Genomic DNA, 64,389 nt, shown 5'->3' on the forward strand with positions numbered 1-64,389 from the left:
TCCTGCCCATGGCAAACAGATTGAAACTAGGTGATATGTAAGGCCACTTCCAACCCAAACCATTCTGTGATTCTATGGCAAAAGTAAAAATGCCATGATCACCTCACCAAAAAAACAAGAATGTGAGATTTGCAGTACCTTTGATCTGAAAAGGAGCCAATTTCTTTTCAGTTTCTCTCCTTATTGTGGTTTTCTTTTTTAAGTTAAAGCTTCATCTTTAAGTCAGAAGTTTGTTTCCAGACCAATATCAATGGTTTTTAAGTACTTCTTTGAAACTGTATTTTTAAATGCTTCTAGAAAACAGCACTATCCAAACATTTAAAATAACCCTCTTACTATCAGTGCTTGAAATTTTCATCCTTTACTTTTCTTCTTTATATGTTTTTAATGATAATTGCAATTAAAAAATCCATCCAAAAACCGAAGTACAAAATTTATAATCATTTTTCTTCACTAAACTGTATATAATTGTAGTTCTGTAAAATAAAATACTTGTTTTTCTTGATAATGTTTAGCTTTTGTATTAAAGGCTTTTGTTTAAATTTTGTTCTGCTGAACATTTCTCTGCATGCCTTTAGCACCCCATTATGTTTTCTTCCTTAAGTGATTGATGCCTGTCAGATGCTGTGCAGTTATGTAGCTGAATAAAAGAACAACCATCCATTTGAAATTTGAATGATTTTTAAAAAAATTTTGTTTCCTTAGCCTTAACAAAAAGAAGTGCATTAAAAGGTCAAATGCTTCCACTTCAGTAGGACTATGGCAGTGCTCATGGTTTACAGTCTGGACCAATGTGAGTATTTTATTATTTGTCCTAAGACCCTGTTATTCTTTCAAGCTATTGTGCAAAAATTCAAATCTATGGTTCTTTAGTCTGTTTTCCAAAAATTTAGAAATTAAAAGCAAATTAGGATATAGAGATAACTTTCATAGTCACACACACCACATCATGTACATGTTTTTTCAAAAATGATTGAGAAAATAAAACTTCAGTCACAGAATCACAAAAGGGTTGAAGTTCAAAGGGACCTCTAGAAGTCACCTTGTCCAATCTCCCTGCACAAGTGGGGAGGCCTACAGATGATTGGCCAGGACCATGTGCAGGTGGCTTTTGAATATCTTCAGGGATGGAAAATACACAAATGCCAGTGCTCAGTCACCCTCACATTAAAAAACTTCTTCCGGATGTTCAGAGAAAGCCTCCTGCATTTCGGTATCTGCCTACTGCCTGTTGTCCTCTCACTGGGCACAAATTAAAAGAGCCTGACTCCATCTTCTGCATTTCCTCCCTTCAGGAACTTGTGATGGTTAACTGCATCCCCCCCCCACAAGACTTCTCACGCAGAACAGTTCCTGTTCTCTCAGCCTTTCCCCACAGCAGAGAGATGCTCCCATCCCCTCAACGTCCTCATGGCATTTTGTTGGTCTCTCTCCAGTATGTCCATGTCTCTCTTGTTCTGGGGACACAGACACAACAATCCAGATGTGATCTCACCAGTGCTGAATAGAGGAGAAGGATCATCTCTCTTGACCTGCTGAAACTACTTTGTCTAATACAGGCCAGGAGAGCATTAGCCTTTTTTTTACCTCAAGAGTACACTGCAGCTTCATGTTCAGCTTGGTGTTCAGCTGCAGGAGTTCACACTTCCTTTTGTTGAGCTGCACAGGGCTCCTGTCATATCATTTTTCCATGGACCCTCTGGACATCAGCAAGTTCCTCTGCCATGTTAGCCACTTCTCCCGGTTTTGTGCCATCTGTAGACCAAGGGTGAATTCTGCACTCCTATCATTTACGAAGATATGGACACAGTATTGATTCCTGGGGTACACTGCTAGCCACTGGACTCCAGCTGGACATCATATCTCTGATCACCAACCTCTGAGCCCAGTTATTCAGTTTTCAATCTGCCTCACTGCTTTCTTATTCAGCCCAGAGTTCATCAGCTTCTCTTTGAAGATCTTAGGGAAACTTTCAGTCAAATGGAATTCTGTTGGCAGAGCTTGATTAAACAATGTTATGATTTGGTACATTTGCAGATTGTTGTGTGAATGAACATGACTTACAAAATTTCCATTTCTCTATATTTGAAGCATGTCTTTTAATTGGACAATATTTTTAAAAGATTTCATCTAGTTTGAATTATCAATGCATAAAACATGGAAATATATTCACCTGGGACCACACAGCACATGTTGAACCTTGTCTTAGTCACATAGATGCAGTTAAGGAAGTTGGGAATTAATCCCCTAGGCATGTTAATGTGCTTTTTTGACAACTGTTATTAACTCTAACAAGGTATTTAAATTGCAGATATTTTGCTGACTGAATATTCAAAAGGTACTTGACAGCCAGTCACCAGTGTCCCAGATGTGTATCCCTGTTGCAAGTGTATTCTGTGACTTTAGCTTTTAGCTTAGATGGCTTATTGTACCTTTGCAGCCTTGTTGTCACAGATCACAGAATCAGTGGGGTTGGAAGGGACCTCTGGACCACCACTTAGAACGGGTTACACAGGAATGTGTCCAGGTGAGTTTTGAATATCTCCAGACAGGGAGACTCTATGACCTCCCTGGACAGCCTGTTCCAGTGTTCTGCCACCCTCAATGTAAAGAAGCTCTTCCTCACTTATTGTGCTCTGGTTTATCCTCATCTTATCCCTGGACACCACTGAAAAGATTGTGGCACCATCCTCTTGGCACCTGCCTTGGAGATGTTTATATGCATTAATGAGATCCCCTCAGTCTTCTCTTCTCTAGACTGAACAGCCCAGCTCCTGTAGTCTCTCCTCGTAAGAGAGATGCTCCTCATCCTAAATTCAGAATTTTTATCAGGGAAAACCTTGTCACTAATTTTTTTTGTTGAATGCCTCAGGTGTCAGCATAGAATTCTTTGGATCTCTGTTGGTAACATGTTGACGATTTACACTCTACACATAGATATATATTCTTTTCTAACTTCTTGATTTGTAATCCACAAAATAACCTTCCTAGGTTTTAAGCATCCTTGATTGGAAAACTAATTATAAGTTATTTAAAAACATAAATACTCTTGAATCTATCTTTACCTCCCTAACTGACTGCTCCTGTCAAATACTGTTGCTTTGTTGGTGCTAATTATCCTTTAAAATACTTATACAGACAGTTCCTGACTAGATAATATATCTATATAACTATTTTTTTATTCTTACTTGTTTTCTTTTTTTAATGTATTTTCATCTAATTGTCTTGATACTGAACTCTTAACCACAAGTTAGTGGCTGCTTGAATTCTTCCTGAATCTATTTTTGATAAGTTTTAGCACTCATGCCATCTTTAATGTTTCCAGTAGCAATTAATTTTAGGGTGGTACTCTGTACTTGAAGTTGTAGCTTGGAAAAATTCGAATTTAAACTTCTTTAGAACTTCTTGCACAGTAGCTGTCCTTTCTTTTGTTTGTTTTGTCTTTGGAAGGGGTTGAGGAGGTGTCAGCTGTTTGCCTTTGTATAATGCTTCCTATTTAAGCAGTATCTGACACTGAAAAAAATCTAGCCTTCTGAATCTTGCTAGACAGATATCCTGTTTTTTCTTCTCATAGGAATTGAGCTTGTCAGGTCTGTGCTAAGCTTGCTAGGTCACCCTTTTCAGGAACTTATGCAGATAAACCATATAAGTGAGAACAAATGCCTGGTAGTTATGTGTGTGTGTCTATAATTAGAGGAGAGATAATGAGTTTGCAGCTTGAGATGTCCCTTGGTAATTTGTTCATCCTAAGTGAAGAGAGCAAGAGAGAATTGAGGAAGGCAAGAGGAAAGGCTGGGACTCTTTTTGAGCATCAGGAATGATTTACTGATTATGTAGTAAGAGCTCTCCACTACAGCGCTAAACCAATAAACAGTGCGTGAAAGAAATATGTGGAGTTAATATTCACTCTACTATTGAAATTATTTTAATTAGGACCTAACACTGAAGTCCAGCTCTATAGATTATTTTTAGCTGCATGTTGGGGGGAATTCACTTTAAAGAATAACCATTCCATTTATTCAAAATGTAGTGGCATGTTTACACCTAGGTAATTATAATCCAAGCTTCGTAAGTGGAGAAATAAACAAAAATATTTCATACACTAAAGGACTGTTTGTAAGTGCAATGATATAAAGGTGATGCAAAAAGAGGGCTTGATAGCTACTGGCTTTTATTTTATTCTTAAAACAGAAACATCACTTTACAATGCTTTTTTGGCTTCCCCTCCTCCTTTTGGAAACCTAAAGAGAAGTTTCTTACCTGGGTTTACCTAATATTTAGGGGATTTTGCTTTTGTCCCAGACAGACTGACTTTTTATTTAAAATTTACTTTCATATTTTTTTCTGTGTCCTGATGTGGAAAATGATAATACAAAATATTATATGATTTATGAATTGTTATTATTAACTGCCATTATGTTTGTCACCAGAAGAAGCTATTTTCCTTTTGCTTTTATTGTGGGAATTCTATAAATAATTATCATTATTATACCATGCAAGCTATATGACTATTATGTGTAGTCTCACAGATCTTGTTTAAGTTAATTTAACCAATAATAATTGAAAAAAAGATATGGTGCAAACTGTAAATCTTCCCTAACGCGAAAATCTGGCTCAAACTTGATGCTCTTGTATATACTGGGAGTGCAAAATCACTCATACTATTTCTGCTACTCATCATTTTAAAAGAATAAAGAAGAGACGACATGGCAATGCCACTTGAAATTCCTCTTAGAAACATCTTAAACTAGAATGTCACCCTGTCATACATGAGAGCTTAGGGACCAAATGAAACTGTGTTGCGGCTCACTGTATAGAAAAGCAGAAATTTTCCTTTAAATAAATTTCATATGTACAGAGTAGTTTGGTAGAATGATCAATAAATGCAAATACATGGAAATCAGACACTGAATTTTTAGTTACTTGACTTTCACATTTGTTGTGGTTTAAGCCCAGCAGGCAATGCAGTGCTAACTGCTCGCTCACTCACTCCCAGCTCCAGTGGGAGAGGAATGAGAATCAAAAGTTGAGAAGAACAGTTTAATAACGGAAACAAAACTAAATAATAACAATAGCAATAATTATTTATTATTATGAGAAAAAAATAAAGCCCAAGGAAAAACAAAAATACAATTGCTCACCACCTGCTGACCAATGCCAGACCCAATCCCTGAAACCTGGTAGTTTCCTTATCCAAATAATTTCCCCAGTTTATATACTGGGCATAACATTCTGTGATGTGGAATATCCTGGCTTGTTTGTGCCACCTGTCCCAGCCAGCTTTTTTTTGGTACCTTCTCACGGGCAGAGAAGGAGACACAAAAACACCTACTTGAATTCAGGTAAACACAACCTAGCAATAACCAAAACACCATGGTGTTATCTACATTATTCTCATACTGAATTCAAAACACAACACTGTACTAGCTGCTGAGAAGAAACTAACTCTATCCCAGCCGCAACCAGGAAAACTGTTGCTTGTGAGACAATAAACACTGAAAGACCATAGAATCAAATCCAAATCAAGTTAAAATCCTTAATGGTGAAGTTCAGGATATTAGGCAGTTGATCTATAGAACAAACTCCTTGGTTTAAGATGGGTGTAATATTTGTATGTCTGAAGCACTACTGAGCTTATGACTTGTATATGAATGGCTAGAGCGGCTCATGAGCACAAACTTCTAATATTTTAAGTGAGATAATTTGTTGATAGTAATGTTTATTTGCTTTAATGACTAAAGTAAAAAGGATTTCAGAATCTCAAATGGATGCTCGTTAACTTGTGCCAGGCAGTGTTAATGATGTGATTAAATGTAATATATTCATTACATCATGTCAACAGTTTCTATCTTTTTCAAAAAAAAATACAAAAAGCATAACAAACAAGAGAACTGGGAGAAATCAGGCTCCAATGAAAGCCTGATATTTGCTGAATCAAATCTCTATTGTCTACTCAGCAGGGTATCCATTTGATTGTAACTCAACTTTTCCTATCTGTCTCATAAAATCCTATATTGGAAATGTTTTCAGACTCAATCCCTAAAATAACATGGAAAAGGGATTGGAAAGTAAGTGACAGTATGAAAGGGGTGAGTGGTTTCATTGCTCTGGTAGAACTACTACTGGCCAGAACTACTACTACCACAAGTTCCCATTCCTCTTGTTGAATGTTCATTACTGAGGTGATCTCCAAAGAGTTGAAACCCAGTTGCTGGCAATTTTGCTGAGCCAGTTAAACCTTTAAGATTTTTGTGACAGTTGACCTTGCACCAACATTTCTGACAAAACAAACCACAGTCTGGCCAACCTAGTGGCCCTCTGCAATGGAGTGACTGCATCAGGGACAGGGGAAGGGCTATGGATGTCATCTGTATGGATTTCTATTAGGCCTTTGACACAGTTGCCCACAACATCCTTCTCTCTAAATTAGAGAGAGAGAGGGATTTGATGGGTGGATGGTTCAGTGGATAAGGAATGGGTTGGACAGTCATATCCAGAGGGTAGCAGTCAATGGTTCAATGTCCTGATGGACACTGGTGACAAGTGATGTCACTCAAGGGTCCATATTGGGACCTGTGCTGTGTAGTGTTTTCATCAGAGACATAGACAAGGGGGATTGAATGCACCCTTAGCAAGTTTGCAAGTGACACCACACTGAGTGGTGCAGGTGAAACACCTGAAGCAAAGGATGCCATCCAGAGGAACCTGGACAAGCTCAAAAAGTGAGCCCATGGGAACCTCATGAGGTTTTGTTTATTTCTAATGGAAATGACCAGCATACAGGAACAGACCATTTTGGCACTTCAGGTAATCAACTCAGCCTTTTGTATGTGTTTTTTTTAATGGTTATCCTTGTCCCTCTCTCAGTTTTTAGGAGTCGGAGAGGTCAAGAAAAGGCTTTTGTACAACGGTTGTAAAATTTCTTTCAACTCCAGGTCTGGACAAAACTTTCATGCTCTTCTGGTTGTTACAAGCAACAATTGGTAATGATGTCCATCTAAACAAAGAATATTCACACAGCTATTTCCTTCCTGCATTTTAAGAAAATGGACCAGACATGTCCACCAAAGAGACTCACTGGCTCAGGAACAGTGTAATTACTTCTCCCTTTTCGTTCATCTTATGGAACTGCCAAGTAGCAGTGTGTGTCAAATTGGTCTACCAATAGTAATTTCCTATATACCCAAGGAGTCCCAAACTTGCAGACATCGTGATGGACCACATCAGTGCCTTAATTATTCTGTTGGTGAATGTACATATACTCTTCTGTTACTCCCACAAACTCTAGGAGTAAGGGGAAATGTGGTAAGCAATACATTTTTTCATCATTAAAAAAACATACAATGATGTTTGAACTGTTTAGAAAGAATAATAATATACTGACTAGAATTAATGACAGTGTAAAAGTAGTGCATTACACTTATAAAACTGTCAGTGAATTATACCTGTAGTGTAGATTTTGAGTTCTTCTTTGCTTTGTTTCTATCCCAGAATCAGCTAAATATACTACCATTAAATAATAAACATCCACGAACAAGATGAAAAGAAGTTGGGAGTATTGTGTCATTGTAGTGACTCTGAAGTTACATCTCCAGGATTGAAGCAATCAGGTCAGGGTTATAGAGTTCTATAAACCAAGAGAAGAACTCCTTCATTCTACTACAAAAGTGTTTTCCAAAACTAAAAATTCAGAGAAAAAAAGAAGAGTGGTTTCAAAACTAATGTATCTACGAGGGCATACCAAAGTTGTTTTTGTGATCTTCTTTGTATCCTTTGCTAAAGTTCAAGACAAAATAACTCCCAAGAATTCTGTCTTCACAATGTTTTTGAAATCTGGAGATTAATCTTTTATAGAAATCTTAAAGACACAGTAATTCACAATCTATTTCAGTTACTGTAAATTCCCTGGGTCAACATTTAATGCATAATCAAATAATTTTGCATGGTGTACAGCATTCCAAAATTGTAAACTGTTCATAAGACCCATTGGACAGTAAACGTTTGGGGTTTTACTCTATTTACTTTGATTATCTGCTTAATTTCAGTTCCAATATACCCTTTAGAACCCTATTTTTCTGATCTTTACAATGTTGGTAACTGTAATTCTCTCAATCTTGAGTAGAAAGTCAGCTTTAGGTTTGACTCTAATGTATTTCACAGATTTTCTGTTTATCTAAATGGTCTGAAGTCTCCTCACAGCAACAAGAAGTCACTGGGGTAATGATGATTAATCCTCAGCTACTTACATGCAGAAGTGCCCACACTTGGGAACAAGATGGTATATTTATTTTAAGCAGGATATAAGAATAACTAGTCTTGGACTTTTCTTCAGTAAATATCTCTATTATCTTTTTAATTAGGTATGGCACTGTGTTTTTTGAAGATTGTCTGGAAGCTGGTTGTGCTCCTCTCTGAAAGAGAAACTCTCTATGTAAAAAGTTTCTTTAGTAAGTACACACAGCAGTTCAAGTACCAAGACTGAATTCTTGCCTCACACTCATTCCCAGACCAAAATCACATAAGTGCCACTGTTGGCAGCCTGTTTCCCAAAACTACAGCTGATACAACTCTCAAATATTGAAAATGGTAAGGCTTGCAAACTTATTTACTGTAATGAAAATTTCCTAGATTATTGACGTGTTAAGAGGTAAGGAGACAAACAGTAACTATCAGACCCATTTTGAGAAACCAGCACAGTACCCTGTCTCCTTTGCATGCATAAAGAGAAGAAAGTTGGTTTAAATTCTTTCTCTTATTACTGCTCTCAAGCAAATCTTTTCTCCCTGTATTTCATACTAAGTAGTATGGAAAAAGTAACAACATATTTGGTAACAATGAAAAAAATAACATTAAAGTTGTAGGGGATATTGCTACTTGAAATAATTTGTCTGGGTTTGCCTTTTTACTTCTTCTTGTTTTGTTTGGTTTTTTTTTTTTGTTTTTTGTTTTTTGTTTTGAAGTTTTTTTTTTCCTGTAGTAAAACAAGTAAAATATATTCTTGGACACCATATGTGCCATCATGAAAGTTCTCTGTTGATTACCAGAGTATCAGCAGATAATATAAATGAATGGTGCAGATATCTTTTTTTAGCAATAATTAGTCTGCAGTGCAATCACTCTGTAAGCAGGAGAAAAGGTGCTTTTTTTGTCCAAAGAAAGAATATATGAAGATAAGTTTCCTAATAAAATAGTAAGAGTAAATGTGGAAGCACTGAAAAATATATGCTTTAACAGATGTTTTAAGGGTAGGTGGGGGTCAAATGATACATAAAGAGGCTCCCTCCACTGTCTGACTTTGATTTTACTCATTATTACTATGGGGTTATAAGTGGATTAAGTCAAAGCCAAGAGAAATACATTTACTCCTAGAATCTTTGAAGGCAGTACATTTCAAGTAAGAAAAAAATCACTTCAGAAATCTTAAAATCCTTTTTTTTTTCCTTCCTGATTTCTTTTTCCAAGGGCTGATAATGACACTGAAAGGTTTTTCAGTTGTATGGAAAGGAATATAATTGAAATCTGATTCTAGGGAACTAAAAGTTATAAGAAACCATGGGGACGGTTAGCATATTCCACCTTCCAGTCCCCAAGCCAATGGGCTATGTCATTGACTGATCTATAATCAGTGTGAGAGATCAGGGTAACTGAGATATTCCATTTATTCTGAGGAAACCAAGGTCATTTTCTCATGTTAAGGCTCATTTATGCTGTGGTATGGATTTCTTCCTGATGAAAATTTGAACCAACAGAGAATCAGGCTTTTTTGCACTTCCACCTGTGCTTTTTTCTCATTAAAAAAAAAGAAAAAAAAAAGCATTCCAAGAGTTACATTTTTTTTGGGAGACAAGAGCTGTGTTTTAGGGCTCTGTTCAAGAGAAAATGTGTATCTCTTGTCAGTCCTTGAAATGTCCTACTAGCTATTGCAACAAAGTTCTTGTGTACATCCAGGGAATTTCTATCCTTCCTGTTTCCCAATGCTTTTTTTTTTTTAAATAATTGTTCCCACTGGGAGACAGGCTGTTGAACCCATTCTGTTTGGGCTGCACTGACTTTATGGCCTATACATGGAGCTGCATAGCAGGAAAAAGGAGAAATGTAGAAATAACAATGCAAAGAAATTAAGAACTGTAGGGGAAGAGATAGGATGAGCACATTTTCTTCAACAATTTGGGCATATCCGAGAGAACACTGCTTTTACTAGCTTATGTGTTATGATACCTTTGTAACAATAAGGACAGACATATGGCACAGTATAATATCATGTGCTATTATAGCTTTGCTTAATAATTGTTGTTGCTTTCCACTAAGTATCAAATTTTTTCATTGTTTAATTTCAAAACATTGATTCAACTGAAGTCTCCCACTCAGAAAATAATTTTTAATGAGAATTTCATTATGACATAACAAAATGATACAACAACCAGGGTCAGATTTGATGTCACTCAAAATAGTAAATTAAAGTCAAAATTCTGTATTTCTCCAGTTTCTAACTCAGCTGTTTAACTTTCTGCAAGTGAAGAGATTCTTAAATCTGTGTTGCATTGGAAAGCTTTCTGGGATCAAAGTTGTATGATTGCTTTAAACCTATTCTGCATGATACTCTTTGCAATCATATTAAAAAAAGTATAATTACCTTAAATGGGCAGTAATGAAATGTCTTAACTGCAGAAATACAAGTAGCTGCATTCTACATCACAATGCTAAAACTTGTGTTTTGTTATCTTCCTCATGTTCTGATACTGAGATATCAATAACACATGCACCAGCAGATTTATCTGCACTTTGCAGATATATTAAATTTTGCTATTATGTTCTCTTTCTCTCTCCCCCCCCCACTAGCTTGACAAATAAGAAAGTGGTACATATTTAATATGGGACACTATATTAAGGGTAAGCATTGCCAGCCTGTAATGTGATTTCATCTTCAGTTGTGTGACTATAATTTTGTGGGTCTTCTCTATCAACAAATATCAAATATTCCGAGGATGATTCATTAGTATTCCTGAAGTCTTATTTATATTAATTATAATTAATGTGAAACTGTGATATGGACTTTGATTTAATTAAGCCATGTGCTCAGTTCTTTACTTCACAAGTAACATTTAATTGAGCAGAGGTTAGGGTCTTGCTAAATTTTTAATTGTTGTTATAAGTATCATGAAAATTCTTTTAATCTATATTGACTTTTTCAAGACATGACAAGGGCTTTGTGAATCCCTGCAAAGACAAAAGCTGATTAAATTCCTGTGGAAGTAAAAGCTGAAATAGAAAAGGAAACAATACTCAGTAAAATGCCTATTAAACCTCACTCTTATTTGACACTTGTCTAAATGCATTTTATCTTTTCTTCTGTATTTAAAAGTTTTCAGAATTGGTGTGGTCTTAATTTTCCTTTTGTTGATCTAAAATGGACTCATGCCTTATTTTTCATGCATAGAAATACATGTTCAGTGAACAAAGGAGGGGACCAGAAGAGATGGAAACCTGATGAACAGCAGCGGGTTGTTTTGTCGCTGGCTGAGCTTGCACAAAGCGCAGGTGAGCAGAAGGCAGGAGCCTGTAGAGTCTTGACAATAACATAAAGAGAAACAGGCTGAGAAGAAAAGGTCATTGGAAGAGAAAGGAGAGAGAGTATTTTATCAGCTGATTTAAGATCTAATCCTCTCTCACATAGCAAGGCTAAATAAATGTTCCTGCTACCTCAGTGTTTAGGAGTGATGGCCTCCTCTGTGCTTGTTACCTCTCCGTGCTGTGGCCTTGCACATTAAGTTAACCTTTCTTCTTAACTCCTCCTATAATAAGCTGTGAAACTTTCTGAACCTTTTATTGTCCAAACAGCAAGGAAATATTTTTTCTACAAATTTAAAATCAAATTTTGCTGTGTCATAATTGTTGTTGAAAAGGTGATCTTGTTCAGGTATCTTTTTAAAATTGTTAAGATAAATCTGTACACTAGAAATATTCCTTCCTTGGAACACATAAAGCAAGAAGACACACCTTAAACCCAGAAACTGAGTAACTAAGATCAGTGAAACTGCCTCAGTAATCTTGTTTGAAATGTTTTACTGGAGTCTTCAGAAAATTGAAAGGGCATACAGGATTTATTACTACACTAAGCAGCATACTTATTTCTAAACATGCTGAATTAACAGCTTTTTTTAAAGTATCTTGTCTTACTGCTTTTAGTGTACAAGAGTATATCAGAGCACCTGTGAATTGTGTGAAAGCACTCGAGTCAATCTTTCTGAGTGTCTCAATTTCATGTGGGAATCTAGGGATAGAACTATTTTAATAGATAGGAGTGAAGGTAAGTGAACTTATCACTGAACAGTTGTTTTGAAATGCATGAAAGCATTTTTACTTTTATTTACAGATTAAGCTTGATTTGTCTCCACACCTTGAGTTGCAGAAAGTTTTGACCAAACTAAAAGAAATGATACCTATATATCTGTACTCTAACAACAAAGGAATGAAAGTTCTGAATTCTGAATACCGCGATTCCTGTTTTGCGTTGGAGTTATATCTAAAAAATTTCTGCATACATTGTTTTTTCTGTTCTGATTTCCATGAACATTCTTTGTTTTAGCAGGAGCACTGGCAATTAAAATTCTTGACTACAATGTTGTACTGGGTTTATTGGCAAGGTTTTGGTAGCTGGGCGTGCTGTGGGGGTGGCTTCTCTACGAAGACCCCATAACTTGACCCCAGGTCAGAAAGAGCCACTTCCATCCACCTCCAAGAAGGACCCATCAGTGGCCAAAAAAGGCAGAAGGGTTATCAGGGGTCAAGAAGGTATAAGAATTAGGCGGGAAATCAAACCTGAGAGGAAGGGAAGGATAGAAGAATTTGGTTTTAGTTTTTTTCTTATTTCTCATTATTTCTTATTATTTCTTATTTCTAAGTATTTCTAGGTTAGGTACTAGCAACTAGCAAGAAATTCTTGACTGTGAGAGTAGTGAGACTAAGTGACCTTTAAGGTCTCTTCACACCAAAAAAATTCTATGATTTTAGGACGTAAGACATGGTGGAAAGTTTTCAATATTTCATGGGCTTCCAAATCCCATTTCATCACAACAACGTAGGAAGGTCATGTATGAACATTTCCACATGTTCTCTTTTAATCTCCAGTCATGCATTCAGGCACCCAGAATAAGCTCACAGTCTCATCCGTGCTATGAGGTGGTTTCTTAACTGCAGGGTATATCTTCATGTGTATTTCTGTTATACCTGATCTCTGGTAGCTTTGCTTGATTATTGTGCTACAGGTTGTGAAAAGTGCTTCTCACTTAGACCAGTTCTGTGAAAATTTCTCTTCCCCTTGGGTATAAAGTCAAGTAAGTTAGTTCAGACCTCAGATGTTTTGTCTCTCCTCTTCCCATTCAGATGTTTGTTTCTAAACTGAGACAGAAAGAGCCTGAGTTCTAGGTAAGGGCAGTAGCTGTCTGAGCAGGCATATCTCACCTTGTTACACCTTGAACACATAGAAGTCAACAGTTTCCCTTAAGAGAATAGAACAATGTTGTCTTACAGTGACAAATTGGTTTTTGTTTATTTATAGATCAATATCAACAGTGTCCCTAAGGATATAAGAGGATATAATGATTATATTTCTATCTGTACCAGAACATAAAGTTGAGTTTTGGTACATTAGTGCTTCAGTGGTTTGGACTCTTTCTTCTAAAACAGCTGTCAAAATACTTCAAATTTTAAAAAAGAGAAGCATGGAGTTAAAAGTTTTTAGTCTGTTTAGAATGATATGTCTTAAAGGTAGGTACTTCCATTGCTCTTATAGCTGCAGTGGCACAATGTTGTAAGCAAGGCAAACATTGTAGGAAGAAGGGATATCCTTTACTACACCGACATAGGTGTATGCAAATGTCTCGTGTTGGCAAGTTCTTGGAAAAGGGCTTACGTGCCCTAGAAATACCTCAGTAATCTCCCTTCCACCCCTCATCAAGAAACACAAAAATTTGAGTTGCTGGTTGTCATACAGACATTTACTGGGATAAAATTGATCTTGCTTCATAATTATACAGACAAAACTGAACATCGACATGTTATAAAGATTTCATGCCTGAGATGAAGAAAATAATGGAAACATGCAGTTAATGCTAGAATATTATGACAAAGAGTTTTTCCATCTTTAAACACTTAGGCCACTTTAAAAAATGAACCTGAGAAATTCCATAAATATCATGGTTTCATGGCCTTGAACAGAGATACTTTATAGTATTTCCCTACCCTCACCTAATAGCTTAATGTTCCAGGAGGGATAGTTTTCTACTTGTGTCTCTCTTGTGAGAATTAACAACTTTATCATCTCTTCTTCTGCTTCCACATCATCCTCTCCAACCTGTAATCCATAAATAATAGCTCTCTCATCTTTCAAATTAATCTAATTTGCCTAATCCCCTTAAATTTAAAGTAATTCTCAACATCAGTAGCGCATTCCTATTTGAGAACTAGATACATGTTTGTTTTTCTTCAAATATTTAATTGTGAACAGGAAATGGTATGCTATATTTTGGCTATGCACTGTTTTTAAAACCATTATTTCTGACACATTTTAATTATTTAATGCCTGCCTTATTTCAGTTTATTAATTTGCACTGGTTTTACTGTGAGAAGTTTTATCAGAAATCATTTAAAACATTTAAATAGCAAAGAAAACTGTTTTGCTCACTGTCACGGAGACTGATATCATCAAGTGTGCTGATTGTGTAAAACACAAATATAAAATAAAATTACCAATTAACACTTGAAAAAAATTAGTTAGAGCAGAAAAACAAAGCAGCCATGGGTAGGGAAAGTACATGGGAGAAAAGTGCTGTTTTTCCCAAAGTTCCACTGGTTATGATAATTCTAGAAATAATTAGAAAAGATCAAAGAGATTTATTAGCTGACCAAATAAATAAATTGTTTCAACAGCTTATTTGCTTGGATGAAACATAAGTAATCTCCTTAAGGGTATGTTTCATTTAGCCATTGCTTTGTATTTTGAGATATGCAGGGAATTAAGTAATTAAAAACATCTGGAAACCTATCTAGAATTATTTCCTATCAATTAGGAAAATAATTATTTGGAATAACTCACTATATTTATTTTTGACTGGTTTTTTAGAGTCGTCAAAGGCAAGGCTGGAGGCAAATTTATTTATGAAGCAGTTTATTATATAATTTATGAGCTTTGCCATATCAAATATTAGACATAGGAGGTTTACAATGTATGTGAGCTTTATGGGTCATACTTTTGTTTTTAAAACAGGGAGTTTTATGAATTTTTAGTAAGATTAAGAAGTAAGGAAGAAAAAAGACAATAAAGAGAAATTGAGTTTTAATTCTGTTAAATAGCTTTAACAATTGAAGGGCATAATATAGGCACTGTTCATCAAATTGTTTCTCATGAATATATAATTCATGAGAAAATATTTCTCTGAGTCACATCACTGTATATTTGAGTCATAATACTATATCCTACTTAAGTCACCACTGACTTCTCTATAAAATGTTAGGTCATCAAAATTCTGCCAAAACAGTCCTTTCCTCTCAAATTTTCATATCCATTTAGGTAGCTAATCTGTTTAGAAAGAATAGGAAATGATAAGTTTTAAATCAACAGGTATAATGGTATTAAAATATGCACTGCAATTCTGAATGTGCACCAGGATTATTGCTTTATTATGCAAATTAATTTATAACCTTCTTTGTTATCTTGAGATGTACTTGGAGGTTGATTTAAAAGCTGATATTAAAATGAAATATGTTCACTGAAGCATATCAAGGACATCTAGCTGAAAGTTATACTATTTCAGTACCATTGGTGACAATATCTTCCTGATGTTTCAATACTAATACCATTAATTTTCAAACTAACTATCTAAGGAAAATTTAATATGGGTTATTGTTATGCTGGTGACATGTTGAGGAAGTTATTATTCTGCTAGTTTCACATTCCTCACTGAGAAAGGAAAAAGAAGAAACCTTTTTTCCTCCTTTTTTTTTTTTTCATTTCTTCATTGAATATATTAGCCTTATTATATGTATTCATTATTCTTCCAAGTTTCAAATGTATACTGCTAACAAGTTTGGTGTGAAAAAAAGGTCATTTAAGTTTTTAAGACCTATTGTTCATACTTGGTGAATCCTCTAATTTATACAGTGCTTCCTGTGATTCAAGGATGTCTTATAATGTTCTAAGGACAAAGAACCTTAATCACATGGAAATACATGATAATGACTGATATCCGTGAGTCTTCCAGTATATACAATCTCCCACTGAATACAGAGCGCTGTCTTCTAAGAGCAAAAATCTTGAATACAATGTTGCTTTCAAAAGTGAAAATATTCCTCAGGTACCCTGCTAATTTAATCACATGGATGCTGTGTCAGTTAATAAGTAATGCAAATATTTAAAAAAATTAGAGTATAATTCATAATTTTGTGACTTGACTAGATCCTTTTCTAACTTCATATTTCTGTGAAAATGATTTTTTTTTTTTAACCTTGAACATCTCTGGATCTGAGTCTTAGATTTTCCTTTATCACTGTACTTGAATCTATTTACTTGAATCAAAAGTCCTGGGGACTACTGCAGAATTAAATGCAAATTAGGTAACGTGATCTTTAATTTTAATCTATACACTTGTGGTAATTTCTTCCTAAGGAGTATAACTGTGATTATGACTAATAAAAAATAGATTCTGTATTGTTTCTGGTTTTGGTATCCCAATCATTTTACATAGACAAAGCACTTTGAAATCCTTATATAAAAAGTGTACATAAGAAAGAGGTAATTCCCATGTTTTATGTAAAGATATGAACAATTCTTCATTTTTCATAGGAAAAAAAGTCATTGAGAACCCAATTACTTATTCCTTTCTCCTTTTGTGTTTTCATTTCTTCATAGAAGGTATTAGCCTTATTATATGTATTAATTATTCTTCCAAGTTTTAAATGTATACTGCTAGCAAGTTTGGTGTGAAGAAAAGGTCATTGAAGTTTTTGAGACCTATTGTTTACACTTGGTGAATCCTCTAATTTATACATATATTATTTTATATTTTTAAATTTCATTCGTAGACCTGGAGAAGAACATGGATCAAAGTGTAAAAGACATGCCTAATTGGATGGATAAGTGCCCTTGGAAACCAGTTCAGGTAACTAGATGAATTTGTAAGACATGGTTAAGGCAAAATATCCTTTAAAGACATAGAAATTTTTGTTAGAAATAATTGTGCATCTTGACAGACATATTGGTGCAGCAAAATCTCATGTATAGTATCCATTACCTGAACAGTAAGTCCCTTTATCTTCATCTTTATTGTATCATTACATTACTAATCCAGCTTCCTGAAGCTGACCATGCCTTGAAATGCTGAAACCATAAGGGATCTGGCATTTAAAAGATGTTAAGAGGTGGTGAACTACTATTATGATGTCATTTAAAAAGAAGGCTTACCATTATATGCAGTTTTCCACTTAAAAAGTATTTTCTTGTTTGCATAAACAAGGTGTAATTTCTCCTTCATTTCCAAAAGAAAGCATGATATTATTGAGTATGTTTTAGTATTGCCTTCAATACTTTTTCTGTTGTGTATTATGTATTAAATGCAATACAAACCTATATGATTTTAATATTTCAATATACTTCCCATTTTCTACTCCAATATGAAATAATAGACAGAGCATGGCATTGCATCTTAATTGCAGCACTTGTGAAAGGCAACTTAAGATCCAAATCACATGGAAAAGATGAACAAATCTCATAATTTTGACCAATATTTTTTTTAATCATTAGGAATTTTGTGCTACGTAAAATATGCAAAAATCAGGGGTTTTTTCAGAGGACAATTTTTATGCTTTTTATAGATTAATTTGGTATAAAGGAAATTTCAGGTTGCACTGAGAAAGGCTCCCTTTCTCCAAGGCTGGGTATCCTAAACCAATAGTTTTAAGCCAAAATAAATATATTCATTATCATAACTTGTACAATTAATTCGCAATGCTTTTGCATAATATTTCTATCTCCAATATTATCTCTGTTAAATATATTAGCATTAATATAAAGATAAACCAGTCATACTTCGTTTGTCCCTTGCTTGCTATATTTCCTAAATACCTTAAAATAATGTTCTGCATGGCAGTTGTTATATATTCTTTCAAATTATTCTGAGAAATCTTGGAGTTAAATATTATTTGAAGAGAATAAATTATATTTTTTTCTTATGAGCTTTAATCTGGTTTTGCAGGAAAGATCCAAGTTTTGAACATTCAGTGGTGCAGGAATTTTGCCAAAAGAGGAGGGAGAAAAGGAAGAATAGTTTTCTTGGAGGTACTTAATCTGCATACAGATACGCTTCTTCACTTTGCAAATCATAAATATCAATCATTCATGTTCATCAGTGTCTCATACATATTCATTAGAACAAAATGTTATGTATGATTAAAGCTGTTACAAAATGACAATACTGGGTTTTGTTTTTATCTCAGGCCTCTGTGTACTGAAAACTCCACTGGCTGTTTCCATTTTATAATCTGACAACACTTTCTGCTATCTACAAAGAGCCAAAACTCCATATGATCTTGCATGGATTTGCACTCTGCACGCCAGCTACTTAGGACTTTTTGAGAAGTTCTAAAGGGATCTTGAAGGTTTTCTGTTTTCTGAGCAATGATTTCAGCAGAGTTCAAAGGCAAGTTCCAAGCTTTTATGGATTAACTAGAAATAAGTGCATTTAACATGTTTATTTGCATGCAGGTACTGGGAGGAATGTTTCTACATGGGAAAATGCAAGTGCATTTTCATGTTTTCCCTGTATGTGTTTTGTGACTTTGTAGCTGTCATGCTTTCTGAGCTTGCATTTGGACTCATAGCCTCTGTGAAACTAGATTTGGTATGAGACTGTGGGGGGAAACAGCCCCTCTCTTGCCTAAATTCTTATATTCTAAGGCCTTGAACTGTCATTTCATTTCTCCAGTCAGTTGTGTAGAATATGAAGTTTTGCTGATTTTACTGGAAGCTGGGAAAGGCAATCCTAGAAAATACATGGACAGGTTTGTGAATCATTCAGAATATATTGCCTGTGTCTGTTTGATCTTGGAAATTTAGAAAGAATTTGTTTAGTAGCCAGGTTTTCTCTGTAAGACAGTTTCTTCAAAAGATCATGGTGATTTGGTTGTCAGCTGAAAAAAGTAAGCACTTCAAATTTTGGCCTGGAGGCAAATGTTTTACACAGGCTGTCTGCTCTGGATATTCTCAAACATAAAATTGATAATCCCAATTCAATTAGAAGTGAAAAGTAGTTTTTTATTATTTTACTTGTGTGAAGAATGTAGAATACATTGAGTGATTAATATTTCCTTGACAAAACACTTCCAAATTTTTGCCATTATAATTCTGTTATAATGACCATTTGTCATCTAAAAATGGCAACAATTTTCTCAGAGAGTTAGTGAGACTAAAAAGTATGTCTTGCATTCAACTGAATCCGAGATAATAGAATTTTACTTTTTTAATATTGCCGCATTAATTAGAAAAAAATATGCCTTTCTCTGTATTTCTAAGATATAAAACTGGAACATAGATGGAAAAAATAAATGACTGAAAAGTAATATGGCAAGATGTAGTTTATATGGCTATCTGATCAAAGAGGAATCTTCTGACAATAGTCCATCAACATATAACCACATGTGGCTGTCACCTGAATTTTCCACTCTGCCAAAGCAATCATAATCAGGGCTTAGCCAGCTTTTCAATTTAGGAAGTTTGTTCTGAATCTAATCTAAATTTCCTTAGCTACGGTATAAAGCCATTGTTCCTTGAACTGTCGGTTGAGCACATGAAGAGCAGCTTATGATCTAGAACTAAGAGCCTTGATTCACTCTGTCTAGATGTAAAAAGTTTAAGTCTCACAAGTTTTCCTTAGTTCTTTTCTACAGATATATAATAATTTTTCTCATCTTGTTCTACACCTTCTTGGAAATTTTATACAATTTGACCTCAAGCTGGTCACAGCACTCCAGTGACATCTTTATTTATTACAAGAAAAAACCAAATATTTTGAGATTGTTGCTAATTTCACAGATAAAGACTTTTCTGTATAACCTAATATCTTATTTGTCTTCCTCATAACATTGTGGTAATGTTGATTCATACTCAACTTTAACTCTGCTATGATCTGAAGTTAATTTGCCACGACCTGGCATCAGTTATCCTCAATCCTTCAATTTATGGGTTTCTTTTAATTACCTGTAGGACACTGAATAGTATTGTAATTATATTTTCTAAGTTATTGTTCCAATGTATGGATATCTCTCTGAAGACTAGTCCTGTCTGCCATTAAGCCTACATGGATTTACTGTCATCTGCAACTTTAATACACATGCCACTGTCTTTAAAACCATTCTAGACATTTTGAATGGTATCAGATTTAGAATATAAGATACCTTCTGTATCCTCACAGTTTGTCAGCAATAAAAACCACAGAATTATTTTGAATATATATTTTTAAATATCCTAGTCAGTAGTAGTTTCAAATAATCCACGTGCCTCTAATATGCTTATGCAATCATGTGCGATAAAGTTCCAAAATGTTACTATGGAGACTATATATTAATAGATAAATCAATATGTATGATATCATTGTACTATTTTATCCAAAAATTCTTTTATCCTCTTATAAAAAGCAATAAAGTTTCTTTGAAATGTTTTGTCCTTCACACATCTTTTCATTGCTTTCTAGATGTCTCTACATTATTTCTTTCACTATTGAGGAAATTATGTTTAAGATTATACGTTTACATCTTTCCATTTTTTAAGGTTAAACACTATATCTCTCCTTTTCTGAATGTTTGATTCTTCAGTTCTCCTCATCATTCTCCCAAAGATAACAGTACATGACTTTAAGCTTGACTCAGCAGCCTCATTTCCCTAAATATTCCAAGTTAAATTTCACAGAGCACACCAGACACCAAGATTGTATTTGGACAGTTTTTAACCTTTTGCTTTAGCCTAGTCTAATTTCTTCTGTGTTAAATTAGGACATTAATTATGTTTGCTCCCATTATCATAATTTGTGTGTATAATGGACACTGAAACAAAATGGAATTCAATATTTCAGCCTTTTTGACTTAACGACCTAAGATTTGTGTGTGCGTCACTGTTGACATAATGATATAAAATAATGTTTATTTTATCTATATTATATTTGGGGGAAATAATATGTTCCCAGCTGGTTCAGCTATATTTGTTCAGAACACTTCTAAAGAAAATTAGAAACAAAAGTTTTAATTTGCTAGCAGAATCTGTAACTTGCAAGACACGCCATGGCACTAGCTGTCTAATACTTCTATTTAGAAGTTTTACTCTTTCATAGACAAATTAACCTGCTACAGCAGGTGAGTGAAATTTAAAGGTGTTTGAAACACAGTTTCCTTTGGGTATTCTCTCCAGAGGAGTAATTTTAGCCTTCTGTCCATCAAATCCATTTCAATTTCCTTTCAGTTAAACCCAGTAAAATCTTTCTGGACAGAGACACTCAACAAGTCTATTTAGTTGCTTCTTAACCTCTGCCTGGTTGCAGCAAAGTGGTTCAGAAAGCATGAAATATTGTGTCTATACACTGCAGACATTGAAAGGGAGATCCACAGAATCCATCCATATTACCAGGACATTCTCTATTTGCAGCAGTCTGCACATGAAGTAGAGCTCTATCTGCACATAAAGGAGTTCCATATCTTTGGGCTTCAAAGACTAGGCTCAGTCCAGAAGTGAGATGCATAACTGTGAAAAGCTCTGAAATTGAGCAGGAAGTATTGATGTTATGATCCTTTAGGTAGAAAGAAAAGAAAAAGAGGAGAAAAGGAAAAAAAAGACACGAGACATTTAAAAGCTTGGCTCCTGTCTTCTCCTCAAGACATTCAAAGCCATATCTAATGTTCTCAGAAAATTTGTGAGGAGCTATGGTATAGATTACTTTTAGTGAGGTACTTCTATAAATGTTAGGTCTCTTTAAGATTCATAGGAGTAAATCAATAGCAGTATTTTATAGCCCTCTGGGTAGCTCGCTATGATATGATTAAGTTTTGTTTTGTTTGGGTTTTACTGAATGACTTAAATTAATTTGCCAGGATTAACCTAGAATAATATATAATAATCTGGGATTAAATCCAGGTTCCTTGCAGAAGCATACTCTAGCTTCTAATTAAAAGCAGCAAAATTTGAATAAAAATTTAATTACAACTAATGATGGAATTCATAAAGAGATGTTCCAACAGTATTAGAGACTAATGAGTATTCAATTAAAATAAAAAGTAAAAGTAAAACAATGGGGGCATTAAAAAGGTAGAGTGGATGGTGATAGATGAAGAAAAGTAGGGAGGATAAAGTAGACATGGTTAAATGTGGACAAATATTGGCGGAATGTGACTATGGCTACCAAATTTTTTTGAAGCTGAGCACCAGGAAATTATGAGAGTAAGCAGTAATCAATTAATTAGGGGTGTATAATCCATGCAATTAATTGTATAAACACACAATTAATTAAGTGAGAAAATCATGTAGGTACAGAGTCAATTAGGTTGTAAAACTCATTACAAGTAAAATACACAGGTAATGGAGTGAAATTAAACAGGCAAAGTTTAAGGATTAAAAATTAGCTGAGCAAATGAAATCAATAAATGAACAATCAACAGAAGCTGTGAATCAGTTCAGCAGCATGAAATGTAATTTCATAATTAAAAGGGTCATCGATGAATCAATAAATTTATTCTCCAGAGAGTGATGTGATCAGTAAAGTAAGGACAAGCAGTCCAGTCATTATCAGTAGGCAGTCAACAAGGCATGAGAACAGCTACCTGGACAAAGCTTAGTGGGTGTTCTGGGTACCATCAGCAGCTCCAGGAAAGTAGATTCCAGAAATATACCTTTCTTAATGTATTTGCCACTACAGTGCGCCACTGTGTGAGGAACTATTTTTTTATGTATGAAAAATAAAGGCTTTTAGAGGAAAACCTGTAAGTAAAACCTTAGTAACAGCAATAGCTCTTCGCAAACCTAAAGGCATATAACTCACAATATTTCTTATTTTGCAATAAATATATTGCAAATTATATAGATGCAAAAAAATCCAGTGGTGAAAATATAGTATGACAATTCTACTCAGTTGACAAAAAGTAATAATAAATTTCAAGGTTGTTTCAGGAATACTTTAGATTTTCGATCTTTTGTATTACAAATTCAATTTTGCTATTTCCACTATATAAGTAGTCACCCAAACATCTGCAGTTATGTTTCTAGAGAGAAAAAGCATAGTGATATATTTTACACAAGCTACTAAGACTGTGGTCACTTTTACTTATTTACAACTATTATAAGTTTATTTAAATATTAGTAACTTATTACAAGGCTGATCATGTCAACAAATAAATTGCATATTTAAATGAACTATGCTGCATCTTAGCTTTGTGTAAAATAAATGCATGATTTTGAAGTAAACTAAGTAAACTGTGATTTTTATGGTCGAGCTAAGCATTAAAAGTTTCAAATGCACTCAAAAGGGCTGTGTAAATGCCTTCATATACCTCTTCCAGTTAATTTAATTGCCTGACTTTCAAAAGTCCTGTCATTCTCACTCTGCTCAAAAATTGTCAGTGGCACTGATTTGTGTGAAGATCTTGTAATGAACATTAATTTCATGTTCTAATTTCTGTTCTTCTTATTATGCACTTGAAACCTAATTTTGGAATTGAACTTCATTGAGAGAAGGTGAAGTACTACTGTATTACAATATACTGTGCTACACAAAATTGCAAATCTTGGAAATACCATTAACCAGAAATTAAATCCTGGAGTACATGCCAAAAGTTCAAGTCCAGAAATATTGAAAAATGTTGCAATATTACTCAAAACATTGCATTGCCAACCTATGGCTGTCAGACTTATTAAAGTGAAAGATACCACAGCATCTTTAATGTGTGGAAATGTTGAGTTGAAGCATTCAAGCAGCCTAACTTTTGCCTTGCCGTGACACCACAAGCCACTGGTGGTCAGAAGAATATGTACAGCCTTCCAGGTTTTGCATAGGATCACTACAGAACCAAGGTGCCCTTTCAGCCTCCTCACTGACTTCAGGAAGACAACTAATTCCCTTCTCACAATTGCCAACAAGCAAAGAAAAAGCAAACACATGGCCTCTAAAGTACAAGGCTGATATCAGAAAAACCAAGCAGGAAAAGACCAAATAGGAAAATTTGATAAATTCCCTTTTTAGGAGAGTTTTATCATAAAGCGCCTTTTGGTTGTGTCTAAAATGTTTCAGCTAAAACTCTTCAGCCCTAAGGATTTCTCTGTATACAGGAACAAATTTTGTGTTTGTCTTTGAGCTGCTCAGTATAGGGAAGATCTGGGTTCCTTGCCCTGCAGCAGTTCACCAATCTGATCTGTCCCCAACCTCTAAATAAAGGAATGTTTAAACTTCTTTGCCCATGAGTAACTCAGGGGATTAAGACTGGAAAAATCTGTGGGAAAATGGAGTCTTAGAAATTAGTTAGAACCTGGTGAATCATAAACATTGATATATCACATGATTTCCCATTTTCACAATTACAAATTTGATAGGACAAAGACAAACACAATTTAGTCCTTTTCCTGATATCAAACCCCTAAAACTTTCTCTAGTATCAAGACAAGTATATTCAAAAAGCCTGTCTTGTGATTTCCTGAATGGGAACCTCCTGGTTTGAGACCTCAAACAGCATCGGTGTGCTGTGTTTAGAGATTATATTTTTCTAAGCTTTTCAGAAATGTTTGTTTCATCATAATCAATCATAGTGTAATTTATTATTATTTCTTTAAATAGCAATATGAATGTCCAGAGATACGACTGAATAGAAAGCTGTCCTACATATAGTATACCTGTAGAAAAATATGTATGTGTATACTGATGGAAAAGCATTGCATTACAACAAAGTCTTTCAAATGAGCTGACAAACTTCCCTATACTACTACTTTAGCTATAACAACAGTTTGAAGTTTCATTATAAACTGCAAGGAATTAACTTAATATTTTTTAATATATAGGTGTTCACAGCTAATTCTAATGACTGAATTAGTGACTTGCAGAACTTCTCAGAGGATTATGGCTCCATTTTGTTGGAGTTTGGGATATTGAATTCTAAATTTTGTTCTAAAATATTATTTAGTATTACTCACAAACAACTTGAAAAGTACTTGCTATATAATTCAGTGTACACTTACATCAAACAAGGATTGAGACATTAATAAAGATCAAAACTTAAGTAGAAAACACTTGAATTCCTCCTAGGGTTCTCATATCACTCTCCTGCACTGGCAGAACATCTTGTGCATTGTGTACTAGAGAAGCAATTCCTACATTTTAAAGTAACTGTAATACGCTATTCATGGTCACATTTACTAATTCCAAAGAAAAAGTTATTGGGTAGAAGACAAAAAACAATTTCACATCATACTTTACTTGGCATATATAATTCAGTATATGTATTACTTTACTTCTGAGGAAAGAATATTTTTAAAATAATTGGAGTTCATAACTTCAGATCAATTCATTCTGTCAGTTCTTAACTCCTGGAATCTTCCACCACTTCCATCCACTCAGTGATGAGGCTTAATGAGAACTTTGGTCCATCTTGGCGCAATACTCTGCTCATGCTAGATTCTGAATCATTTCCACAATATAAAAAGTCAGCAAAAGTAAAAACTGTTCCACACTGACAATACCATTTAGATATGCATTTAATGACATCTGTTTAAGAGAACAAAGTATTGCATAGAGAGATATGCAACTTTGAAGATTTTAAAAATAAAAGGTTGGTTTCTGTGGATTGACTCACTTCCAGTATATATATATATATATAAAATTACATGTAGCTAAGTATTTAGAAATTGAAAATCTCCCTTCTCACTTAAAGGTACTATGCCACCATGCTGGAATTTGATCACCAACAGGCAGACTCTCTGTTGTTATAAGACGTCCTAAATCTCTGAGCAGATTTTCTACTGATGTACTTTGAATAGCACACTGAGACATACTATAGAGAGGTTTACCTTCCATATTTTATTCTTGGAATGAAGATATTGTGATGTTTGTAAGTTACACTACATAAACTTACACTTATCAATTTTTATTAGGAATATGTAATTGTTTCAGCTATAAAAGACAAAAAATATTTTTAATAATCTGACACAAACCTGTGTATAATTAAAAAAAAACAATGGATTTATAGCCAAACTAATTTTTTTTCTCTTAAATTAATGCAATAGAAAGAGTACACTGATAGGCCTAATTATTTAGATTTGATTCTTGTTGAAGGTATTGAAGATGATTAATTATGTTGAATGGGCTGTTATACTTTGCATTAAATGAAAACTTTGCCAGTTGGAGACACTAAATCGGTCTGACTAACATTTTTTAGTGTATTGATTGTTTTTTGTTTTCAGACTGGATTCTGTCAGAGTATTTAGGCACTACCCCAGTACAACACATTAGCAAGTAAATGATCGAAGTAGGGGTTGACCAGTACTAAGAAAGATTATTCCACATATTTAATGCATATTTGGCTTGTTGCAGTATAAATGTAGGATTTATTTATTTTACACAGCTTTTGTTTGTATTATAAACAAATTTGTTCTTAAGCGTTTATTTGAGAAAACCTTAATTACATCTTCAAAAGAGGCATAAAGGGGAGCCAGAGAACTAAAGGTGATGTGAGCAATCTGAGATAAAAAATAATGGAATGCATCTTCCTAAAACCTGTGTATTGGCACATGGAAGAAGAGAAAGTGATTAGGAACAACCAGCACCTTGTGTCTAACCAAGCTGATAACATTCTACAACGAGATGACTGCTCCTGTGGATGAAGGGAGCGCAGCAGGTGCTGTTTGCCTTGACTCGATCTCCCATTCTGTCTCTTCATCCACTCAAATACAGTTTGGGAAGGTTAGCTACCAAATGCAACAAAAATGTGCTAGACATTTGGGCTCCAATGCTTGAAGTCAACAAATGGTATCAAGTCAAACTCACAGCAAGTTGTTAAGTGGGGTTCCTGAGGGGTCAATGCTGTTTAGTGTCTCTTACATAGATGGTAAGACTGAGTGCACCTTCAAGAAGTTTTCAGGATGACACCAAACTGCATTTGGATTGGGGGTGTGGGAGAAAGAGTGACCAATATTCCATGGGGCAGAGCTGCTGAGGAGCAACCTTGACCCTGGTGAAACAGGCTGGTAGAAACCACCTCCTGAAGGTCAACAAAGGCTGATGAAAACTTCTGCCTCTGGTTTGAAATAACCACACGTAGGTTGGGCCCTGGCTGGAGACAGAATAGCTCTACAAGACTCAGCAGCATCCAGAGTGCTGTTCTTTCTCACTTTAAAGATCCCAATAAAAGAAAAGACACTGTCACACTACAAGGAGTCCAGTGGAGGACCACTGTGACCACTGGGGCTTGAACACATATTAAACAAGGAGAGGCAGAGTTTTATTCATGAAGTTGGTGCAGTCTGAGAGTGGAGAAGGGAATCAGAAGGGTGGTGAAGCCTCTACACCTTCAGAGATAATTAAAATAACCTGAAAAGCTCCTGAGCAACTTGATCTATTTGGCTCTGTTTTCCTGAGGTGGTAAAATCTTCAGGGTCCCTTCTAAATTAATTAAATCTTTGATTCTATATTGTACAGGGTTTTTTAATAAAACTTGTTTCCTACATAGAGCACAGACACTGAAATATTATTTTACAGAGCTGGACAAATGAGAGAACAAATGGACTGTTTATGAATAAATAGATCCTGCTGCATATGTAACTGTGTTATTTTTTATGTAACGACTTTACTGAGTTGCTTTTCGTTTTTTCTAAATGTTTACTTGAAAGTTAATAGTCTGTGCAGCCTTTTCCAACATTAGGCAGGTATTATTTTCATGTTTAAAATAGTTGTTATTGAAACTCAAAGTATAAAAAAGAGCATATGACTCACACAGCCATTACTATAAATATCCCCATTTGTTGTTTGAGTGCAACACTAAAAATATTAAGTCTTGCGTTTTAAGTTTTTTGCAAGAACCCACATAGTTGTGATTTGATATTGCATTTTCTTTCTCTTCTACCTTCCCCAAATAGTTATATAATTGCATTTTAATAGTTCAGAAAGAACTGTTAACAGGATATATCTTGCAATCACCTTTGTAGTTATTGTTCCTCAGCTATGGTTATGTCATGATCACAGGAAAAATCAAACATAAAATAAGAGTGTGCATTTGGGAAGAGATATCCTTAAGTGCTCTGACGTTCAACATCTGTACAAATACATAGAAGGCACAATAAGATGCAATGTAAATGGTGATATTTGCCCTTCACCTCATCTACAAATTCTATTCCCATGTTTTCACCCTCAGTGACCATATGTTGATAAAAGATAGCTTGTCTGCCTTTGTCTTTTCCAAATTCATGCATGGTCAATCAGTTTTCTTCCACCCTGTTTGCTTGCAATCCATTTAAGAAGACCTCAAAAGGGTGTTTCTGTTCCTTCTTACACTGCACAGTTAGGCTGTGACCTACATCTATACCATGAGGAACTATGAGGGAGACTGCTTGCTAATGAATTTCACTTCCACCTGCTCCCTATTAATGAGGATTCTTTCGTGAATTCTCAGAGACTCTTACGAGTAATCACTTAATTTGAAATTGAGGCATTTACCTAATGCTTATTCAATTTCCTGTGCTGAATGACAATTCACAATTTTTTTTTCTCTCTTCTTTTTTTAAATCCATATTGCACCATGTTATTTAACTGTGTTCATATTTTTTCCCTCTTGAGAATAGTTTTATAATAAGACTGAAGTGTAGTTATGGGCTTATCTCAATTATGAGAAAAATGCCTGTCACAGTGTAATTATTTCACACTTAAAGTCCAACCATTTGGCTTATATCCCAAAGTGCTCAAGGCCTATTTCTTGTTTAAAGTGTTCAAATAGACTATAGAGTGCATTAATTCTGGATCATCTCTTATTGACTTGTGGGAGGCAATAGCAGAGCAAATAATTACATTTCATTATACAAAATATAGGAAATTATTCATAATATTAGGATATGCAAACAAAAATGCCAAACATCAAAATTTATCTTATAGTCCTGTAATAGTCACTGTCCAAAATAATCTTTTTATTACTGTTTTTAAAGAAACAAGTATGGCTTGAATATCAAAATTTAAAAGCTGGGGCCGAAATTTTGTGTTAGGCAATGTAACTGAGAAAACGGTTGTAATAAAAGGAGAACATGAATGGGCATTTTTCCTCTATATAACAATGGCAAATATGGGATGATGTGACAAGCTGCAAAGTATTGATCCACAGTGTGATCAAATGCTGACCTCCCTCAATTTTATAAGAAATATTTCTGTGAAAAAGAGATCAAAGCATCCATTCAGGATGCACTTCTTTGCTTAAAAGTTTCTGTCATTGCAAATATATCAGAAATACACACATAGTTACAATGACCCAGCTATACCATATGCTCTTCTAAATTGTCCATGACTTTTACAGACTTCAATATAATTTGTCAGATGGAGAAAGCTATTTAAACTCTAGTTGGATGACTGGAGAATAAAGTAACTGAAATAGAAAGACAGGACTGGGGGCGCAAAGAAGAAAATGTGTCCCAGAGGAAAAAGAATATGACTCTACTTTAAAAAATCTTAATTATTTTGAAAAATAAACTTTACCAACTTCTGTTTTCTTCAAAACCAAGACAAATTATGAAAGAAAAGCCTTAACACTTTTGAAAATATATATAGGTTTTAACTGGAGATGATGAGAGAACAAAACATTGAGAAAACTGAAGTGTAAGAGGCTTGCAACACTCCTTCTGTTGTTGTTACTGAATTGCAAGTGACCAAAGAGAAACAGCTTATTCGAGAAAAAATCTTGAAGAATACTCTGAAACTGCTGTTAAAGTCAGGCTGAAGAATATGATTTTCCTATTGAAAAATTCTACTTATGAGGACTCTTCCTCCCCTCACCCATAGTTTTGTTGAAAATTACAAAAAGTTTCAAGAAGAACAATCATTGACTCTTTTGTTGACACCTAGGGTCAAACTCTTGTTAAGAGAGATTAGTTAGATGGAAAAAAGTATTATAAAGCATAGTAAAGCACTATTCTTTCCATTTGAAATAGCTGCTGGAGAAGATGTGAGATCACTTGAAAGCTTCAATAACATGCTGGTTGAGTGTGGCAGGATTGATAAGTGCAGAGCTGTATGGCTGATAGAGGAACTGGAAGGGCAAAGAAGATCCATAAAAACTTCGAAGATCTCTCCATTTGCACTTCTGAGTGCTGTCCATGTCTGTATACATTTAACAGCTATGGAAACAAGCCTCATATTTTACAGCATATGTGCACATGTGCCATAGAAAATGTGTAAACTCAGTTGAAATGCAGTTTAAAAAATTTATTCTCAGAATAAAATGCTCTATGACAAAGCATAGCATTATCTGGAATTAAATTATCCTCTAAAAAGAATCAGTAATATGAGGCACAAAAACATTGTCACAGTCTGAAAATGTTTTCTCAGACTACTGAAATATGAGTACCTGGATAATGCATATTTTAAGTAGCTAAAAGTTATCTTAAGCAAATTTTTGCTCTCAGTCATTCAGGGAAAATATATATTTGAATTTTATGTTTGCTTAAAAATTCCAAAAAAAAAGTCGTTTTCACGCCTTCCTGACCATGAATGAAGTGCCTTAACAATCCTGTAAAGGACTCATTCTAAAATAGATGACAACCCCTACCTACTGACAAATAATGTGGGTGTAAATTGCTGGAATACCCTGGACAAGTTGTGGATCTGACAGAGAGACAATGTGCATTGCTCTGAGTCAATGGCACTGCTTTGTTTGTGATGAGGTAATGTATCTTCCTTCCCTCCTAGATATCCCACTTATCCTAGAAAGCTCTGTGCATTAAAACAGACAGAACTGTAAAATTCAGTAGCCTGAGGCTGAAGGACTTGCTTTTACATTGTGAAAGGAAAAAAAAATATGCCTGTTCAACCTCAACAAAGTCCAGGAAAAACCAGATCCTCCCACTCATTTGCCTCTTAATAATTATTCTTCCTCTTAATAACCATCACAGGTTTTAAATCATCATCCAAGATTTTGGAGAACAAAAATTCCAGAAGTAAACCTACTTGAGGAGCAGTATGTCTTCCCAGTGTTTGCTATTTCAGCCTCTGTACTCAGAACCAATATTAGGAGAGCAAATAGGGTTGTAAAAAAATAGGTATGCAAGGAGTTGGAATACTGTCAGGAAAGACACTGAGCCTTTCAAATACAGCAATCTTTCTGCATTACAATGAAAGTAATTCTGTTTCTTTCATCTTCTTTTATTCACTTCTCATCTTTCATCTTCTTCCTACCAGGAAAGAAAAAGAAAATGTTCATTAAATGTATTATATGTATGTGATATAGATTCTTTTCCTCTATTAAGTCTGGTACAGATGCAGAAAAATTTCTCTAGTATTGTGAATTCCTATGGGAAAATTACTAAAGGGAAACTTTCATAACATCTTAACTAACATCTTTACAATTTCTTCAAGTTCAAATAGTGTTAAGAAACTTTAATGGATACAAACTCCCGATTTTATTCATTATTTGTTAATTGTTAGTTTCATTCTCTCTGATAAACAGCTATGTGAATGTACAAAAATATTGAAAATGATTTTAAACCCTCAATTTCTCTCTTTCTTGGTAACTATGAGATTCTGTACCTAAACTTTGCATTCTGTTTTCTTTTTATCCTCATAGACTTCTAGCAACTAATTTTGCCACTTAACACATTTAAAATTTTATTTCTATCCTGAAGAGTTCAAGAATGCTACAATCATGCTTAGCTGGATAAATCACTTAACTTGCACTCTGTCCTCCATGAGAGTTAGGTGCTTTAGATAAAATTATAGGTGTGTTTCCCATGAAAAAAAGATCATAGGAACTCCTAAGTTATAGCTAAACTTTCAATATATCCAGCTATGTAGATATGTTTTAGCAGCCAATTGATTCAAAGTCTAAATAGAGGTGTTAAATATCTATGAAGAAAAGAAAAATATTAATTTTGAACCAATATTGCCACTATTTTTTTTTTCTGTCTGTAATTTCTTTTTACTGCATTATTTAAACCTATGACAATAGAATCCAAAGGATTAAGATTCTAATATGAGCATTTAGTGATAACTGTCTATGTTGTGCAAATAAGGCTGTGGCATCATAAGCAAAACGATCACCAGAGAATAGAGAAATGAGACTGAGAAACCATTTGAATAAAACTTTTATTTGAGTCACAGTGGTTGAAAGACAATATGAGAATGAACTAGTTAACAAAAGCCATTAGAGGCCATGATTTTTTTCCCATGTTGGATCAGCAGCAAGATCTGCATAGGTCTAAAAATTTTCTTTTGCTTATGTCACAACTCATATTTTAAAAATAAATTAAAAAAAAAAGGAGAAGAATTGACTAAGCTATTAGAAAGAACACAAAATTTACTTTCAGTTTTACATAAACACAATCTATTTATATAAAGATGACATCAGAATATGGTTGCTAATAAGCTATGAGGAAAACAATATCAACTGACTCTTTTAGAAAACTGATATATAGCAAATATTACTGTACAAAAAAAGATATTGGTTTTATTTTTATAGCATTTGTATTTTTTATATATTTTATTTAATTTCAATACATTGGACACAGAAGGTCAGGAGGTTATATACAGGAATGTTCTCTCTATTCTGTTCTCTATAGTATTTTCTCTGAGGATTTTTTTACTCAGTGAAGAAAATAGTTTTGCACATGATTCTACTAATGACTACAAAGTTTGCAGCACAGTCTAGCAAGAGTGCACAGTGGACGATACCACAGATTGTATTTGAGGGCTAGATGGACTTACAAGTAAGAGATAAGCAGCCATATAAAAGTTAATTGTTTTTTTAATGTCACTGTGGTTGCAAACCCTTGACCTAGGAGGAAGAAATTAGTATTTCCCTTTTTTTTTTTTTTTTAACAGAATGACACGGCGAGGGAGGAAAAAAAAGCCAGATAAAATTCTGGGGAAAAAACCCCAAACATCTCGAAGGACTTTGAGCTAATAGAGAGCTAGAGAAAGGAAAGAGTCTGACATTTGACCCTGCAAGATTAAATTGATTCTTTACTATGGTTTTAGGTTTTCTTTCCATTGTAAGAACTTGGGGAAGAAAAAGATACTTCATTTTAAACTGAATTTTACTGACTTCCTACTATTTCTGATTCTGAAAAATTTGAAAAATATTTTCAGGTTCTGCAGCTTGTCTTTTACATTCCAAATGAGATTGTGTGGTAAACCATATTCTACCAGTTACAGGCCACTACACTGCCATACTGTTATTCAGTTTTATTCTTCAGCAGACCCTGCACACCAATTCTGATATTTGGTGCATAATGTTGCTATTCTCTCTTTGTGTTTTAATTTGTCCAAGACTTAAGACAAAAAAATAAAGACACAAGATTAAATAAATGGAGGCCTGGGATCCAGATTCAAATACAAATTGATGACGGAGTCCAAATTCCCTAATTATTGCAGTGTTTAAATGTTGCTTCTCAGTTTTGTTGTATGAAATGAATCAAATGATTCTCCAAGGCAGAAAGCCTATTTTGGATTCATGTTTGAATTCTACTTGTTCAGGCAGCATAGAAACAGTGTACATGAGACTCTTGTATTTGTAAAATCAAGCTAATATTCAGGCAGAGGAACAACAACAACAACAAAAAAATTGGTATAATCCAAAATTCAAAAAGCAGCAGTCAAATTTCTATCTAGTTCAAATGGCTTGGAATAAAGTGATAGACCAAAGACCACACCGTTCTGTGAAAATTGATCAAACCCTAGCAGCACATGCACACAAATATAATGAGAAACAGAATTGTAAGGTTTTTGCGAGAGATGCAAAGGTATTTCAGGCTTCAAAAATTGCCTTTATCTAAAAGGTAATCTGCTCTAAGCACTTCCCTTCCCTTCCCTTCCCTTCCCTTCCCTTCCCTTCCCTTCCCTTCCCTTCCCTTCCCTTCCCTTCCCTTCCCTTCCCTTCCCTTCCCTTCCCTTTTTTTCTTTTCCTGATCTAAGATTTTTGACAACAATTATTTTTGGTTGCCTCAGAACATCTCAGGTATATACGTACAACATAAGCACTTTTATTTTCTTAGTAATTTAGCCCCACTGACTTGTTCCCTCTTCTATTATATTCAACAACAATATAAAGAAATGAGGAATCTCTTTAGCAGTGCCAGAAAACCAGCAAATGGGAAATTCAGAAACTCATCTCCATAAGAGAGCTCATAAATTTAAACAACATAGTCTGATAATGGTTCAATCAACTCCTTTCATCAGCATGTGACTGATTTAGGACAAATTGTACTGTACTATTGCTCAGACAACAGCTAGGAAGCTTACCTGTCTTGTAACAACGCATTTATGGTAATTTCTGGGTGTCCTCCCATAGACAACTTTTTCCTTCAATTTTTTATGTGGAAGATGCAACGGAAAAAAGTCTCTGTGAAAGACACAAAGGAAAGTGTGATGAATATCTCCCTACACTCAATTTAGAAAGCTCTGGCTTTTTAAATCTTATTAAGAGCCTTTCTTGAAAAGTCTCCTGTTTAATTATTCATTCTTATTCCTAGACCAAATATGATTTTGCTTCACTTGAGGAAGAGTAATGGTGCTGGAAAATTGCTTTGATTCTTTTTCTCAGTCAACACAACCAGTGATCACTTACTAATCTAAAGTCTTGTCATGGCATTGTTATATATTTTCTTTTGGCTTTTTCCTTTTTTGTTTCTTTATTCTTTACATGAAATGCATGATCAGATAGTATTCTAACAACCACCTGTTGCTACTGGGCTATTTTGATCTCCTTCCAATTCAACATTTTATGAGGATCTGAATGTCCGGCCCTAATATACAGTTTCCACTTTTGAACACATTCACTTTTTGTATAATTGAAGAGAAGAATATTTAAAATAAATAAATAAAGTCATTTTCTCTTGAGTAATAGCTTATTGAGGAAGTCTCAATTTGTAAAATCTTTACGTTTCAATGATACATTTTTTGAAGTAACACACTCTTTTATCAGTGCTAGTCTATCACAAAGTTCCCTTTAAAACTACACAAAACTTCACCTCTCATGAAGTTTATAATTCAGTATAGAAACACACCATAATAATGGTAACAAATATTTATCAAATTAATTATGGTAGTTTTATTATCAACTTCCCACTTGGCAGATATTTCATAATTTATTATTTCTTTGTAGGATTTTTTCCAATACTTTTCATTCTAGTATGTTTACCATTTGTTACACTGGCTTCAAGTTTCCATTTGTTTCAACATTATTTTCTGTATTTTTAAAATATGAAAGTATTATCATTCCTTACTTTCTTCATGAGAACTTTCTGAGGATTTACAGTATAGTCTATGTAAAATCAATTTTTTCAATAGTTTTTTTAAAAAGTAATTGATGACTGTTCTGCATTTGAAATCAAAGGAAGATGAAGTCAGAAGAAACTCTGTGGAAAACTACCTGCTTAGACAGTTTTAATTTAATTTAATTTTAATTTCTAATACTGTATTGACTGAGAAAGTACTACTGAGAAGCGTAACAGCTCTGAGTGAAATTCAGAGACACTATTTTCCCAATGCAGTTATTTCAACGCAGTATGTCTTCAAGTGGTTTATAATAGCTAAGTGTAAAAAGACTCCCTGGGCTTTTCGGGGGTTTTATTTTCTGTTTACCAGAACCTTGAGCAAGTCTTTGGTAAACCTTGAAATCAGCAAAGTACTTAAACATGTTAAGAATCCAAATAATAATAACATAGAAAGCCTGATATCAACAAGAATCATTTATAATAACATGGAAAACTAAGAGTATATATATTCCTAGAACTTTAATATAACTGAACAGCTAAGGAAAACACTTTCTCCTCTTTTGCCCGATTTTTCAAATTACTTTATACCTTTAATAATTGTACATATGCACGGAAATATGGGCAAGGCTGAGGAGGAATTTTATTGAATCCATGCACAACTTGTAGGTTTTCAGGTCCAATGAGAAGCAAATGAAATCTGTGGCCTTTTGTTTCTAATTTTTGAAAATTAATTTCTGTAATATCAAACACAAAAAGCAACTGTGTTCTATCACACTGTCCATTTTCACAGTTAATCTGGAGTGCTAATTTTTTCACTTCTGTTATGCAAAGTGTCCTCTTAGTTGAGAAGAACATCAATCCATTGCCATTTCTTTTTGAAAATTCAAAATATTTCTTAAGTATTGCAATAAGGAACAAAAAAACTGTGTGACAAATCTTCACAATAACTGTGTGAAGAATTTCAAGAGTTCTGCCATGTGAAAGTTATTAAAAAAAGCATTATTAGCTTCAGTATTGCAATATCAAGTATGTTTTTTCCGTGTTCTTTTAGGTTCTTCCCTTTAGCTTCCATTAAAGGTTTCTAATTTTCACTATATTTCCAATAGCTTTAATTATTATTTTGTTTTCCATTTATACAGCTACTGAGGTGACAACAGTTCTATGAATTCTTTACATTCTTGGATAGATTTTCCTTGAAAAAAGCACAGCAAAAGAAAAATTAAGAAATAAGAAGAGTTATAAAGCAAAAATCTGTTTCCAACACAGAAACTTATGCTCTGAGAAATTAGAGATTTTATTTTTTAAATTTTTACAATTTTAGTATTTTATTTACTTTTACTGATAAAATATGAGCTGTATAACTTATTAGTGTTTTATATTCAAGAAGCCCTATAAACTCCTAATTGATTTCCCATTTGTTTGATTGTTTTCTGCTTTACCAGTGTGGGCAGACAGCATGACTATGTTTTTATATAAAAGAAAGACAGGGCAGACAGGGACTGTCCCATGGGCAGACAGGGACTGGCCTCAAAGAAATTTTACGTCCATGTCTGGCAAGTTAAAAGAAAATTTTAATTATGCATTTCTGTATTTTCATATGAGTGAAGCTATCAAGCATGTGTTAAATAGTGTATTCTTCCCCCAGTCTTGAATAACATTCAGCTTAACAACCTGTTTGAAGGCAATACTCTCCCAGACCTTCGTGAATGCAAATTTGATGGACCAACTGTTTGGATTTTTTGTATTTTACCTGGCCCTGGCTAGTTTTTTTCTAGGATTGATTCGGGGAAAAAAAAGGTCATCTCAGCAGAAGAGTAGTACAAATCAAAGAATGTTCCTCCTCTTGTTCCTGGACAATCTTCCTTTGCTAGTGCCATACTACCTTCCTAATAGGATTGGGGTTTTTGTACCTGACATTCTCTGTAAAAAAAAAAAGTATCCTGAGAATGGAAAGTCTGCAATTACTATGCTTGTTTAACTGATTGTCTTTTTGTACAGAAAACTTGTGTGCTATATGCTGCTACTTACAATCATTAGGCAATAACAATAATAGGTTTTGCTCTCATTCCAAGGGGATCACCACTTTATCCCAACCTGTAACTGAATCTTGGGAATGTATGTTTATATTTTTCCTTTGTGTTTTGCAGTTATGAAAAGTATAGGACATAGCCCTCATGTTAACTTTGGTTTTTAAGTTATGACTTAAATCTGATTTGATTTTTCATGTGAATACTAATGGCTGACATTTTTGCCTTTGTTATCAGTTATTTCCAGCCTAATATTGCTGACACACAAAGTATTTTTCTGTTGCTATTATACTGATGAATTATTTCAGACCTTTAATTTCACACATATTTTGGTGTAGGTATAAATTCCCACTATTTTTTTTTTGGAAAAGGAAGACATTTCTTCATTGTATTCTACCTACCATTAATGGTTCTATTCATCAGCTTTACCATTAATCACTCCTCCCCCTAATAACAGTGATAGTGATGGGAATGGTATTCCCTAAAGCCAATATTTTTATTGAAAAGGAGAATGAGAAAAAATTCAGATTTTATTTATGGCACTACTTACTTTGGTGGTCAATATCATTAATGATATCTGACTGCCAAAGTAAATCAAGACACAGAAATGTTTTGGCCTTAGTTCTACTGATGCAGACTGATATAGCCTATTTCTTCACACTATGCCTATGAATTTCTCAGAAGAAATTTTGTAAGGAAGGTCTACCAAAAACATTTCTTATAGTAACATCTCATAGTATCTCATCCTCATCTTCTAGGAAATAAACTTTCACAGGTGAGACACTTTCCGTGTTAAGTAAAGGATATCTGGAGCCCTGGGAAATATAGTCGATTCTTTTTTTACATTCTAGAAAACTAAATGGTCCTTGGACTTTTTCTCTGTAGGGGAATAAGTCAAATTTGACAATAAATAACCTTAATGTACTGTACATTTAAATGTAAAAGTGTCCCTGTTGTCTGTTCTAGTTGAAACAGTATGGAAAAAGTCCCAGTATGCATATTGAGGAAATCTGTCATGAAGTCTCTTCTGTAAAAATGCAAGTTTTCATGCTAAAGGCCAGTATAGTATATTATATTATTATATAGTGCTTTGACTACTCATCCTGCTGTGAATTTAAGAGTCCAAAATTTTTCTTAACTTGAATAAGCCAGAAGTAAACTTCAGTCATATTTCTACCTATTAGTACAGAGACAGAATTTATGAGAAAAAGTTTACAATCTATGAAGTGACTTTTGATGAAGATCAAAGAGAAAAAGGATTTAGAAATAGGAATATTTATATTCCTTGTGCACTCCATTATCAAGCATTGAACCCCTTATTATAAAATACCAATAATGGGCACATGGCATGCAGTAAAATGACTGATTTCTTTCCCATTTTTTCATTATGTCTTTTTCTTAAATCCATTTATTTATAGTTTAGTTATAGTTTATGTTGGTTATGGTTCTGGTTGTTTATTCTATGAAAGATGCTTCAGTCCTTTTTTCTCAGTCATTAGCTTTGTTTATTATTTGTACACCACTTTGAATTATTCACAATATAAACATTTTTAACTCAGTGAAATACAAGTCAGTTGAGAATGTAAAGCCCCAAAATATTTTTAGGTTCCTTCAAAATAATTGGAATAGATTGATTTGGTTGGATATTTTGAAGTGTCTTCATTAACTTCAGCAAAACAGAATCACAGAATCACAGAACCAATTAGGTTGGGAAAGACCTCTGAGATCATCAAGTTCAACCATAACCATGGTACTAAATGCCACATCCAGTCTTTCCTTAAACACCTCCAGGGCTGTATCTGAAATGTTCCACAAGAAGGAATAGTGTAGTATAAATGTTAAATAATGGGAAGCACTGGATCACACTCTATACACTAGTACATATCACACAGAAGATAATTATGGTGAGAAGCTGGTGTGAAAAGGACTAAGTTTGTTGCTTATAAATGCTCATACCTATTTCACAGCAGTTAGAACTGGGTGAATCAACTGCTCTCCAGGACACTTTTCCCTGTATTTGTACTTTTTGTCTCTGACCACAGATCTCACATGAATGGCATGGACACCTGATACTGAGCTGACATGACAGAATCCAACCTTTTGTATAAATATTTGCTACATAATGACATGCATGGCTTAATGTAGTCTGTTCAGTACAAAATGACTAAACAGAAGAGTAAATATCTTCAGATTCGTTTCTTTCTCTTCAACTCTTGGTCAAGTCTTTGTCCTGCACTTGCCTTTCAGCAATATTTCTAGTTCCTCAGTGTTTTGTCATAACTTTTTCCTTTGACAGATAATTCCAGGCTATTTTACTACAAAACTCTCCGCCTGACAGGCTCATGTCATCCTAGGTTGCAACAAACATAGTGGCACATTTCCCCAAGAATGCATACTCTGTTTGCTGGTACTATGAAAATACAGCAAACCAAACAGGATTTGACATCTTTGCTGCAGCCGTAAAATTTTCCTCTTGACTGTGGTGGACATGTCTGTTGCATTAGCTCTTCCTGTTCACATCAGCTGTCTACAGACAGGCAGGCTTTGTATGCTTTGTATATCTCTGAGGGCAAAATGTCAGATGCTTGGGTGATCTACAGATCATATTTTTACTCCTCTTCTTCTTCCACTCCTGTTTTCCTTCATGTCTGCTTTCCAGTAACTAATACAGGGGTAGAGTCAGTGACCTACTTTTAGGACAAATTTGACCTAAATTAGCTCCATTCTGTTTTCCCCTGCTTAGGCCAGCCCAAACCTGTCTTCATCTGCAAATAGTTCCAGTTTCAAAGTTCCTGTTCAGTACCCAGTCAGTACATTTTTTTGGTGTAACATAAAATACCTCTTTACCTTCTGCTATGCATATTGCATGATGCCCTGGGCTGCATTTTCAGTGGTTCTTTCTTTTCAATATTGGAAATTAACATTTATTTTTTTCTAAGAGCAACTTCTAGGCCTATATGGCAAATACTATTTTAGAAACAATTTCTGAGGCTATCACATTGTTTAGGGTTGCTGTAGTGTGATACCACAGTAATTTGGCAATTACAATCACACCCGACACTTAACACTCTCATGAGCAGTGGAGGTGGGGAGCTCTGGACTTGACTGATGGTGTGAGAGGAAATCTTTATACCAAAGTAACAAAATTTCATATATTTTTTAAGATCTTATAAGGTGGATATATTAAAAACAAAAAACCAAAAACCAATGCTAGGAAGAGATGTGAAACACAGATCAGCTGAAGTACAAAACACTTCTACTGGGACATTAATTTACTGATCTTGGCTAACATGATAAACAACTGACTACTGCCATGACTATAAAATATCAGAAATAATTTAAAATGAAACTACCATTTTAAGATTTTTGTTCTGATTTCTGTCATTTCTGCTGCTCCATGATAGGGAAAAGAGGGAAATAAAAAACAAGTAAATGGCTTTCTAAACATGTCTATATTTTACCAGGTTCATCTATCAAAATTTAATTAAAAAGCCGCTACTGTATGGGAATTCTTCTCCTGGGAGAATACTGAATAAAAATAATAATAACAAAAATGCATGATGTTTTTTGCAATGGTGATGCAATAAAGCTTTGACTCAATATTTTTAGTTTCTTTTTTGTTTTTGTTTTCTTGCTTAGACTAGGTTACAAAGGGTATTAATGGAAACATATTTTACATCACTCAAGTTGATAAAAATAGCTAAACTCAAACTTTTAATACTTTAAAGTTTATTGGAAACTATTAACAGATTGTGTCTTCTAAGGATTTTAAAATGCTTCTGGAATAGGCAGGTACATGGCAGGTATCAACACAATAGACCTGACTGGAATATTGCTACCCACAGGTCACAGAATACTTCAGAGGCAACAAAAACAATCATAAAAAAGAAAAATCCACTTTGAATTGGAGCTAAAATAACTTTTTCATATAGAAAGAGCATAAAATCCAGTGAACTGAATGCCTTAAATGCCACTGGCACAATGTATTCAAATACTTCTTGCTGTAGTCTAAAATCTGTTTTCAAAGAGCATGGTAGTGGCATGTCTCATAAAAGTAAAATATTTTTCCATAAGAGATTATCTTTGAACTGAGAGAAACATCCTCCAGACCTAAAACCATAGAATGAGCTCTAGGAAATCCTAAAGAATAAAGGAAACAAAAAAAATTCTGAAATTATAATATAATTATATTATATAATTATTAATCCTGTGGTAACTGTTCTAGAAATCCATTACTGATGTTTCCAAGCAAGCATACAGCCCCTAGAAACAAAGGTGAAAAACAGAGAGCAAATCTCTATCTGCCCATATACTTCCATACACTTAAATATCTGACTATGCAGGCTTACAGAGGTCAGAAGTATATTATGCAAATCCATGGACTTCACATACTTTGATTACTATCAATTGCAACAGTCTGAATTCAGCTGCAAGGAAATTACTGGCTATTGCTGAAGTAAAGAAACCTACACTAAGAAAAGAATTATCCTCTGTGTTCTCTGTTTTTATTGTTATTTTATTGTTATTTTCCTAAGCATTTTCCTCTGCTGACTGCTGTTGGAGACGGTGCAGTGGGATGGATGGGTCTTGGTTTGGCCCATTTGTTGAGTACCACACTTCCTACAAAGCTGTTGTTCTGTTCTAAACACTCTGCTAACAGCACGACACCCTTCTGTGATTGACAACTTTCCTTTGTCTTTTAAGAGGGCAAAAATCCCCAAAATGTACAGGAGAATATAGAATAAAATACTCAAAAGCTATGTAATGAACTCACAGTTGCTACAAAAAGTTCTTTATATAACATTCCTGATACTTTATGCTTCCCAAGGGAAGAGAACAGAATTAGTCTAGGCAAAGACACTCTTAATTAAATAAAAATCATTAAAACCAGCAATTAGCTATAGGTATGATAGGACTGGTTAAATTACAGAGAAGAATAAAAAAAATTAAGAATTTTGTAGTAAAATATAGATTTGTGATATTATTTGTTGAATATATAGAGGAACATATTGAGACCCAGTTTCTCTCTCAGAAACTTTTCAGAATAACAAACCAAAAAAACCCAACTCAATAATGAGCTTTCTTGCAGCTGTGGAGCCCTGGGTTTAGAGCTGTTCCATCATGTGAAGCTCACTAAAGCTAGTGTAGAAAGGCTTGCTCTGAGAAAACAGGTATTCTAAATGTCAAGTGGCCACAAGGAAAAGCTAGTTTGGAGGTCAGTCTTCCACTCATCAGAAAGCTTCCCCCAAGAACTAGGGGAAATATAAGTTGCTGTTGAAAATAAAAATACTTGGTAAAGAAATATAAAATTTTCTTGGTTGATCTTGGCCTTAATGAGGGTGAAAAAGCCCAAGAAAACAAATTAAAAAACCTCAAAGCAAAACAGTTTTCCATTTAAACTGCTTTTAAAAGTCCATCTTCTGTCAAATTCAAGGACATAGGCTTAAAATCACTCTATAAGATAGCTGTAACGGCAGCCTTGTATCATCTCTATTATCCAGTCAGTTTATTAAGTTTCCAAAAGATTCTTTTCCTTTCATTATTACTCAGATGACTTAAAAGTTTTAAATGCCTTCCTCATGGAAAATGTAGAGAAAACCTACACCACCTTGAAACAAACTTGACAGTCCCTGCAAGAAGAGCTCTCTGCTGGTAGCTACAGGACCTCCCTAGAGGCATCAGTTGGCGTCACATCTATTTTCCAAAATTTGAGGGTAATCCTTTTTATAGAAACTAAAAAAGTCTTTCTTTGTTAGGATTAGTATAATAATTATGTTTATGTTTCTAAACCCATGGGCAGCAAAACTATGTCCCTAGGCATCCTAACTGGAGGTGAAGCTTCCATTGGTGAGATGTGGAAGCTCTGCATATAGGCAGTGATGATGGTCTGGTTTTGTTTTATTATATATTTTCTTATGTGTGAAAAATGCTTTGGCAAATAAGTTCTTATAAGGCTCTGAATTCTTTTGTGTGAAATCTGATGACAATTGTATCTCTGTTTTAAGTATGCATAGAGAGAGGGAAAAAACCTCTATGTATTTAATAGCATTAAATGTATTAAGTTTTCCATATGTGTGTTTTATATATGCAATATTTTATTAAATGTATTATGTTTATAAAATATTTTAGATTTTAATTTGACATGAAAATGGATGTTCTCGGTGATTGATCTAAGCATTACATATTTTATCTATTTAATTTTTTTTTTCAGAAGAATTTTTCAACTACATTAATTAATTGTCCAGGGCATACTTCTTCCTGACTGCACAAATTATTTACTCAATTTTACTTCACTACTTTAGAATCATACTATTATTTCCACATATCATTGCATTTTAATTTTATATTTATTTACTGAGCTAAACTAAATCAATTAAATAGCACAGACATTCTGAATTCAGAACAATCATATATTTATTTTTTCCTTTTGAATAAAAAGGTTGCTGCAATAATTTCAGGTAGCAGGGAAGCTGTTACACATTTTAGTCTCAATCATTATTTCTATAATTTATTTGCTTATGTCAAATTAAATTCTGTACACAATTTCCCCTGCTTCTGTTTATGAAAAAAATAGTGTTTGAATTATGTCAGCAGTTGCTGTCTGAAAAACAGGAAAACTGGCAACAAAGCTGAAGAAAATAAATTGGTTTGAGCAGAAGCCCAGTTAAGCCTGAAATCCTACCTCAAAGGCAGTTGCATGGACAGTCTATCTCAACACTGGAAGCCCTGGTAGCTATGGAATGAAGCTGAAACCTTTTTATTGCTGAAAGTGGTCATCTTACACCAGTGTCTCCAAACAGTACTAAACTTTGGGTTTTTAAAAAGAAAAATTATTACAGTTATGTGTTTTGGTTTGAAGTAATTTCCTACTTAAAACATACGGAGTTTCTGAAAGTAGCTGAATGAGAACTAGTTTTATAGTCATATGTTATTGTTGTTTAACATTCTCTTACAATCACGGAATGGAAATTCAGTTCCCAGATGACTCTATAACTTTGGAACCAGAAAACAGCAATTTGAGATCCAATGTTCTTTAGCCATGACAATAATTTTCCTCTCGAGAATCATTTCCTGTTAAGTATAAATCTTACCCATTTTTCTGGCTTGAGTAAATATTTGTGTTCATATTTTTATCCTGAAATGGAAATGTCCACAAATATTTGGTGAATCAGAGATTCTTGACAGTGTCTGTGACCTTTACTAGTCATCATATCCTTAAACTCTGTTAAGTAAATGTAGTTAGAAAGTACACTTAATTAATTTTTTTCAACACATTCTCCCACGACTGTATTTAATGTGTCTTATTGTAGCATCTTACTGTCTGTGCCTTACTGCTATGTGGCCCCTCTTATTTTTAATTAGTTTTTAAACACAACTGCTATGAAAAACATGACTACTGTTATTTTTAATTTCATTTTTGTTTTGCCTTTTCAAATATATGTATGACATTTCAAATGTATGTGCAAATATGTAGTAACATGTACCACTAGTATTTTAGGAGTATATTTATTTTCATTTCAAGTGCAAACATATAACACTTAGTAGCATACTTTCTGCAGACATTTTTCTTGTAATTTCTTGGCTCTAATACTGTTCAGATTTCATTGAATTGTACTCAAGTATTCACTGAATCAGACTAATTTTTAATGTTAGAGCTGGAGAACCAAGTATTTTGAGAAAGAGATTCTGTTATGAAAGACAGTCTTTGTTTCCAAAAGGAGAGCCATTCAACATTTATTGAAGTGGACTGAATATATATGTATATCTCACAGTTAATTTTCAAGACGTTTAGATCAGCAGTTACAGATAATTTTTAATTTAGTTTCTGTACCATTCCATTATTCAAAGAAGAAATTTTTTTTTTTGCAAATTATAATTTTCAAAGGAATTTGAGTCACACTTGTTCCTAGAAAAGAAGCTATTACTGCCACTAATTTCAGTATTTTAGAATGGCCATCACTTTTAATAATATATATGATAGGTCAGACATCAAGTATTGCATTGTATCAATTTATTCATACTCTAATTAAAGAGTATTATGGTTTTTTTTTTAGTGAAATAGCATTCAGGACTTTCAGAATGAGCTTTTCATTATAGTCAGGATTTCTGGGGAAAGCCTGCCTGTGCTGGCTGTTACAGTGCTTTAGCTGTTCATTTTTAAAATCCTTTATTGCCTATTTCTGCTCAGGGTGTACTGTTTTTTCCTATAGTAGATGTTAGAGAACATGAAATTTTTATTTTTTATCCCCATCTTTATTCAAATACATAAAAGGAATTACTTTTCTTGATTGCCTTTTAATATGCTATTTTACTGATTTCCTAAAACCAAAATCTGTTTTTCTCTGCATGTGGCTGTGATTTTTCCGAAGTGCTTCTTGTTTTTATTTACAAGAATTGAACTTCCTTGGTTTCATCCAACCTTTCTCAATGGTATTATTTGATAAGAAATGAAAGCAATAATATATGTCTGGAGTGACTTCCAGGGAACATGGTCTGGGATGCTGCTGGGAGAGGGGTCAGACTTCTGTCACAAGCTGGGGACAAGACGTCTGTCCCATCTTGCACACCAGCTGCCCTCAGAACAAGTCCCTGGCTTTTATATCATTTACCCTTCAGTGGTGCTACTACAAGTGTTGTGGTTTTCTTTTTGTAATAACCCTGGCCACACCTTGCTTTCCTTACATTCCACCAGAATCCTGAGATGGAGAACCCAGAACCTATGTCAGCATATACCTACATATCCTATATACCTACATATCCTATGTACCTATCTATATGAGTATGTATGTAAGTATCTAAAGAGGGGTTTGCCAAGAAGAAGGATGCAGGCTCTTCTTAGTGGTGCCAGCCAACAGGGCAAGAGGCAACAGGCAGAAACAGATGGACAGGAATTTCCACAAAATTCCACCTGAACACCAGGAAAAGCTTCTTTTCTGCGTGGGTGCCCACCAGGTTGCCCAGAGAGGGTGTAGAGTCTTGCTCACTGAAGATATTCAAGGATCATCTGAATGCAATTCTGTGCTATGTGCTCTAGGAAGACCCTGCTTGAGTAGGGAGTTTGGAGCAGATGACCCACTGACATGAATTCAAGAGACAGATCTCTAAGTATAACACCAGTTTTAATAAAAATATACAAGAACTGTCTGTGCAATTTTCTCTCCCGCACACTTCAATTTTCCCTCTTTTCATTGTAGTTTTGGATTAGAACCCACATTCTCTATTGGTTTTCCAGTGCTGGTGCATATTCATTTCTTTATATCTGTACCCAGGGATCATTACTTGGACAGTGTACCCAGATTTCATGGCTTAGGAGTCCAAAGGCTTGAAAATTTCCCGTCACATAAAAATTTATTGTGAGGTTTGATGTTTTTGTCAAGTTCTGAAAACATATTACTTCCTAAGCTGTGTGTATTTATGCATACACATATGTCCTAAACTGATACATAAGCAGAGCCTGTTTGTCTGAACTGTGATTTTTTGCTTCTGGAAATGATGAATGTAATCGCCAGCATTGGATCACTGACCTAGGTCATATTATCAGGAAAAGATGCCATGAGAATGAGAAAAATGATGGCAATGTCTGCTCTGTGGATGTTACAGTGAGCAAGCGCTGCCTGTGAGGTCTGAGGTGTATTTCTCCCTTCTGTACCTTATGCTTATGGCTCATAACAAAAAAGAGACAGTTAGCATTTTGCTTATTAGCCTTAAGCTGGGCACTATTAAAAAAATAAAAGAAAAATATATATACAGACCATTCTAAGCACAGTTAACTCACTTAAAAATATATCACGGCATGGAAACCAATGTCTATTAAATTGAGACTATAATGATCATTGGTTGAAGGAGAATATGTCTAAATAATTTAATAATTAGAACAAGTATAAATGCATGGGGATGAGGAGGGGTGTGAAATAATAGGAAAGAGAACATATTCTCTTTTCCACTTATTTAATTAAAGCTTAACAAAGTAATGCCAAGGCATGTCCAGAGTTCAGAATTCTCATGGGAATCTAAACATTTTGGAGAAAAAGATTTGTAGTCTCAGGCTAAATGAATGGTATAATTAGCCACAAGACAACATACTATGAAATGTCACTTCAGAAAAACAATTCTTTCAAGATCGTGAGGGTGAAGTATTTTTGAAACTGTACATTAATATTTACTTCTTTTCCTCCAGTCGTCTTTTGTTGATGCTGTAGTTTTGCTGCTTGCTGTTGTAAAAATGTGGGTTTAACAGGGTAGTAGTATTGCCCCTTTTGTATTATTAGCACTGAGGAAAATTATCTTTTCTATCAATAAACTCATCTTCTGCTAAGACTTAACTGGACCTAAGTGACAACTCCTCTATGTAGTTTGTACAGTACTTCCAGAAAGTGGTATGGTCTCCTCCATAAAAAGGTGCAAGACAATTACACATCTTTACATTAATTAACTAATTAATTTACATTAATTAACTAAACACTTTTCCTTACAGTTTACACTTACAGAATGAATGGAATTCCACCCGCATTAAATATTTTTTACTAAAAATCTTAAGTGAGCGTTTCTGATTTACTTGGAAGGAAACACTGACCTTTTCACCACTGGACATACCTCAGAAGAGAGTTTTCTGGCTCTTCAAGCTTTTTTCCAAGTATGAGAAAAATACAGTATTATTAGGTTTTTTTCCTGATCTGCTGGAGCACCTTCTTGTCTGAGATAATTTTCCACTTGTATTTCTACTGCATTTCAACACAAAATGCTTTGGTGTACTTTTTTTCCTAGTTAATAAAATGCAGTGTAAAGGCAAAATCTTCCTACTTTGAGAACAACTTATGTGAGAATAATACATAATGTTGAGCAAAATTATATTTTTCATTCTTTGTCTAAATTTATATTATTAAAGGACATGTTATTATGTCATTGCCAAATAATTCCTTTTGAGAGGAAAAGAAAATTATATATAAGCTTAGTTTTCTTAACATAAATGACTGTCTTTTGCAGAGCAATTTGAGACTTTTCCTATGTAGATTAAGGAGGTTGTGGAGGTCTGTTTTCTGGAACAGGAAGTTTTATCCTGTAGGTTCTTTAAAAACTACCTTCTAGTCAATTGGAATCTGGGAACAGGAAGAAGAAGAAAAGTAGAAGAAAGAAGCATAAAAATTGGGCTAACTAATTTGTAGACTCATATTCAGGTATGAGTCATGGGTGGTATACATCTCCATTGATACATTGTTATGCTGAAATTCAGATTGTTTAACAGCAAAAAAGGACATTTTTAATCCTCGGTTTTCCTTTTACTTAGCTTTCCTACTCTTTATTAATATTTTATTTTCAGTATGTTCTGCCAAAATACTCTCAAGGTTTTGTTATAGATTGATTTTTCCAGCTCTTAAAAATATTTGCATTCTCATGTGCTGGAATCCAACAATAGCAAGAAAGAAATACTCAGTTTTAAACTCTCTACAAAAGTGCCTGCAAGTACAAAAGCATAACTGAGCTTTCAAGTATGAAAGCATAATTGAGCATCTTTACTCCTTTGTTCAATGACTAACAATAATTATCAGGTTGATCTTGAATGAAAGTATTAAAATTTTGTCTTTCCTTTAAAAACACAAACAACAACAAAAAAAAAGATTTTAAAACATCCCCAATGATGAAATTTCCAGTACAAGAATATTTTATAAGAAAAATCCAAAATTTTCTTTACTCTTTACCTTAGGTTGTGATATTAATATTGTATATGTTTCTCATTTGTTGTTTCAAGATTTTTAAGGATCTTTAATCAATTAACCTACAGTATAACTTGTATTATAAGATTTATTACATTTTTGTAGTAAGTTTATATGTACATATACTACAGATTACAAAAATGAACTTTGATTGGGTTGGACTATTTCTTGCATAAAAGGCATTACCCTTATAGCTGCAGATCTTTGGGCCTATTTAGCCTCTACCACCATCCACTGAATTTTCTCAGTCCACTCTTCAAAATCCACCTCACTTCCTCACCATAAAGCTACAGTTTAAAAGAATCTATGCAAACCCACACAGCCTCCAAAGTCCTATCCTGGATTTCCAAACAGAAGAGATTTCCTTCTCTACTCTCATTTCTCTTCTCTCCAAAGAACTTTGGCCAGAACACCATGCTGAAGCTGGCTCTGATTTTCAGTGCTTCTGTTTCTTTCTATTCATACTTATATGCTGTAAGAAGAAAAAGATCCAAAGAATGCAATGTCTATGAATATTCCACAGTTATAAGGTTCCCAAGAAATACTAGATCAATGCTGACATATGGCGATTTTCTGTTTTACTGATCTATTTTAACTTCCTAAAATATGCTTAACACTTTGTGAATCTTAAACAACTATTCCTTTTACTTTATCTGGATTTCATTTTCATGTTCTAGTCACTGGAACTTTCTGGCAGACACAAATAACTGAATGAACTTTTAACTAGAATGCTCCAGGTAGGAACGGTTCTTTAATGATGGCTCACAAACGGTGCCTTTAATGCTACAAAGCACCACTAAATGTTTGATGAAGCTTTTGTGAGTTTGGGGGAGGGAGGAGGGAAAGAAAAGTTGAATATAATATATACTTTGTATATTTTTAAAAATATATCTGTTACACATGAATGTTCTTAAAATACTGAAAATGTTTCTGCTCCACCTTGCAATTATGTTTAATGAAGTAGCTTTCAAACTTATTTTGTGTGTAGCTTATGCTCAGAGAAAATGAGAAGCAGAAACATGCAAAAATATTTGCTGTACTTACTAGGTTCCTTAGAGAACTCCATCTGATAATTGAAATGTAGCTGGTTCGACCCATCTGGCAGATGGGAGGATGAGCTGGTTCTTTTGAAGTGTGCTCAATGTGCTAGTAGGAGTATTGTTTTTCAAGTTTTCTGTTTTCTATTTCGTTTTTTTCTCACTTTACTATCTTGTGTATTTTCTCTATTTTATTTTTAATCTTTATTTTAATCTTTAATCTTGCCACAGCCAAGTGAAATGTTCTCTAGTATTAGTCTTTGTCTAGGAAGGATCAAAAGCCTAAACAGAAAAAAAAAAAATTATGTATTATTTATATTTTATCAAAAAATATGACATTGGGATACATTACTTACTGAACAGTACTAATCTCTGACAGATTTTCCTCTTCAACAATAGTCAAGCAATAAGTTAAAAATAAAAGATGGTGCACAAAGAGCAGCGCAGAGTTTTACTCTCCTAATCTCCCATCTAAATGTCAATAGACATAATTAACATTCTCTGAACAAATGCCAGTTGGCTGGATTTTGCAAACAGGTTTTAAAACACTGAAAGTATAAAGCCTAAGGCATCAGCAGCATATTTTTAAAGAATCACATGGAGTTAGAATAAGTTCACTTTTTTTTTTTAAATTGGTTATTTTGAGCATATATTTAGTATCTTAAGAGCAGAAACACATTTCCTTAAAGAATAGATTGACATAGGGCTTTTTCCCCCCCTTAAAATTGTCAGCCTTCATTTCAAGAGTAAATGTCAATGAATCATCTCTTGAGAACTATTGTTCTTCCATGTGACCTAATGCATTTCTGTCTGGTTTTATTTTCTTTTGTTTTGTTTGCTTTAGATTTTGGTTTTTTTTTACTTTTTTGCCTCAGTCTGGGTGAATGGAAAAAGTAAATATGATAATACCCAGAGGAAAATTATCCATTAAATAAGAAAGGGGTGTATGTAACTTCTTTGAAAGAAATACTTAGAAAGAATTTTCAGAACTTCCCATGAAAGGGGAAGAGGAGAACCCCTCAGGTTGCAGGGAGAAGAGAAAAAAGCTACCATAGTGTTAGAAAATATGAGCATTCACATATCATATTGAGAGTTTTGCCCTAAACCCATTAGTAGAATAGAGAGAATATAAAAGAATACATGGAAGAAAAGTATTTACCTGCCTTATTTTGAGTCACATTTTACATAAGTTTTATCCTGCAAGAGGGAAGATGGAATACATAGGCAAAAAAAAAAAAAAAAAAGAGCCATTAGATGTGATCATTTCCACACTTATTTTTTCTCCTTTAGATTTTAATACACAATTCAAGTTAAAGAAGATGCAAATGGGTTTAAGAAGATGCCAAATGGGATATTACAGCTGATTTCTTAGAAAAAACATTGTTAATACAGCAAATACACTACAGCCAAATGCATACATTTACTGACAGGTATAATTGTTGACCAACCTAGCAAGCAAGCTGAATACACCGCAGCATGTGAGATGTGATCCATACACTGAATGAGCATTCTCCTTTTCCTAAAGAAAAGGAAAAATGGAATGAGGAATCTCATCTACTCAGCATAACCGACCAAAATTTCTGAAGACGTAAACTTCTCTTTTGAGACTAAAGGAAAAAAAATTAAATAATGATAATAATAATAATAATAATTTAAAAAATATAAAAATTAAAAAATTAAAATTGTAAGAGCATTTCAGGAACAAGTTTGGATAAAAATTTCCCTTTTAGTGAAAATATTAATTTTTCCCATAATAGAATCCTGGAAAGGGTCTCGAGGGAACAAAATGATGAAATATAGTACTAGGAAAGCAAACTTACAGGATATTGAGCTATGTTCTTCAAAGTTCTCAATTTTTGTGTATTCGGAAGAGGGTTTGTTGTTTTTTTTTTTTGTTTCTGCAGCTTCCACATGGATAAATAAAGGAGTGTTTGCCATCAAATGGCCTTCTCAAATGTTTTCAAGCTAAGAAACACAAGGTGACTTTAAATACAAATATCTCCTGATTAAATGTAATAACTCCCTCTTACAAGATTTTCTTCTGCCCTTTTGCAATTAAGCATGGATGTAACATCTTTTGCTTTGTTCCTAATATTCCATTTCTATTGTCCTTCAGGTCTGGCAGGAAAAAAAAAAGGAGGAGAAAATGCTTCCAATGACATCAAATCACAATGTTAAAGAAATAGAACGAGGGCCGCCTGAAATACTTACTTTTATTATCTCATAATTAATTTTCATCTGAATCCTCAACCCCCCCTCAAAAAAATCTAAACAAACAAAAAAAAAGTTTTTGTTACTACTTGATTTTAATGAAAAGAAGGTAATTAAAGAAAATAATTTTGTAGGATATAATCCCATAAAGGGATCAACTCAATTCTGCTAGGAATAGGAACATGTCTAGGCATAGCAAGTTACATTAGTACTGCTAAAATATTACCCCAGAGGGAGATTCCTGGTCTTCAATACCCAGTGGTACATAGCAATTCCTGTTCTCATTCCTCAGCCAACAGCTGTATCTGCCTGAGGGAGACAGCTATGATCTCATTGCACAGCTTGTGGTCTGGACTTACATGTGGTGCTCTTGCTTCAGTAAGAGATGTTTTAGCTTGCTTTTGCTTTTTTGTTTTGTTGAGCTTTTTTCTTTTTTTCATTCAGTTTTGGTTTGGGTTTTTTGTCCAGTTCACAATGTCTGAAACTGTGTGTGGCCCTATCAAGGGTACTATTTTAAACCCTTGAAGCTTAGGAGTTCTACATATCTTTCCTGACATAAGGCATGAAGGTGCACGGCATGAAAGGCACAACATATGCTCAAATTCTGAAGGATGGAGGACTTCATGTTTAGGCTGCCATACATCATGGGATCATGTTCAAAATTGGGATTTCTCCATGAACAGAAGTCTTCCCAGAACAGCTCCTGCATGAAGTGGAACTCCCAAAAAAAGTCTATGCACAGACTCAGCCACCTGAGGTGCACATGTCCTGGGAACCTGGAAATTAAACTGGAAGCCAATTTATTTTTTAATTTTAGAAGTACACATGGACAAGTAGTTCAGCTATTACAGCTTTATAAAAGTTAATATGATTCTAGTAATCAGCAGTTCCTCAAGGTCTAGAGCCTGCTGAAACTATCCTGAAACTGATATAGATGGAAAGTTCTTTAGAGTTTCCCAACTGCTAATTTATTGATATCTTAGTAAAAACAGAGATGACTAAAATAAGGCATAATGAATCAATGTGTATTTCCTACTGAGATACTATAGAAAAAGGTTTAAACGGAAATATAAGAAAAAAATTGAACTAGTCAATTATTTTTTCACTTCTAATTAGCGTGATCATTATTCTATATTGGGCAGGAGAAGAAAAGCTTTAAATGAAATTTATACAGATAGATAAGAAAATTTAATGAAAATTAGATTAAAAGAGTAACACATTCTAAAACACATTCTATTATTGAAAATAAACTTAAGCATTGCCCTGTGTGAATATAACTCAGACCTCAAAGAACATAAACTGGGACTGAAGGTCCCATTTCTTTTGACTCTGGATTTTCAATATTTTAATCCTTGTTCAACACTCTCCTACCCCTGACTTATTTGGAAAACAAATTTTATATTTAGCATTAATATTTCTGAAGTAACAAAAATCCTGAAGATCTAGAATTGACTCTTTTTTCAAAGTGATGAGTAACTCAATATCTAACCCCATACCTGACTGCTCCCATGATCTAGACATTTTGCCTTATGTACTGCTTGATCTCTTATATGCACACAGACGACTGAGGAGACAATATGTTTTCACAATTTAACACATTTGGTATTTTAAGGGACTTTGAGAAATTTGCAGGTGTCCGGAAAATTTCAAGCATTTAGACTTCTAAAACATGAAATCAGCATTAACCCAGTAACAGTCATTGTGTCCAGATGTGTAGAAATGCATGTGCACCAGCATTGGAGAACCAGTGGAGAATGTGACTTCTAATTCAAAACTACAATAAAAAGTGGGGGGAAAAAAAAAAAAGTGGAAGGAAAAAAAATTGCACGTATTTTTGATGTTTCTTTTTATACAAGCTGCATGGTCACTTTCCACAGGTAAGCACAGAAAGACTGTGATAATGGCACTTGGGTTGCTCCTGTTGAGCCTTTTTTTATGAGTATTTATCAACTTGCAGTCAAGTTGATTTATTGAAATCACTTTATGTAACCACTCAGCAGGGATTTGGGCAGGATATCCTGGCTTGAATGGGGATAGCCACTCTCTTGGGCTTGATATGGGGCCTTTAAAGTAAGTACTTTCTTGATGTAGAGTTCTCATGTTTCAGGCTAAGAAAGTGTTTCCTTGGCCAGATGTCAAATTAGACTCTAAGCAATTTAAATTTCAGTGCTCAGCTTTTTTCTAGATGTAGAAGAAGACATGCTCTTACTGATACCCTCCAGTAACTGGAATAGTATGAAGCCAGGACATAGTTTGCTGATAAGGAAGAAAGACCCTTGTAATGTGCATTTCCCTTCAATACACATATTCATGTATTCAGTGTAGGTATTCATGCAAGAGGTTGAAACCCTCAGATGATTGGTTTCTGCTTATCCATTACCTATCTCAAAAAAGCCTAGAAGCTTTCATTCATTTTGTGGGCAGGAGCATAACTATGGGTGGTGAGTTGGACTTGAAAGTTAAAGGAGCTTCAGTTAATTGCACTAGCACTGGGCATTGGAAGGAGACAGAAAATCAAGATCAGCTGGTGCAAGATTCTGGTCCCTATCTGTAAAAAAGTGTGAAATCTTTGTACCTGAGAATCCTCTCTGTTAACAGTCATTAGAGAAGGAAGTAAAACAGGTTTCTCTATTCAAGTGTAAATTTCTCAACTACTAAATTAGGTATTCTTTTACCTCTTCTTTCTTAAAATTGCACCATGAACCTTGAACGGAAAGGCTTGAGAGCCCCATTCTTTACTGAATAGATACTCTCCGTAGAGGATACAAGTACAGATCCTTATCTGTTTAGACAGAGGAAAGAACTACAGTCAGTGTTTACAACATTCTGGATGAGTGCTTTTATCCTCCAAAAAGAGACCTCTCATTTTGAAAGAAAGCTGGACTCTATCTCTTGCTGAAGGAAGTCAAGATTCCAGAATAGAAATGTGGTTTCTAAATCCTCACATCACATCCTCTAACACATCCCAAAGTGAGGCACTCCTATCATCAAGGAAAGAAAGAATTAATTTAAGCCAAATCCTTCTCCACAGAGGTTGTGCACAGCAGGCTGTGTGTTGGGATGTATTTTAATATCTGCAGTTGTTTCTCAGGCAGGTACACCTATCACAGGTTGTAATGGGAATATTAATTAAGAAATAATTACAAACAAGCAAGCAAACAAAAGCAAACCTGCAACAACATCCACAACAACAAAAATATTTGACAGAGACTGCAGAGGAGAAAAGTCACACTAATATTACGTAATATCTAGGGAGTCAGGTGTCTGCTTTGGGAATATGGATTTCATAACTGCAGCCAGTTAGAATTGTCAGTATTTTGCTTGTTAAGGTGAATTAAACCTACTTTATATACTAAACCACAAGTCTCACATAGATTTTGCTTCTATGCACTTACTATATTTTAAATGGCTTAATGGGTTTTGAGTTACTTAGACCTTATTATATGTTGGTAACTTCTTTCAAAAACTTTGTATCCCAGTTTCTAAAAACCATTCGAAAACCTTCCAGTAAATGGAATAAATAATGGAAGTCAGGAAGCTTTAATGTGTACCTAAAATTAAGATGCTAAATCTGTACTATGCTGCCCTGTACTAGGGTGGTTAAACAGCTTGATTTTTAAAGTACTGGAACCTCAGAATTATTTTGGCTATCAACAGAATGATCATGTGTTTTCTTCTGGGCAAAAGTAAACTTCTGCAAATAACCGCACCATGTCTTTGCTGTAAACAGTACTATACTGCCTGTTGAGAAGCATATGTTCAACACAGAGCAGAGTTCTATTAATCCAGAACCAATGTCAAAGATCTGGCTGCTTCCCAGAATTAACTGACAGCATTGTCTGGGCTCTGTGCATTTCATACAGTCTCTCCACAGTCTAAGGAATTTGTGATTTGAAGTGATTTGAGAGAAGGAGCTACTATAAATCTCAAAGGGGGAAAAAAATGATTGCACACATCTGGTAAAACACCTTTTCTAAATTTTATTTTAATGAAGAGGCACAGAAAGATATGAAATGTTGACATTTAAGTTAACTTGCAAGTTTTTTGGCATGAGCCACTGTCAGCTGAAATGATTTCTACTGATGTAGCTGTCTGCAGCTAGGTGTATCTTTCCATTTTGCAGGTATCATCTTTTCTATTTATTTTGTTTAATTGTATCTTGCAGGACATGGCAGTCACAGTTTTTCCTACTGTAAATATTTTTGGAAAATACATAAACATTAGATTAACATATAGGAGGCAGATTTTATTTTTCTGGATGTTTTTCACATTTTTTCCCTTTATACACTACAGTTTCATAGTCAGAGCTCTTCTTTCCCAGACAAGCAGCTGATGTCTTTCACAAAGGCAAACAACATGTCTTCAGCTTTCTAATGAGGGACTTTGGCTCCTATCGCAGTTTACAAATATTCATTGATAGTAAACTGTAGGCTAAAGGAAAACGTAAACCTTTTACATTCTGTTGCTGTCGATCATTTGGAACCATTATATTGTAAGACTTTTAATCTTACGGTTTTATTTACCCTGATATATTAAAATCTAGCATAAATGGGATCTAAGGGCATTTTTTAATGCCAGTTTTTCTACAGGAAAAATTTGTTTCAGGAAACAAATGATTCTTCATTCCGATCTCTAAAATAATGACCTAGTGAAAACCTTTGACAAGACAGATCTTCAAGGGCAAACAAGATATTCTGTTGTGATAATACTTAGAACTTAATTGAAGCTAGAGACAGCTCCTCTGGTTAGGAAGAAACCCTTTAGGCTATAAAAATACTATCTAAAGACTTGTGAGAAATTCAGTGTATCTAATAGATTTGATACAATAAGGGGTTTCACTATGTCATGGTTTAACCCCATTAAGTACCATATAGACATGGACTCATTCACTGGTGGAATGGGGAGGAGAATCTGAGAAAGGTAAAATCCAGGGCTTGAGATAAGAACATTTTAATAACTGAAATAAAGTAAGATATAACATTGATATTACTCCTACTAATAGAAATGTAATTAAAATTGACATAACAAAAAGAGAGAGAGAAATAAAACTAAAGTTAAAAAAAACAAACCCAAAAAAAAGTGATGCACAATACCATTGCTTATCCAGTCACTGTCTGATGGCCAGTCTGTCCCTGAGCAGCAATCAGTGGCTCTTGGCCATCTGCCCCACTTTAAACACTGAGCATGACATTCAGTAGTGTGGAATACCCCTTTGGCCAATTTGGATCAGCTGTCCTGGCCATGCTCCCTCTTGGCTTCTTGTGCACTTCTTCACTGACAGCACGTGGCACTGAAAAATACTTGATTAAGTGCGAGCACTACTTAGTAACAACCATTACATCAGTGTGTTATCAACATTATTCTCATACTGAATCCAAAACACAGCACAAGTTACTAAGAGGAAAATTAACTCTATTCCAGCCAAAACCAAATGAGATTTTTTTCACCTAAAGATGTTCTGCTTGGCTTTTTGTTGTGATGTGAATGGTTGAAATGTGTTATAACCTTTCTCTAACCTGCATTTATCCCAAACATTGTGGCTGGTATGAAAATAATAAAGAAGGATACCCACTTTAGACAGGACTATGTTGCCAACCAATATTGCTGCAGCAGCACATCATCCTAGGAAGTGCCAGGAGGTATGGAACAATGCTGTGAAAGAATCAGCTTAATGCCCGTGGCTTAAGCAGGATCCTTTCCTCTTGTGACAGTATCTGGAGTAATGTAGTCAGTCATGTATCTTATATGATAAAAGCCTGTGCTATAAGTGTAAGGCTTATATCCTTAAAGAATATGATGGAGATTTTTCTGATCATATTTTCTTTCTTAGAAGGTAATAAATTGAACTATATTTATACCAGAGAATAATATTTACATCAGAACTGGCTCCCAGAGTCAGGAACAGCCAGGTGTTTCGAAAGTTCCACAACTCCCTTAGGTTCTGCCTTCCAGGAGGCAGAAACAGCAATGGGCTGCTCTGAGTGACTCAGAGGGATTTTGTTAGGGCAGAGATTCCTCCACCATTCCTTCCAGTGTGATGGAAGCCGTAGTAACCTCTGTCTCTGGGGAGGCTTATTAGCAGATGTAGAACAGGCCATTTGACTCTTTGCATAGTACTTCTTCCTTAACAGAGATTTTCCCTTCTGTGGGGAAAAGACAGATGGGAAAGATTCCTGTGGGTTTATGTCAGCTCATGATGCAACACTTGGATTCCTCTAACTCAGGCTGGAAGCACTCGAAATTCAGAAGTATTGGATATCATATTCTTTACACTGACTGAATAAGCCTTTTTAGGGGCAAGCACGATATGAACTTTCTATTGTCATCATTCTGTAGGATTTTTTTTTATTGGAACCCATGAATTACTAGAGTATCTAAGATGGGATGTAAATATAGACTGAAGGGAGACTGCAGAAGCAAACATCAAACTGCATTTCCTATCTCTAACTACAAATATAAAGTAACATTCTTTCAACCTGCTTTTTGTGGGTTTCTGTTTGGTTGTTTGTTTGTTTAGTTTTTTGTTTTATTTTTTTAAAAACTAATGTAGATGTACATAGGCCATAACACCTAAGAGACAAAGCAGTGGGATGAAAAATACTGAATTCCATTGTTTAGATTTCAAAAACTTATTTGACCATAATTTGAAAAGTTATCAGTGCTGACTGTTGTTTCCGTTCATTTGATTTTTAGGAAGAGCTTTGCGGAAAGAATTTAATTGTAACAGGACCTGTTAAGTAACAAAGATATATTGAACTATATGTGTACATTAAAATATCATAAAACCCTAAATATAATTCCTTGTAAAATCTGGATTCAGCATACAACTGGATATCTATAGACACAAGATAAAAACTGAGCAGAAAGTACTGAAGAATTGGAAAGAAATGTGTCTGGTCTTCAGCCCAGAAACTAATCATAGTTGAATATATAACTTCTCCAAATATATTCTAAAAACTTGGGCAAGTCTGAGAAAATTAAAATAGTAATATTTGGCTTTTAGAAGACTCATCATCAGGCTCAACATGTAAAATATTCTAACAATAGCAATTTTATGACTGAAACAGTAAATAGATACTTAATTCTCATGTATTATGGGATAACAGAATTTTTTTTATAAAACCAACAAAACAGAGAAAACTAGATGAGGTTCTGTTTGTGTAGTTCCACTAGCATATGTACCAACCACTGACAAAGGGCAGCAAGGAAATGATAATGATATGTTTGTACTGAAGGCTTCCTCTGTTTGGATCTGGATGGCATCAAAGGAAAATATTTGACAGCTTCCCTTAGCTTGTCAGACCATAATAGCAGCTTACAGAAACAAAGCTCTTGCCTGCAAAGAGACTTGGAATCACAGAAGAGAAAGCCTCTGTCTAAAACAGAGGTGAAGAAAACCTAGCAAAGGTGTGAGACTCCACAATATTTTAATGCATTGTTTGAATTTCAAGCTTCATTATTACTGTCTCTGAAGCCAAAATAGTTCAGACTCTGAGGAGATGTGAGCTCTGTCAACCCATTTTTAAAAACATCTTCTGATTGATATGAAGGAAGCTTATTTCACATTCATGGAAAGCCTTTTAAAAAACACAAAAGAAAACAAATAAAGAGAATAAGCATGTGTTTGAGCACTGTCGTAAACCCTAACACTGACTACAGTCAAGGGACATTGCCCACTTTCCACCGTTGTTCACATATTATTCTTTTTGCTCAGATCATCGCCTCTGATCAATTATTAAAACATTAGTTAATTTTTAAACAATAGTTAATCAAATATTAAGTATCTGGACATTTTTGAGCCCATTGTTGTCAGCTGAATCTACATATAAATCTAAATATCATTGAATCTTCTTACTGAACAGGAATGGCTACTGACAAGTCTGCCTTAGGGAACAGTACCTGGCCCAGAGATTCCCAAATCATGACCACCACAGGGTCAGTGAAGACAGACAGCTCAGTTATAAAGCTGAAAAAGCCTTGTTTAAATGGCCAAATGATGAACCAAATAAATGCTGCCTTACAAATCCCATCATCTTGCTTCCCCTCCAAGTTTCCACTTTTGCAGCTACCACAGGAAACTCAGAAATCCCTGCTGTCATGATGAAGATGTAGCCTCAAAAACATGTCAGAAGGGGGAAAGACAGGTTCTGAGCCTGTCCTGAGCCACAAATAACTACTCAGGAAAGCAATTACATAGATTTAGCTCCAAAAATGAATGGGAAATTAGTACAGTCTCTGGAAAGTGAGACTGTAAAGCTCCATGTAATAATTAAGAATTATGTAAGATTAAAATTAAAGCATCAAAACATTATGAAATGGTGGTCCTAAGATGCAATGTCATATTGAGTTTTGTATCTGCAAATGAATTTAGGTTTTGTACTATCATCATGTTAAAATAAACAAACAAACAAAATATAGTTGTTTTCATTCATCAAGGAAACATCAAGTCTCTTGTTCCTACTTACCATCAAATAGGATCCAAAAACTAAATAATTTCAACAAAAGTTTATGATGACTAAACTTTTGGAAAAATAATCATGTTAGCTTTTTACCTAAGAAAGCGGAAATTATAAATTGCCAAGATCAGTTGGTGTGAGTAGTCTCTCTGACAGATGTTTATCAGATTGGTAATTTTGTGACAATGAATGCTGCTTTGCCTTCCTTTCCATTTGCTATAACTTCCTGATAGTGGACTTTATGACCCCAGAGCTCTCAGTAAAGGCTGCAGTTTGATATGCATGCATTCAATCAAGAAAACTATAATTGATTTTCATATTACAGGATGTGTTTGCAAGATAGCCAACTGGAAAAAAAGGTAATTTGGAGAAATATGTTGATGGATTTTTCCTTGTTTGTTTTCACAGGTGACTTAATTTTGTTAATCAGTTTATGAATTTTAGCATTTTGATTTCTACATATATAAAAGGACAAGATGGTTTGCTGCAAAAAAATCAAGAGTAGATTTTGATTTTTTTTCCCACTTTTTCTCCGAGTGAGCAGGAAGAAAAAAGTTGTGCAGTCTTCTTCATGTGACAACAAAAAGGAGTTTAAAAATATATCTATGTAATTGCTTTCCCACCATTTAAAATACTTGCTTTCAGAAGAAATAGCATTTATAAAGAGACAGTATATATTTTGCTTTGGATAAATACTCCATAATAAAAACATAAGAAAGAGGGGGTTGTTGTTATTGCAATTAATTTTTATTTAAGTGACTTATCAGTAATGACCTTGACTCTGGATCATTTATTAGAAAATAAACAAATAGATGGAATAAATGACTTGTGGAAAAGACTTGGGCTATGAACTCTCCCAGATGGTCATTAATCCCCCAGAAATGCTACAGACCCTGATCATTAAGACTTAATTAATGTATTAATACAGTGTCTAAATGCTGAACTATGTTTTCTTTTTGTATAATTAACCTTTTGGAAATATTTTACTAATGAAGAAGGGCAAAATAAGTTTGCCAGGGAGATGCCACATTTTTTTTTTATTCACAGCAAAGACAAATAAATTATGGAAAGCTCTTCATATGTTTGTACACTTCACACTTCTGAGAGCTGTTGACTATTGGAAATGAAGGGCAAGGGCATGATTAGAAAGTCTCATTATGCACTGGTTCAATACTTTGGTGCTATTCTTCATGAATGTGTTTAGCACTCAGACACAGCACACTATGAATTCTCAGCAGGGCAGGCAAAATTGAATTTTGCTGTTCTGCCACAGGGAAGCTAAAGGGCAGAGGAAAAGGGCAAAGCTGAGATGATTGATCTGGGAAAAGATCCTTGGAGCCAGGCTTCCTTTTCCTGTAGCTACTTGGGATGGATTTCTAGGGATGCTGTCATGGATATTGCCAATGGTTGTCATACATATGAGTGGGGAATACTCCTACTGGTTTGGTCACCTTACTACCTACAGTGAGTGCTCCTGACATGCCAGGAGACCTGTTTCCTCAATGGGAACAGCAGCAGCAAGGCTGCTTTTCCAGAGTTCTTAAGGACACTGAGATATACAGTCAACAAGAACTGTCATAAACATTAATTTCGTATCAGCATTGCCAACATGATATAGTGCTAGTGGTCATAGTTTAAATTTGTTTGGAAGATAAACCTGATCTTGCAATTTCTAAAGCTGATTAAGGGTTGTAGACATTCATCTTCAGTTAGGGAGTTCCTGATTTCCCTGCTAGCAAGATTTTGAAAATGTTATGTTTATATCTGGCTCATAACCAATTAAGTTGTATTACACAATGGATGGCCAAAGACACTTCATTTCTAGATGCCTACAAACATTTATTATTCTTAAGGAATATGGTACAAAATCTTAGTATTTTAAAAGTGTGTGTGTGGGGAGATTCTATATATTTCTAGGTATTCTCACAGCTTTCAGATGAATAACTAGATTGCATTTTGAGGATCCATATGCCTCTCAAAGTATAAATATGCAATCTTTAAAAATAAATATGATGCACTATTTTGACAAAAATTATTCCAATTTTAACAACTATTACATACTAAGTAAAAGCTTCTCCCTTCTTGTTTTAAAATCAATCAATCAACCAATCAATCAACCACAGCTTGAGATATAAATTCTCAGTTATGAATTAGCTAGGACAAAAATGTCCCACCAAAAAAAGGTTTGCCAAGTAGTTCCCAAATTGTTAAAAAGTTGGGGTTTTTTGCTATGAAAAGCATTGATAAACAGTTTAATTTATGCTTATCATCTTCCTTTCACTTAGGACTATAAATTCAATAAAAAATTCTGAAAATGTTGCTTTGTGAGATTTGTATTTACATTGGAACAAGGGACAAAATATTCAGCTAGGTTAATGGAAGAGACAGAAGAAAGATAATTAAATGTTTACTTTTGCCTTTATCTGATGTATCATGCAATTTTCTGCCTTATCTTCCCGGTTAACTAAATAATTTATTAAATACATTCCTTTTATTTGCACCTATAGGAGCAAAAATTAGATAGGAACTTGATAATGCATAACAAGTACATTAGAACATGTTATTGTCACTAACACATATAACCTTCACAGTAGTCTGAAATAAATTACTTATTCTACCCTCAGATGTTGTGAGGTAGAAAGTAATCACTTTACAATGAGCAAAAGTTGGTCTGTAACTGATTGGGAAAATTTTGGGGTTTTTGTTTGGTTGGGTTTTTTTGTTTGTTTTCTTGTTTGGGTTTTTTGATTGTTTTTGGGGGTTTTTTTGCCTTTTTTGTTTATTTTGTTTGTTTGTTTTTGTTTTCCTTTTGAAAGAAAATGAGATTTTCTTTCTTGCAATGACTTTCCTGTAAATTTGCATTTTGTCTGTAGACAAGATTTTATTTTCTTTCATCCACATTTTGAAAAGCAAAAAAAGCCAAGCGAGAATCAATCAGGTCCCACCTTTATCCCTATAGCTATTGGAGCTGGAAGACCCTAAAATAATATGCAATTTAATCTGTGAAAAAAGAATAGTGGAGAAAAGTTAAAATTAATTCATTACACAAAAACAGTTACATGTCCATTGAACTTAATTGTTGTGAGGTTACAGTTTCTATTAAACTCCACACTTTTTCATAATCATTGACCTTAAACCTCAGCACTGAAACGTGTCTATGGCAGGTGTTTGCCTCAGGCTGAGTATTTTTGGGGAATTTTAAGCTAAAATAGCACATTTTCTTAAAATGTGCTATTTTATTAGCATCTTAAAAAGTTGATGCTAAAATAGTCCATTACAAAACTCTAACATTTCCCTGCTTTTGAGCAAAGAAAAGGAACTCACCAGGGCTGAGACTGCACTCTGTCTAGTATGAAGAGTGTGTCATTACACATGGGAATTAAAAGGTTGGACCAAGCTTACAGGGGTCAGGGGAAACACAAGAGCAAAAGAACAACTGTCAAAAAATGGATTTTTCAGATATTAATTTGA

The 64,389-nt window shown here is 34.3% G+C and overlaps 1 long non-coding RNA gene across 2 annotated transcripts; it reads right to left on the bottom strand.

Moving 5' to 3' along the window:
• Positions 1 to 30,460: 30,460 nt before the first annotated feature.
• LOC146441814 (uncharacterized) lies at positions 30,461 to 59,294 on the bottom strand. Of its 2 annotated transcripts, XR_014850054.1 has the most exons (4): positions 57,556 to 59,294; positions 55,322 to 55,443; positions 34,503 to 34,602; positions 30,461 to 31,438 (listed from the first exon to the last, which is right to left on the bottom strand). It is a non-coding gene; the product is annotated as an uncharacterized LOC146441814 (long non-coding RNA). The 2 variants fall into 2 exon arrangements; XR_014850053.1 differs by having other exon boundaries at positions 55,322 to 59,294.
• Between the last annotated feature and the right edge of the window lie 5,095 nt (positions 59,295 to 64,389).

The sequence above is a fragment of the Lichenostomus cassidix genome, chromosome 2, assembly GCF_008360975.1.
Source record: "Lichenostomus cassidix isolate B80296 chromosome 2, HeHo_3.0, whole genome shotgun sequence".
Lineage (NCBI taxonomy): Eukaryota > Metazoa > Chordata > Aves > Passeriformes > Meliphagidae > Lichenostomus > Lichenostomus cassidix.